The sequence below is a fragment of the Protopterus annectens genome, chromosome 1.part1, assembly GCF_019279795.1.
Source record: "Protopterus annectens isolate FY-2018-M chromosome 1.part1, PAN1.0, whole genome shotgun sequence".
Lineage (NCBI taxonomy): Eukaryota > Metazoa > Chordata > Ceratodontiformes > Protopteridae > Protopterus > Protopterus annectens.
Window position 1 is genome coordinate 910,387,438 of NC_056726.1, and position 72,089 is coordinate 910,459,526.

Consider the following 72,089-nt stretch of genomic DNA (forward strand, 5'->3'; position numbering starts at 1 on the left):
TGTGGGTGTGGTGGAGCCCTACAGTCGTGTTTGCTGTGTGTGGGTTTGTGTGTACACAGTTCAGTCATCTGTGATGCCTACACGGGGTATGCTTGGCAGCCCCAGACTGTACAGTGCAGGTGTTACGGCTCACTGTGTCCGCCTGCGGCGACGTGACCCGTGCCTGCCTGGGGTCGCACGGGCACAACCGGGTGGAGGTACGGACTGTCCACTCTCTGATGTCACATGTCCGCTGGAAACATGCCCACGCCGGGGCCGTCCAGGGCCACGTCCACGTGGCCTGCTCTGTCCTGGTGTGGTTGGTGTAGTAGCAGCTGCACTGCTGCTGCTACCAGCACTGTGTAGGTGGGCATGGGAGGTGGCACGCACACGCTGACCTGCACCAGGTGGTGTTGCTGGCCCACGTGCCCTATGCCTCACCCCTACCTGGTGTTTCTGCACGGACAGCCCACGCTCAAGGATGGCCATGCCTTGGTCGAGGATACCAGCCATCTCACCCAATCTCCTATCCAGAACATCGGCAAGATGCTGTTGGGCATTCGCCAATGCCTGGATGTTGTCATTCAAGGAACGGATTGCAGACCTCTGCAGCCTCTGCCCTTCCTGGTTCTGCCGTTCGGCACGTGCCTGCGCCGCCATTACAGTCTGGAACATGCGTCTGATTATACCAGCTGCTGCACCCTGTACGCCAGGTGTATGTCTAGCGGTGCTCCCCCTACGAGCAGCACCTGCCACATGCCTATGTGGCACTGCACCAGTCATTACACTGGCAACATCGTGTGTACCCACACCTTCTGCAGCCACCACACATTCCTGCTCGGTGCCAACAGACGCTGACTGACCGTCATCTATGGGCAACGGTGTTGGGGTATGTGTTGGCATCTGAACCGTGTGAAGGGATGAAGGGGACGTACGTGTGATGTTCTCCAATGGCACAGTCTCTGCCTGTGACGACCCTGCCTGTGCCTCATGCACATGGTCATCACCACTAGTATCTGTGGGGACACTAGCATCAGATGGACCGCAGGAGGGGAACTCACCTACAGCACCTGTCAATACAAAGACATACCATCGGTTACAATACAGACACACACACACACACACACACACACACACACACACACACACATCATGCATGTGATAATGCAGGTGGCATGCAGCATTCACACACCACAGACCGGTGAATGTAGACCAGACATTCATAGTGGCAGTATGCACACTGCCCTGGTGGGAACAGTACAACAGGCAGGTGTCTTTTAGTAGGCATGCAGTACACACATTCATGGTAGTTTGCATGCATCACCGTGATACACCGTGTGGCCATGGGCGAGTTGACAGTACACATGGCTGCCGACACTATGTCATGTACACCGCAAACATGTGTGGTATCATGTGGACATGTGACGATGGTGTCCCACCGCATGCACCACATCACAACAGCTGTCACGGTGCAGTGTTATGTGTACAGTCTACAGATACAATGTATGGCTAACAGGGATGTCTGTGCAGGTGCGGTTGGTGTGAGCTGTTTACATAGCTGTACAGTGTGGAGTGCGGGCACTGTGCCACTGCACAGTAGCAGGACACAGTTATGTTTCTGTGCGATGCGTGACCTGGACGCGTTACATTGCCATGTCTGTAAGTCAGTTCAGCTGCTCAGCAGCGATATATGGTGGACATTGGAGGCACCTGTAGTAGCTGTGGAGAGGCATTCCATGTCACTGGTGTACTACATCGGATGTCCAGGGGGTCCACTACAGTGATGAGCCCACTATGTGTGTACAGGGTGCAACGGTGACTACCCACTGTGGATGTACTGTGTGGCAACATGCCTGTAGGTATCGACCATGGCCTTGTCTGTCTGGGTCATTGACAATTGTGTGTGGTGGACATCGTGCACACGGCCCTGTGGTGGCCCATGTGACATACAACCATACTAGTGTAAGGTGTCACATTCCCTACAGATATGCAGACAGTGTGGATGCCTGCTATGTCGTGCATAGGTCATGTCATGGTGTGAAAATGTTGCAGCCAGACATCCACGTGCATGGGACATGGCATGTGCCATGTCACAACGTGTGCACCGATGCAGGGGCATAGCTCACATTGGTAACACCTGTGCTCTGGCAAGATCACAGCTCACTATGTGGTACTGTGTGCATACTGCAGAGGCATACCGATGCATACTACACATGCAGCCATTGTGGAACACCTACACCATTGTATGCATAGCTGAATGCACGTAACACACCAATAGGTCGTGTGGTGTCATGCCACTCACGCTAACGGTTGTATCTACTGTACATGGGTGGTGTGTGTGTCAGGTGGTGCAACCTGTATACCGTGACTGGGGCACACACAGGTGTGCATGTCATGCCTGGACACATGTGGAATATCAATACACCATATCATGCCTTTGACTAGCAACAGACTTACCTGCAACAGACCCTTGTGTTTGCGACACGCCAGACGTACCTGTAAAGGGATGACACAGAGGTATACACATTATCCATTACTATCGCCACGGTCAGCACTGTGCATGTCACATCATGCATCTGTGAGTTAGCATGTGCTATGCACATGTCTGCTAACACAACATAGCATACTGTAGTATGCATCTTGTGTGGCCATATACCTGGCATGTATTGCTATATTATGTGTTGTACTATGACACCCACCCCCACGTCACTTATCATACAAACATGCAACAGTGACTTACCATGCAGCTCCAAGCTCATAGTTCGGGAGACACCCACCTCCACGATGGACGCATGGGTTTCTGCGTGTTGTTCTGTGGGTGTCCCCAGACTGGCCAGGAGCTCCTCCGTGGCTGTGAGTGGGGGCTGGGTTGGTGGCCCACCACCTGTCCCACGTTGTTGTCTGGCGATTGCAGCGGCATGCTGTCTTGCATGCCGGATCAGGTCTGTGCAGTGCCTGCGGATCTGCTGATAAGTGCGGTTGTATCCGCCCAGGCTGTTCACCCTCCTGCACATCTCCTCCCACATCTCCTGTCGTTCCTGTGCCTGCTGTGGCACATGACTGAATAAGACGTCATGATTAGTATGGAGGTATGGGATGATCACCTCCTCCTCCTGTCGACTGAAAGTGGGAAGCCGGGAACGTGGCATTATCTGTAAGACATAATGATGGTGGCAGGTCACATTTACACTGCTGTGCTGGCATACTGTTGGAAATACATTGCTATGACAAGTACGACATCTGCACAGTAATCTGTGAAAGGCATCGTGGCAGTGACACAGCCGATGTGTTGGCTTCACACCATTGAGCAGTGGGTGTCACATCATATCTGTGTGCCACCCCATCACACTGTACACGCACCATGTAGATGTTAGCCTGCTGTGGACATGTGTACCTGGCTGCACCTGTGTCCATATCACTTGGCATAGGTCCCCATGTGACGTCGGTGCTACTGTTCACCTGGACACTGTGTATATGTCAGTACACATCACGTCTGTAGCCATTGTGAACGCCAGCAGTGGCACTGTACACATACACATGGACACCTGCACATGCATGTGTTGTGCCATGTACATCCACACAGCACTGTACGGGTGTTGGACAACTTGCCACAGCTCACCTGTGTTGCACATGTGATAGACATAGGGCAATGTGTAACCATGACACATTAGCAGGAAAGGCCATGCATAGCATGTACACACACACATTGTCCAGAGCATCACACAGCACCTGTAACACCACAGGGTGCATCACCACATTACTGCTGTGTATGGTTGATAGTGAGAGTGCCTTTTGTCCATTGCACCATGTAGGATCAGGATAGCTCATGCAGCCTTGCTGGGCAGGTCTGCATGGTATGGCAGGGTATGCCACATACATGGCACTGGGTTGTGATCCACCTGGGGGTTGATGATATTGGCAGGGTGGCTGTCCATTCCATATGTCATTGCTATGTGTATATGGACATTCAACATGTCTATCACCATGGTGTGGACACTGGCCTCAAGCAAGGTATGCTGCACACTGCTTGCTGAGGGTGTGTCTGGTGCATGCAGGTATCAGACATCCATGCATACACTGTAACCCTGGCAGGTGCTATGTGCTGGGATATTGATCAACACAGTGCTGTATGTGGACACACACCGCTATCCCATGCACATGGATGGTTGCCAGCACTGATGTGGGTACCACATATGTGTACATCCAGTGCCTGCTGCCACCCCCATGTCTGCTGCTGCACTACACACCGCCATCCCTCCCTCTGTGAATGTGATGTTGGGCACATCATAGGTATCCATGTATGGGGACAGGGATGTTCACATAGCAGGGTCACTGATGGTATCGTCGATCTGACCATACACGTATGACGCACCCCTCACACATACAACCCATTCATATTGTTGTTCACAATGGAGACACAGCTATATTGCTATGCCGGAGACATTCACAGCCATACATACACAGATGCATGCACATCCATCTGTGGCATGGCCTGGACTATTGGTGTGGTTCAGCACATAACATGTTTGACTGCAGCTGGCGCAGACCTACTGTGCACATGTCTACACGGTAAGCCTGTTCTACAGTAGGCATCTGTGATGTGCTGTGCACATCTCATATCTGCACATTTGGTTATTGTCCATCGGTCCACGGGCCAGTGGTGGGACACACAGGGATGTTGCTGAACATATATGCATGCAACCCTGTACAGCTGTAACACTAGCCTCTCAGATGCTCATGTGTCATGGACGTGAACACCGTACACACACATGTGGTTGTGGGCTGCCGTCCATACCTATCTCCTCCTGTGGGTTGCTATCATCCCACACACTCCTTGTATTGTATGTTCAAGCTATGCACCTATGTGGGGCTTGTGGGCATGCAATACGATACTATATGCCTTTGCACCCATCACAGACAATGTCACACAGGTACACCGGCAGCCGTACACGTCACAGCTTGTTGTCAGCACATCACATGTGGTACACACATAACACATCTCCTGTGGGACATGGTCAATTGTACGGGCATGTCCAGCGGTCACATTCCACAGCTACCCCTACATGACGGCTATGCAGGACATGTGTCTGTACAGCTACTGTCACATGTACACGAGCAATGCCCCCCTACCTACATCACATGGTACTACCTGTGGGGTATGTGCGTCTGCATCCATGCTATGGCCATAGATGACAATTGTACATCAATATGTGCAACATACCTCATTGGGGGTGTCATGTGCACATGTTCCACGTGTCAATGCATTGTTTGTGTCTGTTGGGCGGTCATTGTTGTGCATGGTTTACATGGCTGCCATAGCGCACTGTGTGTGATTCCAGGTACTTCATTGGGCTACCAGCATTGTACATTTCCACAGCACATTCCGGCCATCATGTAGCCATCTTAGATGACAGTGGGAGGTGTTCCGCCATGTGCACATATGTCACACAGTACGAGGGTGACTGACACACATTGTCAGGACTGGGTTCTGACTGCTGTGGATGTGTGTAATGGTGTTGACAACCATGACTGCACCAGATGGTGTCATCTGGATGTGTAACATTCACAACACACACCTACATTCACATAGCAGCACATCGCCCACGACAATGGACATTCCTGCATGAACACTGTGTGCGGTATGTCTGTATGACCACTGCATATATCAGTGGTAGCCACCAGCATGGCTGCCTACAACAGCGTGTGTATCCTGTGCAAACATGGGTTACACCTGTCACAACACACCTGTGTCAGATGGCCCTGTAGTGGGTGACAGTGCAGTTCCATACATCATGTAACAGTATACATCGTGCACCAGTATATTGCAGACATGTGAACGGCTGTGCTACTCGACATATGCACACATGACACATCACCTGGTACACCGTGTCTGCCTTGCCACCTGCTATTGTGACCACCCTGTGATGACATTGTACGGCCCACATGGACTGGGACATGTGATGGCTCAATGGTGAATTAACCCTCCAGGTGTGTGTCTAGCCAGGTGTCCAGTAGCCAGTGGTCTGCACACAGGGATACTGTACATTGGCCTACTCTGTCACTGGGACTGTTGACTATGGTCATACTGTACTTATGCAGGCATGTGGTGTTTGTCCAGTCTGATAGTCATGTTCAACCACACTACCGTGGCACACATGACCTGTGGACATCTGCCTAAGGTGTGCAGCCCACATGTACATCTTCACATGCTATGCTGCCTGTGCAGCAGTGTCACATATCTGTCTCCAGCAGGGCTGTCACAGGTAGGCACAGCATGCAGTGATGTGTGACAATGCTTACACCCTTCACTGTGCTGTACACAAGCACTGCACACACAGTACAGCACGCATGTCATTTATCTGCAGTGCCTGGGACCTGCCTCCATGCCCTACACGGCACACCTGCCAGTCCAGATTGTACACAGATCATACCTCCCAGGCACATACCTGGACTGCAACACACACGGGTGGGTGGTTCCCACACCACACAGTGATTTACACACATACTGTATATTCCCGAGACACATTGCATCATAGGTAATCCATGTTCAGATACCCATGTTCATGACCGCTACGCACATTGTGACACGCAACGGTGGATACACTGTACACCACAGGTTACATGCTGGCCGTGTTGGCATACTGTACATTGCACCTAGGACAGTTGCTACTGCTATGTATTGACAGCAACACGCACTTCCCTAGTATGGACTCCCATGTACCCACACATGCTTGGCCATGCAGTACGCATAGCTGGGTGACACATTACACGACACATACCATACCTACACTACCCTCAGCATGCACCAAACCTCCATGTGTCTGTGTGCTATGCCTACACACATCCCCCCTCTGTTTGCTGAACATCCATGCTTCTCAGCCCTGCTAGCCACACCCTAGGACCATCGCAGCATGCATGGTACATACGCTCTACAGCCGGTACTACCGACATCCACTGACAGAGGTAGTTGATGGCATGGCACCCAGTATGATGGACAGTCTACATGACTATGCCGACACATATCACAGTGCACTTCCGCTACATTTACGCACTGGTAGGGACCATGCTATTCCACACAGAGACATGGTGGTACTGGCCTTTTCACAGACGCCACAGTGGTATTCCTGTTCCATGCACACGTGCTGTATGGGCACATGTGCAGGCTGTTGCACGGTAGTTATGTTCACATGTGTGTGGTGTGTCACTTGACAGTCATGGTGTGTCCTCATGGTGCATCACATACTCCACAGCTAGCTACCTACACATGACTGCCATACATTGCAGTGTGGGCCCTCATGCAGTGTGCTGGTATGTCTCTGCTGTTTGGCTACATCCACATTCAATGCAGCATACAACACTCATGCAGGCATTGCCAACACAGATGTTGCTGGCATCGTGCCTGCCAATGGGGTACCTACCAACAATACACACTCTCACTCACTACAGGGTTCCAATCCATGGCTGGACATTGTATTAACCCTGTGGAAACATACATAGTACTGCCATGCACACGTTATGTCCGAGAACACGGTCCCAATGTCACCTCCGTTCTCCGTAGTTGTTGTATCCCGCCAACCTGGCTGTTACATGTCTCTGCAGCAGCACACTGCATTGACTGCTAGCCCATTCATGTACGTTGTGTACCCTGACCACCACACTACCACATCTATCACATTACACATGGGTGGTACTGCATTGCACGTATGGGGCTGCATTTGTACACCCATGACTGGGCCATTCAGTATGGCACTGGGCCACATCCTCACATACATGCTTCACACACTCATTGATGACCTCCATGCCTTTACTGGCACCCTTGTTGGGCTTCTGTGTGCCACAGCACACCACATCCACATGCTGGCCACCTGTCATACCATTGTATGGGTGGTTGGTGTGGTACAGAGGGTATCAACTCAGACATTATCCGCTCTTTGCCCTTCAGTGCCATTCCACTTTATGGTATTGCCAATGTACACATCCAGCATCACATCGTACCCTATGTCTCAGGATGTTACGCCATGTGCCTCCTGTACAGGTCACACAGTGGTGCAGGCATATCATGCTAACTACATCAAGTCAGGTACGTGTGACATTGCACAGTCATCAGTCATGTGGCCCCTCATGCTCACTATTTGCTTACATACACTACATGCTGTCACAGAGTATTGTCCATGCCTACATATACCACATCTACATACCTGGCAGCATTCTAGCTCATCCTACTCATATTGCTAACAACCATACAGGTGTCAGTGTGGCAGATATATCATGTAGATATCATTGCATCAGTTACATCACACATAGTGCATACACATCACCTTTGCATAGTGACAGTCATGCAGTGTGTATCACATGGATACTGTCCCTATACATGCATATCACATTGTACATGGTTGCTGTACACACACATGCCCCACATGGTGCTGTGGTTGCCATATACCACTATGGCGGGTACACATGTGCAGGGCCGCGCATTTCTGGACCGTATGTCTAGCTGATACATTGGGTGCCCTTGTACCTGTGCCATACACACATGTACACGCGGGCAGTGTTACAATAACACATATGTGGTGTACCTTACACAATGGATACAACTTTACATGTCTCAGTATAGTCATGCCGTGATGTCTACCCGGCTCAGACAGTTTACATATGCAAATGACAGTCATGAAACACATCTGTACTCACCTGCATACCACTAACACAGGGGTGTCATCTACTCTGCCATGGGCCATGTTCTCCGCGATTACTGATGCATGTAGTACTCCTACATGGCGTTTGCAGTGGGCAGGGTGGGAGGAGCACTCCTGCATGTGTGCACACATGCCACATTGCTCAGCCTGGGCATCTGTGTGACCTCCACAGACTGGACACACACCGTGCTGTGGGACATAAGTCCTGTGCACATCCCACAGGGACACACTGTGTCACTAGTCATGTGATAGCTCCCTTGCTGGTAGGGTGACACAGACCCATGGTACCACCACAGTGGAAGTACTGTATAGACATACAGTTGACATCCACCTCTGCCATTCAGTGGACACTACCATGGGGGGGTGACACTACTGTGTACATTGCACATGTGTTTACACACGGCCCTGCCGGACATCATTGTTGCACACATTGCACCTGCTACGGAACGTTTGGACATGGTTACTTGCTGTTCCCTCCATTTCTGGTACCTATTCTGCTACTACTCTGTCCCATATGTGCAGGCCATACATATCCTGTTTATGTACATAACATTAGGCCATCCCTCCATCATGCATGCTATGCCTGTGATACTGTCTATGATTTCTGAACATATCCATCATGACAGCTTTGCATTACACATAATTGACATAGTCACCCCTACTGCGAGGGATACGGCCGCGTCGTGCGCACATTCCGTATGACATCGACGGTATATGCCCATGCACATGTGTGCTGTGACACTATACATACATGTCCTATCCCCTGCTGTGGCACTTCATTGTTCGATATCCACTGACAGCATCAGCGTGGGTGGTGGCATTGTTCTGTGTTTGGAATCCCTATGGCGAACCTTGGGTTATCACGGTGTACATGTTGTCCCACTGCTGTGCACACGTTGTCCACAGTCATTGGTATGCTCCGCGGCTTAGCATTACATAACCACCTTTCACCACTCTCTGCCTGATGGACAGGTATCTTTACTTACACACATCGTTCACATACAGTGCAGATTAGTCATACATCATGCGTTACACACCAGTACATCTCGTGGGTTCGACATACCTTTCCGGCCTTTGCTTCTGTATTCGTCAATATTTTCCTCTAACTCCTTGCTTTCGATTCACTTTGTGTTCGGTATGAACATACGGTTTGAATATCCCTGGAGTCTTCCTTTTATTCGTCGTCACCTGAGGCATGTGGGTTCATCACGCCAATAGCTGTTCCTCGGTGTGTAGTTATGCGCATATCACTGGTGATCCTCCTCCATTAAATGCGTTACCCGCGAAACTAGGCCATGGTTCATTCCTCGTGTGGCCGTTGGTTATTTGCACTACCTTCGTGGGGATGGTATGTATTGTATCATGTTTGTGTGACTGCATACGCTATGTGTGGTGTCAGGTACATTACGCTGTGGTGTTAGCCGTGGATTGTGTGTGTTGGGTATGGTATTCTGTTCGACATGTGGGTGTCCGTGTCCTGGTGGCGTCTGTCGATGGCGTTGTGCATTCAGATGTGTAACATAGCTGTTATATTCCTGTACACAACGGATGCAAGGATGCATCAGCTGCTGCTAGTGCTACCCACGCGGCTTGTTGCGGGTATGCCGCTGTCATTGACTGCCTGTATGTTTTTGCTACGGTTTTGGCTGTTATCCCTTTGATATGTGCGATGGGGTATATCTGCGGATGTGGGTGACGGGTACGGGGTGTGGGTCTTGCATTTATACATACAAGATATGCTTGTGTGTGTGCTCCATCCCTGCTTGGGGAGCTGCAGGTTACCTGTCTGTTGTTCTGGGAATGTTTGTTTTGTTGATGTCGTGGTGGTGTCGGTATCGCCTGCATGTGTGCTTCCTGCACGTATTCCTCCTTCACATCGGTTATATATCTGCGGATGTTCGTCTGTGCCTACTATCCATTGGCATTTTGTCACTGATAGTTACGGTGATTGTGGTCCTGTACTTGGGACGGCCTGTATGCTACCGGTAGCCTCCTATTCATGTGGCGCTTGCTTACTTAACGGTCGTGGAACACACAGCGGTATTTACGGGACTGTAAGTGTCCACGATCGGTGCCGGGATAGCACATTCGTATTTTCGCCGTACATGCCTGATGCTGTGTAACGTTGCCGACCTATCGTGTTGAGTCTACCATATGGCCGCCATACATACGGTCATGGTTTGTACATGCGTCCTTTGCATCTCCTGTTGGCTATGGTCCTGTGGTACATTCTGGGACATTTCCGCTTTGCATCGATTTTACGCCGCCACGCCTAGCCACTGAGGAGATGTCAGTACTACTTTGTGGGTACTGCTGTACATACGCCTATGGTTCCTGTACTGTATGCCTACGCATGTTATTACACTCCGCCTGTGACATGTCACCTACATACACATTTTACAGTGGCACACACATTACACACACACAGCGGAACACACGACAACCTCACCTCACACATACACATATTGCCGCCATAGCTCTCAACCTTCCATTTCCAAAATGAGGAACACACACATTCATAATGTGGAACAAATGGGCAAACTGTGGAACACATACCAATGGCTTACTAACAACTTCAGCTACGAAGGTCATAGGATGGTTAAAATATGCTGATTTACTTACAAAGAAGAACCTTTAATGAATTACTATGATTAATTTCTATTTACCAGGATTTCATTTAAATACATTCCTAACAATGAATGTGTGACAGACTATTTCAATGTGGAACTTTGAGGAACTGCGAGGAACAAGAACTGTTTTAGACCCCAAATGAGGTACGTTCCTCATAATGACGTACACTTGACAGGTATGATTGCCGCTTTCGCACTGACGGTTGCACACAGTACCTACATTGGCCGCATCGCCGGTGGCGGTGTGTACCTCCGCACTTATATCCTATGGATATGACACGCACATATCCCGTTACTGTACCGTGGCCTGGCGATCATCCCGACCCGCGGATATGTATTGATGCAGGTTGACATTTCCATGGCTGGCATTCCCTGCTCTGCCCACCCTCCCGGATGATCGGGTTGTCGTTCACTATGTTTACTATGTGGAGATTTCGCGTCTTACTTATCTGTAAACTTGCATCCCTGGGTTCCATATTAACCTGTTGTACTTTATATCTGTGTATGTGTACATATATTTCAACGTGTGTACTGATATCTATTTCCGTATCTGTGTATGCACATAAGTACATATGTAGTCGACTTGCGGCGACAGTGGCAGCATACGGCTACGCCGTCTGCTGTAGGACCGGCGTGCGGTTGAGGTGTTGGTGTTCCATGCTCTGCTGGCTATTGGGTGTGCAGTGTTTGGGTGGTGCCTTTGTTGGAGTCACATAGGTCCGCCATACGGTACACATTACGGGCGGACATGTTTGGGTGGCGTCCATTTCACTGTGTGTGCAGGTAAGGAGGTGTCAGTCCATGGGGCCTACGCTGTCAAAGTATGTGCTATGCGTTCCCTCTTTGCCAGGGCGTAGGCATATTGGGTATGCCTACGTCTACCTACTGGGTCTGGCACAGTGTGTTCATGGCGCTGAACGCCCTGTGCCTGTGCTTGCCTTGGCAGTTGTGGCGGGCTTGGTGGCCCTAGACCATTATGTCCCTGCAGCAGCTGTTTCCGCAGAATCATATTGTGTAGCATACAACATACTATGAATATGTGGGCACATGTGCCTGGAGAGTACTGCAAGGCTCCACCGGATGTATCCAAGCACCGGAACCGTGATTTCAACATCCCAAACACACGCTCTCTGATTATTCTGGTTTGTGCGTGTGCCTCATTATGGCATTCTTGCATGTGTGTGTGTGCATTTCTGATGGGTGTCATCATCCACGGCTCCATCCCCCACAAGGTGACCTTGTGTGATGTCCCCCCTGGCGAATACCTGATACAGCTGTGAGGCATGCCAGATATGGGAGTCGTGGTAGCTTCCAGGGCTGCCAGCACACACATCCATGATAATGCCCTGCGCATTGCACACGACCTGGCAATTGATGGAGGGGTATCCCTTGCGGTTTATGTAGCGTCTACCCTGCTCCCCAGGCGGTGACTTGATTTCTATGTGCGTACAGTCTATCGCACCCAGTACCTCCGGGTATTGTGCCACACAGTGGAAGTGGTGCATATTGCTAGCCAACTCCTCCTGAGATCTGGGGAAGTTTATATACTCATGGGCATGTCGTAACATGGCATCCAGGAACTGGTGTAGTACCCTGGATGCTGATGCCTGTGAGATACCCATTATATCCCCGGTTGGCCTTTGAAAGGTACCTGTAGCCAGTATTCGCAAGCTCACACATACCTTTGTGTCCACTGGGATGGGCTCCCCTCTGTTGTCTCTTGTTCTCAGGCGTGGCCGGCACAGCTCCACTATTTGCTGTAACGTGTCCCTGTCCACCCTGTAGCGCCCTATCTCCAGGTCTTGCAGCCCCTGGTAGGTCACCCTTGGTCTGAACACTCTCCTTCTCCTATGAGGCCTACGGTAGTTGTCGGCACCCTCCTCCGCAACTCTGTCTGTCTCTGACACATACCTATGCATCACGGCCATGGCGGCACCCAACATATACATATTAAAAGTTCCCCGTGTGTTTACACCCTACGGTGCGGCGTTTGGGAAATCGCTGTGTGTTGTGTGCATTCACACTTTATACTGTTGTGCTGTATACCCGGTGATGTCATTGGGTGTGTCTGTGCAGCCATATCTGTGGATTATCTTCGGTGTTTTACCGTTGCAACTGCAACGGTATTGCCTTTAGTGTTACATTACAGTTGCCTGCATTGGCTTAGCTTTGCATCTTACATTACTGTTTCTGCACGTTGCACCTACTATTGCCTGCAGTGCATCCTGCAGGCACATGGCATATGATGCATTCTGTCTGCCGCTGCCGTTATGCTACCTCTGTACTTGGCTGTGCTATTTCGGTTCTTTGCTCTTTGCATTTCTACTACATCCCCTACTATCTTTGCATTCCTATGCCTCCCCTTTCCCATTTTGCAGGAGTCTGCATGCAGAGTTGTCAGCTGCAGCCGTTTGCCCTTCCTAGATTGATTGGTGTTGATTGCTCATTACGGCTCCAATTACACTGCTTTCGCATTTCCTCATATTTTCCGCATTACCTTCCTATATCCGTGGTTGTTGACGGGGAGGGTTGGGGAACGTAGTCATCCTCATGCACATGCATCTATGCGGGCATTATGTACTCTAAGCGCATCTATTTCCTCACACGCCGATCCTGCTGCTGTGATGTGCATTGTACAGCCCATGTTTGCTGGCCTCCAATGTGCTTCCTCCTACAGTGGCACACCCCTCTGTGATTGACATGTATCCCGTGTAGGCCACTCCTCGGTGTACTACCGCTGCGCCGTTTGCTCCATCCTTACACCGGCGCCGGTTTTGCGATTCACTATTATCTGCCTCATTTGCATGGCATTGACTGCTAATACATGGTTACGGTGCCGAACACTGCCGCCACTCCTTGACAACCCTTGCGCTGGGGTTGAAGCTTTCCATACATACTATGGTGTGTGGTGGCTGTGCAGCTGATGTGTATTATACTGCTCTTTTAGGACATTCTCATATTATTTCATTGTTTTGCACCTTCTGTGCACATATCCGGGGGTTCTGCTGTGGTTTCTGCATACATAACATTTATGTCATTATTTACAGTTTGTGCATGTTTTCTTTGGACATTCTCGGTGCCTTTCGCCATTGGCATATTGCACCTGTATGATACCTGACATTGACAGCCTTCCATTACTCCTTGGTCATGTTTGGGTAAATGTAAACCGTTTTTTTTTGGTTTACATTGCCGTGCCTTACGCCACTGCCCAACTTCGTGGATCGCTATTTGCCTTCATTTGCATGGTGCAATACCGCACACAGTGTGATTAGCATACCTACGCCGGGGGCGGCGCAGGTCCGGCACACGCCGGTAGTGCACGTGGGATTGATTCATACCTGAATCGCTCGGTGGCCATATTTGGCTTTATAACGCCGACGCTATGCGGGCGCCTGGCACAAGGTTCATGAATCCCGGGGATTGTCTTTGTTGATTATTAGGCCACATTGTTATTTATTTATTTGTGAATGTTAATTTGTTTACTTTTGTGTCTTTTTTGCAGATTCCTTCTTTGCTAAACTGCTTTCATTTTTCCTATCTTTCTGAAGGATGAAACAGATAGCACTAGTTTCCTTCCCCCCATCTGTTGTTCAGTGGAGAAGGTCTAATTCATTTGTTTGGGTCCTGGTGGCTCATTGACCATAAGTATTACAGCCAGTTTCTCATTTCCCAGGAAGCTTGCAAGGACTTAGATGGAGTTTTATGGCTTTGGTCAGGCTGACTAGAAGAATTAGGTTTAGTGTTAGGCAGAGAGTTATTGGATTAGTGTTAGGGAGTGGGTGTGAATGTTTTGGGTAGGGTTAGGGAATGGTGTCTGGGATTTAATAAGCAACTAGGAGTTGTAACTGTAGGGAGCAAGGTTTGGGATTAGATTTAGGGACTGAGTTGAAGTTTTATTTTTAGTAAGCAAGGTTTGGGATTAGGGTTAGGCAGGGAATGGATGTTTTATGGTTAGTGTTAGACAGCATGGATTAGGGTTAGGAAGCAGGTGGGAAATTTACGGTTATAGTTAGGATTTTTGATGGGCACATCTATAAGCCTTATGGAGTCAAGCAGTTGGGAGGCCAGGTATTTAGCAATGGCAGAGATCAGGTGAACCACAAGCATGTAATCACCACTCAGAAACCCCTTTTTATAAATGTTTTTGAGATATGCTCTTTTAAGTTTTTCTATTGTTTGCACCATCTTTTTGGTCTATTTTTCATCCTTTATTTAATTGTCTTTCTTTTTTCACACTGTGTTTTTCCTTGTTTCCTTGCTACTTTTTTTCTTACTGCTGTTATTTCTTTACACATACATTTTTCAGTTCCTTTTTGTTACTGGTTATGTTTTATGTGTGAGTGTGTGCATGTGCGTGCATGTGCATGTGTGTGTGCGTGTGTGTGTGCGTGTATGTGTGTTTGCGCATTTTTTTCTATGTTGCTTTGAGATGTTTGCCATTACTGCAACATTTGTAATTGTATGTGGTCAAGCACCAAAATTATTATTCAATATTGTAATTATTTAACAAATTTAGATGGCTGTACTAAGTACATTTTTGTAAGAGTTTGCTTCTTTTGATGTAAGGAGTTGTACCTTCTGTGTAGTTTCCATTTATATGTGTTATAAGGATTCATGTTGTTCACTACTAACAATGAGGGGCAAGAGAAGCAAATGCCCTTGATGCAAAGTGTTGGAGGCAGGATGCAATCAGTTGATCTGAATCAGTCTTTAGTGTATACTGGCTTTAAACAGCTGGTATTGCAATTGGGATAAAATCCGAGTGCTGTTATGTTCAATGTGTGGTCTAAACTGTAGCAACTGCTTATTACATTGCAGCAAGCATTTTGCTACAGTTTAATGGTAAATATATTTATATATAGAGAGAGAGGGAGAGAGATTTTTTTTCTTGCTTATCTTCTTCTTTTGTTTTGTTACTTAAATCAGAATGCTGGAGCACTCCATGTGTAGTTTGTATGTAGCAGCCAGTCTGCTACAGTTTATAAGTGAAATAAATAAATAAATATTTTTTTAAGTAAAACCTGAGCACTGTAGCACTCCATGTAAGATATAAACTGCAGGAACTGCTTGCTTAATTTGTTGTTAGCAGTTTGCTACAGTAAAAAAAAAAAAAAAAAAAAAGATTTATTTTTTTTAACTAAAATGTGAGGAAGGAGGGTCAAGAGCAGAGTACAGAGATGGGACCTGATTGGCTCCTACATTTCAGGAGTGCCAGCTACTTCATTGCAGACCTTTTTTTTTTTTAAATTGCTTTTCACTTCAAGAACTGAGGGGGGTGGAGCACTAGTTTATCAGTCTGGCTACACCTCTGATGCTGATAGATCAAAATCTTCTTAAATGAAAGCCAAACCATTAAAAAAAAATCCAAAACAACTTTAGCTGAATCTTGAAGGTAAGCTGCCCCCCCCCTCCATGTGGGAGGACACCCCCCCAAAAATTACAGAATTAAGTATGCCTACTTAGAGGTTGCATAACAGTAGCGAAAAAAGAAAACTTTATTGTTGGTGGAAGTTGTTTCTACCATTTTACTGTGATGGATTGGCACTCAGCTAAGGAGTTCTCAATCCATTGATACTTTCCCATATTATAAATCATCCAAAAGATTGCCATACCTTGGTGTTCAGAATTTCAACAGGAACTGTTTGTTTTGTATATATTTTCTTCTAGGTTCATACGCTTTTGGTGCTTTCTTGTTCTGTTTTTTATTTATTTTGTATTTGAGTTCTTTTACAGTTTTTTACTGCATGAATGTTCCTATTTTGTTTCAAAATTCTTTCTTTTGAATTTCTTGTTGTTACTGTATTTTGTTGAGTAGATTTAGGTATATTTTGTAGATTGGTTGAGGCTGTTTAGCATTTGTTGCTAAGCTTGATTTTTTTTTTTTTTTTTGGTGAGGTGTTTTGTATAGCTGTTCATTTTAGTTGCTGTGTTGTTGGTTAGGTTTTGATATTGGCTATTACTTGTGGTCTTGGTCGCTGCCATTGGTTATGTGTTGAAATTGTTTTCTGTGTATTTGTTAATGTATTAGAGTTATTGATGTTAACATTTCTGATCCTTGGTTTATTTATTTAGGGGACATACCTCTTAACTGTCTATATTTTCTCAGAACATACAGATTTTTCCTTCATATTTTTGGTCTGTTTCTTACAAAATGTGAGGTTTTCTGGCATTTCATTGAGGATTCAAGTCATTAAATAATGGCAGATATTTAAGCATTGTGTCTGTGCAAGGAACACTTAGATTTGTTCATATCCTTCAGAAAATGCATGCTAACACAAAATCTGTTATTCTAGCAACTTTCAAAGTATATATGAGCAATCTGTCTCTATTTTGGGGGTTTTGTCCCCCCATTATTATTGGCTTTGTCCATATTTTTGTGCTAAGATGTTGAGAGCATGTTGGTGGTGGTAGGGTGTTATATGTTGGTGTTCTTTATTGTAGTTTTTTTTAGATATGGTAGTCTCACTGGTTTTCCCATTGGTGTTACTGAGGCAGATTTTAGGATGTTACTAAGCAAACGGCCCTAGAGCCTTTTTAAGCCTAGCCATTCATGTCCCAGTTTTCCCAGTTTGTTAATGCCCATGGGCTAGAATGATTTTAGTATATGCCTTAGTGTATCTAGAATCTGCCCCTCTCTATAAAGGCCACAGGTGACAAAACAGGGGTGAATTTGTGATTTCCCATCGATTGTTCCAAACTGCACTTGAATAGGCCTATGCAAGAGCTCTGTTTCATATAAATGGGGAGTCTGTTCCAGAGAACTGGTAATCTCTGAAGCACATTTATGTGATATTGCTTTATATTTATGTGATATTACTTTATATTTGTATTTATGGGTTTAGTTTAGCTGCTTGTGGTAATATATTTTTGTGATGTGCTTTTTTGTATGTTAAGTTGTATTTATATTTGAACTGTGTATACTGCATTTTGCTATTATATTCTTTGAGATTTATTTTTCAGTTTCAGTAGATCCAGCATGGTCAGTTTACTATTGAGAAGATTAAGACAAAGGGTAAAAAGGCCACACAGAAACACCAAAGAGCTAATGGCAATCAAAAGAGAAATAGATTTTTCACTGTGTAACACCGTAAACCTCATTTGAAGGAGGCCTACAGGATATATGCAGAAGGACCCTTAAGAACATTTGAATGTTCCACCTCTGGGGTTTCCAAATGTCCAATGAATTTTTTTCTTTTTACTATTTTAAAGTTATTTACAGTGCTTTTAGGTCTTAAAAGCCAAACCCCTATAGTTGTAGATATGACATGTTTTCCCCCTTTTTATGGGCACAGCAGTATAACAAAAGTGGTTTGTTAACACATTAACTGAGAAATCGCAGCTTATAAAGGAACTTCACATTGCTAACATTAAAATTATTGCAAAATATCCCTAACAACAATCTCAAGACAAAAGGTAAAAAGGTCACACATAAAAGCCAAAAAGCTGAAAACCAACAGAAGAAAAAAACAGTCTTCATTTGTAATACTTTAAACCTCCTTTGAAGGGGACCCATGGAATATTTGCAAATGAGTCCTTATAGATGAGAGACCTGGATACTCAGGTTGACAACAATCTTATATTCGACCATCATATAGGGCAGAGGTCAGAAAATCCTTTTACATGGTTCATCTCATAAGAAAAGAGATTGTATACTGAAAAAAAGGAGGTTATTACCTCTCTGTACTCCTCCCTCATTAGTCCAATAACTGAGTGTAACACCCTGTTTGGTATGCACCTCTCCAAATACCTGCACCAACTGCAAAGGCTACAGAAATACCTCACAAAGAGAATCCATGGCCTCCAACATCTTCCCTGTGTGGACAGGCTGAAATCACTATCACTCTACTCAGTATCATATAGAATCCGCAGAAGTGATATATGCCACGCCTACAAGGCAGTATCGGACCCTGCCCTACTAGAGATGCTCCATATCCGTAAGTCTAACTCCTCGCGCATTACCCACTTGATAGGCCTAAATCTAATATGCAACATCAACAAAACCTGCTGGAGAGACAGATTTGTCTCCCAGAGGCTGCCCTGTCTCTGGGATAGGCTTCTCATACATGTCAGGCAGAATACTTGGCTGACCCTCTTCAAGCAAAACCTTGATGAGTGGATTGTAAACCACAAATGTGTACAGGGGTTCCACCTGTGTCCCTCATTGACAGGGGAGATAGGTGCTGACTAAGATTTCTTTTTTGGGGATAAACTCTTGGCTAGGCTTGTAAGGGCTCCATGGCCATTAGACTAGTAACCTCCGATGATCCTTTGATGATTCCTGTGTTATGTGATTATTATGTACAGATTTATGGATTATGTACTCAACCTATACATAGTTTTTAATGTTTATACATTCACATAGATATTTATTTTTTTATGCCAACCCCTAGGGTGTATAAGGTTAGGATAGGATAAATACCCCCCCCCCCCACACACACACACATTGTTATATTTCCTACTGAGGGGATGTGGTAGCCAGCTGAGTAGGTAAATCACACTTGTCTAACTACAGCAGCAAACTCCAACTCATCCTGTGGGATGCCATGCCATTCACAGGCAAACAAATTCCTTCCAACTTTACAATGGCTTTTGGCAGAATGAAAACTGATTGAAAACAACTGGTAGAACAGTCATTTATTTGGATACTTATTTGACTAAATTGCTTCCACTATGAGTGAACCAAAGCAAATTCACTGAGGATCAGAATCCACAAAGTGCATTCACAAAAAAAAAAGCCTTAAAACACTTTTTAAGTGTCTTCCCCCAATGTGGGGGGCAAGGCTCTCCCCCAACTTATATATACCAGCACAATGGTTACACCATCTCAAAAGGGAATCACTTATGGCATAAATCACCAATGGTAATTTCCTATGGAGGATCTCTGCTTGTCAAAAGTTAAACCTTGGGCAGTTGAAGCTTGAGAATTCAGTTTTCATCCACTACTATATTACCTGACTGAATTTCATTTAGTACAAGTTCATACAGTTATACAGTATTCTACAGCAGACAAGAGGAAACCTATGGAAATGTAAGACTGCATTTACCTGGTTGATTGCGAACATGACTATCAGTGTTATTGGCAGACAATCACTGTAGGTGTGATTTCAATTTGTGAACTAGCACTGATTTACTGTGTGTGGTCTTTCTGCTGTTCCCTGCATTTGTGCAACCAAGAAATTTACATAGTTATGTAAGTTAGCATGGGGGTATCGGGGAGGCGTTTTTAAAGATATTTTCTACCATAAGATGTTTTCTACTAATAGTAATTCATCAGCATTATTTTTCACTCAGTTGTGTTTTCTTCCAGTTGGTGTAATCATTTATGAGACTACTGGATATATGAATGTTATGATCCATGTTGTGGCTCATATGTGTATGTAGATGCATACATGGGTTACATTCATATGATTGACAGGTCACTTTATCAACCAAGAAAAAGGGTGGTTCATTTAATCTGCAGCTCCTTTGACCAACACTACAGCTGAGTGATGCTCAACACATTGAAAAGTATGAAAAGGTATAGAAGATGACAGCTGGTGTGGGTTAGGAAGATAGGAATTATAATGCAAGTTACTGCTGATCAGTATTTCTCCCATGATAATTCTTTATGTTACGTTGTTCCACCAGTCTAGAACTTTAAGCATGTGCAGCAGCAGTGATTTTGTGTAAGCAGCATTCTATTTTATCTATGGCTGTGTGACTATAGGGTTAGTATATTTATGTTAGGGTGTGTGTGTGTGTGGGGGGGCTTGCCACCCTATAAAAAAAAACTTTTTAAGGAATATTTAATGTGTATGAAATAATGAAATGGTCAATTAAATCAGATTAAAATGAATAAACAGTACCACCAAACAGTAAAATCCACTGCAGAGACCAAAAAATAAAATGAAACAAACGTAAACACAAGTCCGCAACAGTTATCCACAGCACCAAAAGACTTAGTTCTTTCCTCTTCAACAAATGGTAGTAACACTCCAAAAACACAAGTAGTTCCAAATAAATGAACAACTCCAAATGGATACAAAACGAGACAATCAGATTAGATGAAGCATTGTTTTTTTGTAGTCAATTAAGTGAAATGTAAATGTAGTGAAGTATATAATCACATAGATATATATTACATATGTGTGTGGTGCTGTGTGTGTGTGTGTGTGTGTGTGTGTGTGTGTGTGTGTGTGTGTGTGTGTGTGTGTGTGTAATGAAGGTCAGCAGGACTAAGACAGAATATATGTGTGTGAATGAAAGGCAGGATAGAGGAATAGTGAGGATGCAGAGATTAGTGTTAGCGAAGGTGGATGAGTTTAAATACTTCGGATCAACAGTTTAGAGTAATGGCGAGTGTAGAAGAGAGGTGAAGAAGAGAGTACAGGCAGGATGGAGTGGGTGGAGAAGAGTGTCAGGAATGATTTGTGGCAGACGGGTACCAGTCAGAGTGAAAGGGAAGGTCTGCAAGAGGGTAATGAGACCAGTTATGTTATATGGGTTGGAGACAATGGCACTGACAAAAAGGCAGGAGGCAGAGCTGGATGTGGCAGAGTTAAAGATGTTAAGATTTACACTGGGTGTGATAAGGGTGGACAGGATTAAGAATAAGTATATTAGAGGGTCACCCAGGTTGGATGGCTTAGAGACAAAGCCAGAGAGGTGAGATTATGTTGGTTTGGACATGTGCTGAGGAGGGATACTCGGTATATTGGGAAAAGGATGCTAAGGATGAAGCTGCCAGGTAAGAGGAAAAGAGGAAGACCTAATGTAGGTTTATGGATGTGGTGAGAGAGGACGTGCAGGTGGTTGGTGTGACAGAGAAAGATGCAGAGGACAGGAAGAAATGGAAACAGATGACCCGCTGTGGCAACCTCTAATGGGAACAGCCGAAAGAAAAAGAAGATACATATGTACACACACACACACATGGCACAATTTTAGAACAGACAAAATAAATGAAACACATTTGATTATGGCTCTAGTCTAGAAATTATGAAAACTGGTTATAGTGCAAGAAATACTATAGTTCATGAAACAGCATTTATTAGACATATACAGGCATAGTCACGATAAAAACCAAGCGGCCTTTTTGTTTCAGATTGTTCTTGATTGCAAGACTAGAATATTCCAATGGAATCAATGGAGCTATAGTTTACCTTGTCTTACATTTTATGTCTAATACCTTAATGCCTTGATATCCCCTTACTTATCTTTTTCCTGTTTACTGTTGCACTTCTGCCTCCCTCCTCCTTCTGTCAAACCTTTACCATTCAACTGTTCTTATCTACATTATCACTTCAAAAGTTCTTTTGAACACACCTTGATAAATCATATGATGATTTTTGACACTTTGTGCCTACAATATGTATTATATCAACTCTGTCAGTTTTTGACAGATGTATGCGTATATAGTAACTCTGCTAATTTCATTAACATCTCTTGTACTACTTAACTTGTATAATTTGATTTATTAAATTGTTTAATGCCTTTAACTGTGTGCATATTTTAGTAGTGGAGCTTTTTTTTCCCGGGCCTCCACTGAAAATGGGTTCCTGACCCAGTAGATTTTCTTGATCAACAAATAAATAAATAATTAAATAATAAAGACAATTTTATTCTTTCCAAAGTGAGGTGCTAGGAAAAAGAAACAGGTAAGGTAGATTAGGATATCTGAAAGTGCATCAGAAGTATGCAGTTTAAACATTTCTATAACACTGTATAAAGAACTTTGGAGTGAGATTGAGAGTGATATGGTGTGTTTTCATAAGTTTACATTGGAAAATATTCACACTCAAAGAACTTCTGGCAACCTGGAGTTCCTATTCAAGTGACATTTTTTTCTGTAGTAACATGACATTGGAGTTACTACAAATGTATGACTATAGACATGTTTTTATTGATACAAAGTTATAGCATTTGCTGAAAAAATAACTTGTACTAAAAGAATGTAAAATGTACTAAAGGTCTCCTTATGCATGTAATGGTTTACAGCTATGTCAACAGCATCGCCCATATTTATTGGCCTGAATAGTAAGCCTGTGAAGTATTCATATAGGGATTTTGCTACTCTGAATGTTTTAGAGAACATTCAATAGGTCAGAAATGAAGGGTTTTTTCTCACCAGTTCATAATCAGACAATATAGTATACAAAGTAACAATCTTCTTAAATATTTTTGTGCTTAAAAATGCTAAAAAGTGTTAAGTGAAGATCATGGGTCAGTTCATGAATTGATTGTTAATTTGTTTCCTTTCATTTAAAAGCAACATTTGATTTTGTCCATCACAAAGCTATACTTATGCAACAGGAAAGTATGGAGTTTAATGGTATAGAATTAAAAGGACTAAGAACTGCCTTTATGATAGGAAAGGTTAGATGACTTTTCTGACTGGGTAGCTATGAATAGAGGTGCTCCACAGAGTTCGGTGTTTGAACCCAATTTGTTCAATATGTTTATGTCCACTCTTTCAACTAGAGAATGAAACTGGACAAATTAGCAGACAATTCTAAAATAGGAGGCATTGTAACAAATGCTAAAAAGTGTAAAACAGTGAAACGTTACCTGGATTCTGTCTTTTAAGTCCTTAATGTATGTAAGAATTGTTTAATGCTACTGAGTGTAGTAATTTGCACATTAGGAAGGGAAATAAGAAATACCCTTATGATATGGTTAACCAGCTGCTGCCAAAATGAAAGTGAGAGAGCCTTAGGGGATGATTAACTTCTCACTTAAATTTGATGATACTGTCTACAGCTGTTATGAGAAGATGCTACATTATCCTTGGTGACATCTCTGGAGCAACAATAGGTAGAAGGAAGAAATATCACTGCCATTATATAGGTCCTATGGAAGACTAATATATAATCCAATCAACTTAAAAAGTTAGGAAGAATCCAGAAAAAAAATCAGCAAAAACATAATAGAGATGAGTTATAATAAATGCACTTTACAAAGGGAGTTTCTTCCCAGTCAGTTATGGAATGCTTAAAGGTGACTAGACCATGATGCCCAAGTGTTATAGAAATGGTCAGTTAGCTACAATATTAAGAGTTAAATTTAACTCTTATGACCTTAATAACAAGAATGTTAACTCTCTGGTACTAATCCCACATTTTCAGAACAAATATTTGGGAAGTAGCTTCATATATAAGGTTGGAGACATATGGAATAAACTTCCCTTAAAGATAAAATGAATTTCAAATGCAACAATCTTTAAAAGGATGATTGATCAGTATATAAAAAGCATGGCCTATCACCCAGAATTTAGTAGTAGCAGTTAGCTTCTTATTAGGCTGTGGGCCTATAAATTGCAATAGATGGAAACGTTAAGAGAAAGTTAGACTGAGGAAATAAGTTCAAAGTCCAATGAACAGTGATGTTAGGATGAGAAAAAATGTTATATGAAATACATTGATTTAAGGAGGTAAAATATTACATAACTGTAAGAACAATGTAAAACATAAGGTACAAAAAGAACCCCATGCAAGATAACCAAACATATAAGGACTGTATCCAAACTCAGAGAGCAAAACAATTAAAAAGTCCAAATCAGATTGGTTGAATATATAACAGTTATGGGCTTTTGTCAGGAAATCAGATTAAATGTCTTCAGAACATCAAAAAACACAGCTTCTACCTAATACAATTTATCTGTAGTTCAAATGAAAATGCATAAAATCATGTGTGCTGCTAAGAAAAATAATTTAAAAAGAATATTCCATAACATTACATAAACAAAAGTTCTGTGAAAACTGACATTAAACTGATCAGAACATTAAAACTCAGGTTGAATAACCATCACTGAAAATGTATCTAGAAAAATATTTAAAAAATGATGTTAGAGAACTTGCAGATATGTTCTGACATTCATAGCCATAATTTCAATAATAATGTCAGTAAATAATAATATACTTATTTTTATGTTGAGAAAGGTAGACGAATCTATCACAGGTGTTAGTGAGGAATCAAGACTTGAATACAAGGAATTGTATTGGCAATTAAAGCTGCATACTTAAATGAATATATTTCGAGTTGCAGTATTTTCAAATTATGTTCAGCTGAATTAGATTAGCATGGGTTACTATACTGTAGCATTTTCAATGTTTATGCTTTTATACTTCCATTGTTTGCATTTAAATGACTAGTGCATTTTTTTTAATATTGTTCCAGGTAAATTTCAAGCAGTAGCTGTTCAACCTTAGTTTTAATATTTTGATAGATTGATATTAGTTTTCTTAGATTTTTTTTATTTATATAATCTTATGGAATATTCTGTTAAATTATATATCAACAGTCATAACTGTGATTTTACACCTTGGAGTATAACTACAGAAAAGGTATATCAAGAAAAATCACTGAGTGTTTGAAGTTTTGAAGAAGCCTGACATGATCTGTAGCAGTCTATGTTTTTCATCAAATTAAAATTTCAGCAAATGGCTTATAATCGAAAGTTAAACATTGAACATTTAAATTACTGAACATGCATAGCTTCAAAAATAAAATCAATGAAGTGTAATAGTTTGCCAAAAACCAGGAAGTACCATGATGAATAAGGTAAGCTAAGAAAATTTATTTATAAATTTGCCCTATGCCTTACCGGCCTCAAACAGATGCCCTATGCAGACCATCTCAAAAAACTCCAGCTTTACTCCGTCGCATATCGCCTACTCAAAGGTGATCTCTGCCTAATATACAAAGCTATGTCAAACCCAGAGCTGTTGGACATGCTCCACTTAAAGAAATCCCAATCCCTCTGAGCTACACGCTCTAGGGACCTAAACCTTGTCACAACAATAAACAGAACATGCTGGAGGGATAGATTCCTGTCCCAGAGACTTCCCATACTCTGAAATAAACTACCTATCTATATCAAACAAAGCACCTCATTAGCACTCTTCAAGAAAAATCTTGATGATTGGATGGGAAATAGGAAATTCACCCCTGGGAACACCTCTGTGGCTCTGCTCGACAGTGGCACAGGAAAATAATTTTCTTGGGTGGCAAAAGCCAGGGTGCCTTTTTGGCTGGGCTTGTATAGGCCCCAGGGCCGATAGCCTAGTACCTACCTATGAACCTATGAACCTATTCCCCGCTGTAGTGTGATCTTGGAGCTGGTAATATAGTTAACGGGTGTGGGGGGTTTGGGTGGGCACAGTCCCCCCCCCCCCGGTTGACAAGGTGTTTTTATGAAGGTTATTTTTGTTTAGTTATACTGCACAGCACCATCGGACATTCACGATGTTGGCCAACTATGGTCATTCAATTACTTTATTTTTGAAGATAAGCTTATTTAGTTATTTAAATGTTCATTGTTTAAAATTCAGTTAGCCATTCACTGAAATTTTAATTTGATGGCTGAACACAGACCTGATCTGCAGACAAAAGCACATGACATTTCTTTCTTTATTTATTCATGTATTCTTCATTGACTGGGTTAGTCCCATTTATTCAGTGTCTGCTTTTCAAGGACTACCTGAGAAGGCATTTATACTGACTAGGGGAAATCTGTCCTGGGAACTTCCTCTACTCTTTCTGTGAACTAGATGGCACCAGAGGGCTGTCACTGGTGCTTAGGGAATTCCAGTATGGAGTTGGAAAGGAAAAATAAGGCTGAGGGTGGAGTACTGCAGAATTCTGAAATATCACAGACTGTGAAAGAGATAAGATTGCTGTTACAAAGTTGGACGAAGGAGGTCTGGAAACTCTTGTGTTGATGGACATGATGGATTGAGATGAGACACCTGTTGATGAAGAAGTAAGCTGGATTACCATGGTGGATGACAAGCTTGGATAGGTAATAGAAGAGGTGTTGTCAAATTAATCAAGAAAAGAACCTGGATTACCAAAAGGTGCTCAGAGCAGTTTGGGGATATCTTTGGCCAGCAGAGTACATGATTTTAAAGGCATGCCTCTGTAACAAGGGGTTGTTGTGAGTAGTAAAAACAAAAACAAAACAAACTTTTACATATTCAGAGATAGTAAACAAAGGGAAATAAATATGATGTGACTGAAGCTGAAAACAAGCAAAGACTGATGCAAAGACAACAAAACAAGAAGAGAAAACCAATATTAAGAATCAAAGCAAGGAACAATGCCATTATTAACAGGTATAAAGTTATGGACAGAATTATTTTACATTTGTTGTTTAAATTACAAGTCATAAGAACATTAATGCACTTAGGAAAAGAAGACTTTTGTGAAATTATTTTTAAATTTTTACTTACCTTGAAAATTTTATGAATGAAGTAGAGGAAAAAAATTTTTTTACACTATGGAATAAGTATATATTTCAAAACTTGTGACTGCAGTTAAGGAAGACATCTAGCATAGAGGTACTTGAGTTAACTTTTTTCTGCTTATTTCTAACAACATACATGAGATTAAAAAAATGTATGATGAAAGAAATATATGGACAGGGGAATGTGAGGTATGGGTGACATTGCATGTGCATAAGGAAAAATCATAGCATTCTTTCTGATGTTATAAACATGAATAGGGCTAGAGAACAATGAGGTATTGGGGTCACCCTAAAGCATGTTTTGTGGGGATGAGAAGCACTTGTTGAAAGACTGTAATCAAATAAGACATGGCAAATGTAGGGAAAGGTGACATACCACAAAAATGTGTAGGCCTAAGTGCCGAAAATGCATTGAATTTGAACATTTTGGTTTGACTTTCCTTTACTAGAGAAGAAATTGTTTGAACATGAAGAGACAATTTTAGAAGAAAGACAATCTGAGGGTAATATAACTGAAGATATGTGGAGTACTTAAAAAGAAAATGTAGCTAGCATGGAGAAGGATGATAGGAATGAGATAGGAAATGTTTTGCAAAAAAGAAAGTATTAAAGTATTACATTGTAAGATAAAAACAGATGCAGCACTAAGAAGCTAAAAAGGGAAAGAGGAAAATTTTGAGACAGAGGAAAAAGAATAAGAAGTTATTATAAATAAACTGTGGAGGGCACACAGAAGGAAAATAAAAATAAAAACTGGAAATAAAAAGGAGGTTACTATGAGACAAATGGAAGAATCACTTCCAGGAAAAGATGGTTAGGTTAATAATATTACAAAGAGACTGAGAAATTAATATTATCTAAAATAGTAAATCAATGGATAGAAAAATTAATAACAGATGAATAGACTTGAGGTGAAGTAATTATTTTATATGAAAAAAGATGAAAGAAAAGGTATAAAAATTGGTGAATGATAACACTGGGTGAGACATGTTTACAATCTTTATGAAAATAACACAGACAAGGATGCAGGAAGTTTTGAAAGAAGTTATAGGATAAGGGGTAGGAATTAAGTGGATAGATATAAAAGAAATGTAAGTAATAGCAAAAGAAATAACAGATATGATGTTGCAAGAAAACAAGGAAGCAAGGCTAGTGACATATGATGTGGGCACAGCATTTATAAAGGCTATTAATGAAGTTATGTGGAAGATTCTAGAGGCATATGGGATAGGAGAAAAATGTGAATGTTATAAAGATATGATAAAATTTCATGGGAGAAAATTATGGCAAATTATTGGGAGAAAAGATAAAAATTAGTAGAGTAATTAAGCAACGGTGCCCATTGTAATTCATTTGTTTGAAGTGGTAATGAATGCAGTAATTCAAACACGTATACTTAAAAGAACTAAACTGGGAGATAGGAAAAGGAGTTATAATACCAATGTGTTGATCATATGCAGATGATTTTGTGATTATTGCTAAAAAAGATATGGATAAGTTAAGTGTGGCATGAATGGAGAAAGAATTAAAGAAATATGTATTAAAGTTAAATAAAGCAAAAGGCTCCATGAAACTAAAAAAATAAGTGTAGTATGTTGTACTAGGAAGGAAATAAATGTACTAAGAATGACATTTGGGAAGTATGAAAATGCAAAAGAACAGTGGAAAATAATGTTGTAAGAAATAAAATATGGTTACCATGTTGGAGTAGTTTTAATATTTTGTTTAGCAAAAAATGTATACATTGCATACATACATAGTAGGAAATGTGCACATCTAAGGATGTACCTGTTTATAGCTAAAATGGAAACAGTGATGTTAGAAATATTTTTTAGTTTTATTTGGCGATCAAGACTGAAGCTAGTGAAAAGATGGGTAATACACAATACAAAAGAAGGAGGAGGCTTGAATTAACAAAACATATCCTGTAGTGTACGTATCATCCATGCATTTTTCAGGGTAATACAGAAGATGAAAGAGAGAGACAGTTGTAAATGATGGAGAAAATAGTATATGTAATTTATGAAGAATTATGGAAATATGAAGGAGTGAAAATAATGGCAAACATGAAATTTTGAAAGAAAAAAGAATGAAACTAAAATAAAATGATGGAAGTAAAATTTAATGAAAAGAGAAAATTATTGTATAATAATATAATTGGAATTATCCAAAAAAGGCTCATTACTATTCAAAAATGAGAATGCTGAATTTACCGGCCGACCAGCATGCCTTTGTAAATTGAGCATATACCAACAGAAAAAAGTCCAGCTGCTGAAACACCATTGAGTGGCCAGACTTTTTGTTGGCATATGATTACAGGACAGAGCAAAATACAAGAACAATCTGCTACATTCTGCAAAACTAAAGACTGAGAATCATAACCAATTTTCCTTATATTTTTGCACTGTCCCTTTAAAATCTTAGCAAAAAAAGGCAATGGAGATTCTCTTTTCTGTGTTGCTTGTTCTGCACTACACTGATGTACTGTACAAGTGTGGGAATGCAAGTCTCATATGCATGTGCAGTATATCATTAACAAGGAAGAACGTGACAGAACATTACACCTTAATACAAAGACTTTATTTAGGGAAGGTAAACAATTTCTTTCTTAAATAATGTCATTGTATAATAGCAACAGTCCACTCCTCTTTGTGGGTATACCAGGTTGTACCCATGTCTGCTTTGTTTAATCACTTGGACTTCCCCCTCATGATCAAACCATACCAACTGTGGGTAAATCCTGATGTACTCATGCATTGTTTTGGATTATTGCTTAAATAGTATACGATATATCCTTGGAAGGAATTAAAAAATGTACAAATGCTATAAAAATAGAAATGAAAGGTTTGAGAATTTTTATAAAATATGGAATTTCATATATAGAATTTTGCTGGATAAGTTACCAGATAAATTAATATAAAATATAAGGTATTAGAAGAAAGTATATGTGATGAGTTGAATGAGTAAACCATTGTTGGTATAATGTAAAAAAATCAGGTTTGGAGAATTTTTAAAAAGAAATATAAATGGAAAGGATTTAAAAATATAACAATAGATATGATATCATGGAAAATATGTGAGAGAAAGAAATGTGAACATGAAAAATTGGGCAGATTATTGTTTGTAGCAATCTAAAGATTATGAAAAAGAATATGTGAAAGATTATTTATACTAATGTGTTGGAAGAAATACAAGTTTGGTTGTGGAATAAATAATGTGGATATATAAAGAATTTCAAAAATATAAATAATGTTGGATTAGAAAAAAAAAATCACAATTTGTATGTATTCGTTGAAATGATTTGTTATTAGTGTGACAGTACCAATATGACTTCTGACAGTTTTGTGAATGAAATAAAGAAGAGACATTCACAAAAGATAGCAAAATATTTGAGAGAAAGCTTTTCAAGTTATATTTGGAGGAGACATATATGATCAAAGAGATACAAACTAAAGTGTGTAATTTTCTTTCCACCAGCAAAGAAGCCCAAGCATATTCAGAATTTGTACTGAACAGTATACTATTGCTAACAGAGGTTCTCAAAACAGGCAGTATTATTTTTTCCAGTCACAGTATTTTTCAGCTCAGGTCAAATTAGCTTCCACCTTTCAAGGCTTTAGGACTCTTTGCTATGCATATCCATCAGACTTCAAAACAGATATATTATAGATATAATTAGCAAAAAAATGAAATGTATTTATTTATTTAGCTATTTGCTTTGTTAAGTGGGTTGATTGGCCTGTCCAAGGACAATTTTAAACTATTTTCCTAGCCAAAAGGCAACAACAGAATACTTACATGAAAACTATTAATTTTTATGATAAAATAGTACAAAAATGAATAAAGCACACATTACAATAATTACTTGAGAAGCAGCCAGCTTTGAATATCCTGTCTGTTAATGTATGAGTAGAGGAATAGTACAATAAATATATGCTGCATGACTTTAATCTTTAAAACAAGTGAAAGGTGTTGAAATGAAGAGCCCATATTTTTTTGCATTTTGCAGGGTGAGAGCTGTAAATGTGATATCATCCAGAGAACAGTTCTGCTTGTCAAACCCTGTCCACTTAAACTGTTTAACAAAATATTTTTTAGCTGATTGGGAAAGGGAATGAAGTCCTTGGTAGCCGGGTATTAATCTAGATTAAGTTTCCTAATGTTGGGGCTAGCTTTTATTTTATTTATCCTTCATTGAACAAGTAAATCCTACTAGTCTAGTGGCTTATTTTTAGGGAGACCCAATGTATTTATACTCATATGAGTGATTTTGCTAGGGCACTGGAGAATGTCACCTACTCCTTTCAAGAGTAGGAATGTTTGGTGGTTGCACATCCTGCTTCCATACCTGGCACAGAGGGATCTAGGAGAAGCACAGTGCACAAGAGAGGGTAGAAAAGTGGGTTTTCTGGTGGAGGTGCTGAGCATGATCCAGAAAATATCATTCTGTCAGTTGGGCAAAAACAAGTGAAAAATTGAGTGGATTGTACAAATAGTCACTGCTTAGCTGACTCTAAATGTTTTGGAGCTGAAGTAGTGGTAGTAACAGAAGTGGCATCCAGAGTGCTGTCTGATGAGAAGTTGGTTTCATTACTAAACAAAAGTAATCTAGGAATGGAACCAGAAATTAGTTGTTAGATGTAACGAATAAGGTGTTTGATGCAGAGAATAACCAAGAATGGAATATAAGGAACTCAGGAGATGAATGATCTAAATGAAATGTTTGATGAGGTTTAAAGATGTTCATGTGCTTGAAACAGTTGAAAAGGTACTGTAAAGCCTGCTAATATTGTTAAAAATAAAAGAATATTTACTGTAAGAATAAGAAACAAAAAGAAGGAAGAAGTTATAGATAAATACTTTGTGAAAATTTAGTGCTGCCTTTAAGGTTTGCAGCAAGACACAGTAGGTCACTGATCCATTTGGGAAAAGAATGTTTTTGTGATTTGACTTTTGAAACTAAAGAACTGATGGATACATTTTTGTTTCATTGTGAAACCAAGTAGGATTGTTTTCCATGGAATAGGTTTATCTTTTCTGGGCAGGGGAATTGTTTAAAGAAGAAGGTGCATGTGCAGTTTTGGAATGATGAAGTTGAGTTGTATGATTTGAAATGTTATTTTCTATTAATCAGTCTGTGATACTGCAAAAGTGAAAGATGAAAGGGGAATTTGGAATGGGGGTGGGTGTTAGATGAAATTCTTAAATATGAAAAAATATTATAAGGCATTTGCTGGTGGAGAATGGGTGGAGTTGTCAGATATAAAGCAGTGTCAAAAGCATGTTATTTTTATATTGATATTAATCACCTTATAAATGAGTATCCAAAAATTAGATGTAACCTACCAGTGTGGAGAAAAAGTATGTATGATGACCAGCTATAAGAAAGAGTGTACAATTTGTAAGCCGAATGGGCATTTTTTATTTGATTGCAAAAAGAGTAAATAATATAATATTGAAAAATAGAGTGTTGCAAGTTATGATAAACATGAAGTAGAAGGGGAAGGGGATAAAGATGTCATAAATTAACATGTTAAATTGTTATTGAGGAAATAAAATGCAAAAATATAATAAGTCAAAAAGATCAATGTAATATTAATAAGGATTATGATGAAGAAGTGATATATAAATAGTAAAAATCTGATACTGGGGAGGGATCATAAAAGAAATCAGAAAAAGAAATTCAATAGGAGCTAGGGTAAGGGTGATAAAGAGAACGTTTAAAAATATTTCACCAAAAATTAAAAAGAAAGACAAATAACAATGTAAGATTTGTGTCAGCTAATTCTGAATAGTGAAGGCAGAGGAATTGCTATTTTTTGATGGTGCAAAAATCTGATGCAGAAGTAGCGTATTTACAGGATACAAGGTTCTTTTCAGAGGACGGTAGAGCTCAAGTGAGAGAATTTAAGGAAATTTAGGAAGGGTGAGATGTTCTGGCATGTCATTATTGTTTGGAGAGGATGTTAAAGTACTATATTTTTTGTATTAGCATTAGTTGTGGATATGAGGAGAGGTGCAGATGTCTTAGAGTGATAGGAGTTTATGTTTATACTTCAATAAAGGAGAGGAAAGAAATAACTGAGTTATTGAAGCCATACATTATTGTAAATATGACAATAATTTTGATGTGAAATTTTAACTGCTTGTAAAGAAAGTGTAGAAAGAATGAAGGAGTGGATGTTAAGAAGCTAAAAAAGTCATGAGATGCAGAAGTGTAAAAATGTGGAATAGAGATGACTGAACTTAGAAAAGAGGGGTATTGTATACAGAGATTTGTTTTTTTATGTCAAATTTATTGAGAGAGATAAAAATGTAGTAAGGTCGGTAATGGTTTTTCTGATCATAGAAGTATTTGGGTTTAATGTGGTGAAAATAATGACATAATAGTTGAAGGAAAATAAATCAAAAGATTAACAATGAAGCTATTTGATAAGGTGGTGTTAAAGTGACACTAAGTTATGGAGTGATCATGCATTAATGAGGGATTTCTTTGTTTTATTTGGTCAGAATGTTGGATAGTATTTAAGGAAAATATATAAACATATTATTGGAATTGGAAATGGAGAAAAAGAAGAAAAAATAAAGTTGTTTATAAAAATAAATATAATGAGATAGTGAATAGGTAGAAGATACATCTATGAGCTTTTTTAGGTATGAAAGTTAGATTTTTTTTTTGGAAAAAAAGAATTGAAAAGTTTGTTGTGTAAACAGAAGTATTGTTTAAAGGGATACAAAAGGATGTTTTCCCTTTTTTGAGTTAATAAGTTAGGAGTAAAGTTGGAATTAGTGAAATAAAAATGTGAAAGGGAATATTGCATGCAATCAAAAATATATACTGGTGAATGTGGTGTGGAATTTTAGAAGTATGTATGATAAACGATGTAGTTGTAAAGAAATAAGTTGGGGGATTATGAGTTTTTTGGAGAAAGCTATTTTAGTTTAATTACATAAGTTACTGTAGATGAGTTGAACAGAGTACTGGATAAAGTTGATGTTGAATCAGTATCAAGTTTGAATGGTATGGGGTATGACGTGCGTAAAAGATTAAAGGTAAAACAGGAAAAATATTAGTACATGTGTTCAATGATTGTTGCAGGAGGAGATATTCAATGAGAAGATTTCTGAAGAAGTTATAAAATTTATATGGAAAAATAATGGTGAAAATAATGGTATTAAATACTGGTGACTGACAACATTAAATAATGTGGACAATAAGTCTTTTAGGAAGGTACTGCAGGTTAGGCTTGGTAAGGTGATGGATAAAGTTTTGGTGGAGGGGATTTTTGTGTTAGGGGAAATGTATTCAGGACTTGTTAATATTGGTGATGGAGGTGATGAACAATATTTTTATAGGTGTAAAGAGCTTACATTATTAGTGGGGATGTAGGAAAATCACATGATTGCATGGGCCAAGAAATTTCTGATCTATTATGAAAAAGTGTGGTATGAAGGGTAATATTTTGAAGGTATTACAATCTGTGTATAATAAAGCTAAGGTTCTGACTAATGAATAGATATATTGCAAATTTATATGAGTGGAGGTTTAAGGCAAGGTTACTCAATAAGTGGGATATTGCTTTCTTCAGTTAGAATCACAATGGGCTTAAAACATACAGGAACATATTAGAAGGTAGGTATGTTATTAATGAAAGTCTGTATATTCCTTTTTGTTTCATATGCAGATGATATAATTATTATAATGAGGAAGAAAGGCGGATGAGAAAAATGATTAGGTATGTGATTAAGTGTTTGGGAGGAGTACAGTCAGAGTTAAGTAAAGATAATAGTTGTGGGTTAGGCAAATAATAGGAGATAGAAGGCATTAAAATGGTGTGAAAAGCAGGGTAGGTTTAAAAGGAAAAAAGCTCAGAATAGGAAGAGATTCAGGAATATAAAAATAAAATTAGGTTATGGGGATTGGAAAACAAAAATAAAGTACTTTCTAGGAAGATTTGGTATAATGATATTATTAAAATGTGTTGCAAGGTTAATCCTTGGAAGCCATTAGTTGGCAATATTATTAAAGCTATGAAAGAAAGACAAACTAGATTTTATAAGGTATAGGAGTATCAAGATTTTTGGTGGAGGTTAGGAATAAATAAGTTACTTGTAAAGAGTAATATATCACATAAAATAATATCACAAAGACTGATTATTTTGTGAAGGAATAGAAATGACAATGTTTTTAGAGTGTGAAAGAATAAAGAAATCGTCATGAACCTATGAACCTATAAGAAATTGTGGAAAATGTTTTTAAAGATATAAAATTGGAAGATGTAAACATTAATATGATTTTATTTAGGTATTATGGGGATAAAAAAGAAGAACTTGATTACTAAGATGGATAAAGTATTATTTTAGAGTTATTTGGAATAAATGAGAGGTTAAATTAAAAGAGCTTTTATTTATTAAAAAATGGAATAAGCTGAAATATTAATTAAAATCAAGTTTTGTTTATGATAAAACAGTGTGGGGACATTTAAATTGTTAATGCATTTATTATTGTTTGATTTGTAAGTGTATTTATGTTGCATTTTTGCTATATTGAAGTTGGATACTGTGTACCATTATTTGAGTTACTAAATATGTAAATATGTAATTAATGTAAAACCAGAGGGCTGCTACTAGTGACAATTGAATGTAAGATAGAGTCTGTGAGTGGAGATGAGCTACAGAAAGAGAAAATGGAAAGTGTAGTTCAGAAGGGAAAAGATGCTTTGGGGGTAAATGTCATAGCATCAGTGTGTCTAGATGACTCTGTTTTACAAAAAAAATGGATGAAGCAGAACTAGAAAAAATGGAGGACATGCAGTGGACTGTGGCAATGGATAAAATACCAGGCAGCAAGGAGATGACAGAAAGACAGAAGGATGCTGTAAATTATGGTATGGATGCAGAGTGGAGGGGTATGACAGGCCAGTAATGTATCTCATTTTAAAGGTACTTTATGTTCTGTGTTGGCCTGCAGGAATATGGAGCAAAAAGTGGAAAACAGAGAGACACTGACAGCAGTGTTTCCAGTGAAAGAAAAGCATGTACAGAGGCAGAGGAGCCAGACTGGAGCTGCTGGAAAAAGAAGCTTGTGGAGAGGTTGAAAACAAAGTATGATCAGCAAATAAACATGTACTGTGTTCTAGGCAATGCTAATATGCCCTTACGATTTAGTTTGTCTGATATTAGGGCATTAATGTGTATGGGAACTGAAACTTCCTGTGAGGTGACTTTTCAGACATTTGCAGAAAAATGATAATAAATGTGAATGGAGATGTAATATTTTACCCTTGAAGGACTATGTTTAGCAAAATGTAAATGTACTGTATACCTAAAAATAACACAGCTGTTACAATTTAGGATGACAGAGAGAGAAGAAAATAAATTAAAATATTTTTTTCAAAGCCTATGCTGGGATGTGCACAATATTAAAAAAAATTGTGGCTGTCAGAAAAATATGGACTGTAGATGGGAAGATTATGCAACTTTAAAAAACAGAATATGATAAGTTGCAGCATGTGCCTAATCTGATAGTAATAAATGGGGAAAAGGAAGTTTTAAGCATGGAGGTAGATAAAAGCTTGTTTTTCTGTGGAGATGAATCACATTTAACCCAGGATTATACAAAAAGAAGATATGGGTAGTGTGGAGAGTTTTGACTTTCCAGAAAAAATATAAACCATGTTGTAAGAAATGGGGAAGTTTTGATTGGTTTGATTGTCTAATAATTAATGAAAATAAAAAGACAAAATGAAGAAAAAAATGAGGGGGAGGAACAAGGTTTTATGCAAGAAAGGGTGGGAAGCAATGATGAAAAGTTAGGGGTGGGGTGAGGAACTACAAGGTACAAATACAGACAAAGATGCGCTAGATAAAGTTCAGCAACTGAAAAATTAAAAAAGCATATATAGAGAAAGATAACAGGCTTGAGGTATTAAAAACAGAGGAAGAAGAAGGAGATGTGAGCTCTGAGTTAGAAAAAAGTTAGAAGGTTAAAAAATACAAAACATGAAAAGTTTAACAAAAATATAAAAGCACTGAATTTGAATGGCATGAAAAGTGAGGTTAGAAGAAAGACAGTGTTTGAATGTCATGAAAAAAAAACATAGATGCAGTAGTGATTTGCTTACTTGATATAAAATGTACATATAAAAGGAAAAGAGTGGAACTAGAGATGATTTGGAAATAAAAAGTGATGAGGACTATAAGGAGTGATACATGTTCAGGTTTTGCAGTATTGCTAAAAATGAAGAAATGAAATTATTAGATATGATGTTGCTGGTGTCAAGGACAGTTAGTTTATGGTATAAAAAAGGGTCAGAAAATGTTTAGAATAGTTGTATGAGTATACAAATATAAATTAAAGAAAAAGTAAAGTGTTTGATGAAATTCAAAGTCATATGATAAATATGTTTATTATAGTGAATGAAACATTAATTGTAATTTCAAAAAGGGGAAAGAAAAATAGCATAGGATTTGAAAATTATGAAAAAGTTATAAATAATGATTGGTTAAGAATAGGTAAAGGGAGAGGATATACCTATAATAGAAGGGTTGCTTAAAACAGAGCTCTATTACATATTGTTTATAGATGACATGAAAGAAATAAAATGTGGAATAAGAGATGCAAAGTTTTCAGATCATAGGGCTGTATGGGAAATAATTGTAGATAATGAGCATATAATAAAACAAAGAAAAGGTTTAAAAAGCCTGACAGGAAAAAATAATGAGTAGAATGTTTTTAAAAGAAAGAGATCAATTGTGGGAACATCATAAGATAATAAAACAATTATGGAAAATGTGACGACCCCACTTAACCTGGAGCAATAATTGAGGAACCTCAATCCTCAACACTGTTTCTTTTAAGGAAGTGTCACTGAAAGCAGAGATAGAAACACACAAATTATGCCTAAGAGTACACCAGAAACAGGCTACAAGTCTGGGACTGGACTTTATCCTTCACTCCAGGTCTCCAAATGAGTCTTCACTTTAACCACTGCAGAGCACTGTGTCCCATTTATACATATTTGACACACACACACACACACACACACACACACACACACACACACACACACACACACACACACACACACACACACACACACACACTCTCTTAAATATCTAATATTCATTTATACAAACACTCTTGGGAAAGACTGGCACAGATTTACCTGTTATGTCCCTTTTTTCCAAATTACATGGTAATGGCTGCCACCAGTCAAAATACCACAATACCCTTCAAAAGGGGTATTCAATTATATTGAGTAAAATAAATACTGATATAAAAAGGTTGCTTGCAATCCAACCAGTAAGGCTTTTCAGAGTGGCCCTGGTGTTATCACAATAAGCATAAACACTCTCAGGTTACTGAAAGCATTTTGTAAATAACCAGCCACAATAGAAGGTTGTAAAATATTTAATAAGTAAAATGATTTAAAACATATATACACTGATAAACTGATTCCAATAAACCACAGAGTTTCACACACAGGAATTACAAAAATAACACTGTAGGATAGGTTTCAGAGTGATTGAAGAAAAACTCAAACTATCTAACTGTTGATCTCTAACTGCCTAAAGATTAACTGTCCCTGTCTAATCTAATTAACTCAGCAAGGCAAGATGATACTCTTACTTCTGCAAGGCAAAATGAGAATATATGTCCACTGTTCAGGCTGTTGTCTGGTCCTCAGCAACTAGAATAGCAACTCCTACCATTTCCGCTGAACAGCTCTGGAAAACTCTGAGTGATAATTACTGGTCTAGAAAACAACTACTGAAAACTATAACAACCATTGCAACTAACCACTGAACAACTACTTTGACACAGCACCTACTTTTATAGCAGAATTTTTTAACAGTCACAGAAAGCTGTTATGAAAACTATACTCTCTCATATCAGACTTTAGAAAATAAACAGAAGAGCGGAGATTCTATTGCTTTCAACTCTGGCACACGATGACATGACATCGAGGTCAGCTGAATGGCATAACCTAAATTCAGAATTCTTTTTAGAAAACACATTCTGCACATTTGGTCACCCAGAAGAACACTGTTTGATTCAAATATCTTACATAAATCAAAGTAATAATCAAAGAACATGAACTTATTTACAAGATTGTAGTTAGTCATGCTGGCATATATAACATATGGTAATTTACAATTATTTACAATATTTACAAAATTTCAGCCAGTCATGTAGCTCAGATAACAATATCTGATATCCTCACAGCAGATATTTATGAAAGCATATCAGAGAAAGGGACATTTTGAAGTATTGACAAAGAAAATAAATTATATATGTATATAATAATGAAAAATGGAAAGAATGACAAAGTATTATTTAAAAGCGAGAAAAGAAGTTTCCCCATTTCTTGGTAAGAAATTGAGATATAATTAAAGAACATAACAGTAATGAAGGGTAAAAAAAGGTAAGTTAAAATATACAAGAGGAAATTACTAATCTGATTATAAGGTATTTACAGAATATGTATAAGAAAATAATGTAACAGGGTGTATATAGACAGTTAAGATGAAAAAACAAGTAGTGCGAGAAACAGAAAATATAATCAAGAAGAAAGAGCTACATGATGCTCTAAATGAAGTCAGAGAAGAATATGCACTAGCTCCAGGGGGATTAGGGTGCACTCTGCATAACAAATGTCAGATAATGAAAAGGATGTTATTCTGGAAATATTGAATGAATGTATGAAGGAAGTATAAAAGGACAACAGATTTTGAGGGGTTCATACAATTTATAAGGAAAAGGGGGAAAAGAAAAAGAATTGGTAACCAAAATGCTTGGAAATACTGACTATGAAATATTTATGAAAATTGTTTGGAAAAGAATGATGGATGTCATGAAAGAAGAACTGCATGAAGGGGTGTTCAGGGTTAAATGGAAAAGAATAAATAAAATGATGATTAAAGAAGTGGTTGAATGTATAGATAAGAGGAAGGAGAAGGACAAGTATTAGTATGTAATGTGGCGAAGGCATTTAATAGTACTGACCATGGAAAAATGTTGAATATTTTAAAAGAATATGAGGTAGGAGAAAATTAATAAGAAGAGTAAGGCTAGCTTATGAAAATGATTGTGTGTCTATGATGGTGAATGGATAGGTAGGGAAATGAGTGAGACAGGGAAGAAGGGTTGTTCATTGAGTATGTGGCTGTTTGTGATATCAATGAATGCAGTTATAAACATATAGATCAAGGTTACAGGACAGTAGATGAGAAGTTAGGGAAGAGATAAAGTTACAGCTAATTTTAACCTATGCAGATGATTTGGTTTTAGTAGCCAAGAACAAACATTGGATGAAAGAGATAATTTATGGAACAGAACAAATTTTGAGTATGCTAGGATTATAGTTTAATGAGTAAAAAAGTAAGAGGTTTGGAGATGTGGTAAGAAAGCAGGAATTTATTTTATCACATGTGAAATTGGTAGTGGTTAAGTTTTAAAGTTAACAAATAGTAGCAGAACAATGGAGATACATTTTTGTATGAAAGTTGACAGATTTGTGGAGGGTGTTTCAGTTGTCCTTATGAAAAAAGGGCCTATTTGATAATTGCATATATTTTAGGAAACCTGACATATTTAGGTGGCATGTATATGTTTTCAAGCTGTATGAAAAGTGAATCGTTCAGTATCTTTTTTGTGAGGGACAAGGCTGAATCCAATCAAAAGGTGTATAGTTTATAATGAAAAAGAAAACAGGGACTTAAATTTAATAACTCCAGCTGTTTCTTAGCATCAATACATTTCTCTAGGGTGTTATAAAGTGCCTGAAAAAAGACAATCCTAAGAAATGTGTTGCTGGAAAAAATAAAGGTATATGGATGGATGACAATTAGAAAATGAAAAAAGAAACAATAGGTTTGGAAGAGGAGGTATATGGAAGTGAAATAAAACCATGGACATTGGACCCAAATAAACTAGAAATGAAAAGGAAAGTATATTCAATATATAAAAATAATTAAATAAACTATTGTATTAATCCTTTGGAAAAAAAATGGAGGGTGAATACAAAAAAAAAAAACAAATAAATAAAAAACAGCAACAAGGAAAAGGCAGGAAAGATTTAAATCCTCTTTTTGAAGCCAGTGTTTTTCTGTGGCATTTATTATTTGACAAACTGCCAGAGAAAAGTAACACGGAATAAAAAAATAATAGAAGAAAGAATGTGTAATAGCTGCAGTACTAAAGAGACACCATAACAGTTTTTAGGGTGTAAAAATGAAGTTTTTTTGGACATTATTCCAACATGTTTATGACTGGAAAGTTCAAATACATTGACATGGGCATGGTGCTGTATAGGAAATATAAGGTTGTGAGTGAAAAAGTAACTCATATCTCTCAACCGTCTATATTTTTGTCTTGTATTCTTGCTCTGTTTCTCATAAAATGTGTGGTTTTCTGGCAAATCATTGATGACTGAAGTCACTAAATAATGGCATACATTTCAGTGTCAGGCTTCATATTCTTAAGAAACTGTATGCTACCACATGACCCCCCCCCCCATTATTTTAGGCGTTGCCTAGATTTCTTATGCTGAGAGGTTAAGAGATATGAAGAAACTGGCAAAAATATTGGATAAAATGTTATTCACTGCTATTGGGTGGTTATGGAAAAGAAGATGTGTAGAATTGCTATATAACAAAAGAAAAGGTGATGAGGAAGTAATAGGTGATATAAAGAAATGGTTATGGTGGAAAGGGTAAGGGGGGTTGAGATGGCTGTCAAATATACGTAGGGAAATTAACATATCAAGCATCATTACAAGGTTTAAAGTGTGATATAAAAAGCAAATATAACAATTGTGAAATAATGAAAGAAAACTGAAAAGTATTAATATAATAAAGCAAGTACCAATGCAGAAATAATTTATTTATTTATTTATTTTACATTTGTTAACTGGGTTAGTCCGACTGAGCTTTTGGGTCATTTTCAGCAGAGACCTGGGGAGAAAAGCTTCTCAGAGAAAAGAATTTTACAAAAATAATTTACAGTCAGAAAAAGATTATGAAACTTGTTACAATATCATTTTAAATGAATACACCAAAACAGACTCAGAAGAAAGAAACACAAGCAAATAATCCAAAACAGGAATCCAGGCACCTTGAAGCCTAAAAATCCATGTGCCTGGATTCCTGTTTTGGATTATTTGATTTTAAATGAATAGTACAAAATACTTTACAGTCAGCAAAAGATTATGAAACCTGTTACAATATTATTTTAAATGAATAGTACCTAGTTGTTTTAGGGTTTAGAAAGCATATATATAAAAGTTAGATGACGATATAAAGGAAATAAAGTAGAAGTGACCTATTAGACTTGTTAAAGTTAGTTATTTAGGAGCAGTCAGATTGAGTATAGATAGGATAGGATAGACAGGGAGGAAAGGTAGTAGTGGGAGGGTATTATGAGCGAATGTAACGAAGAAAGGAAGAGGTAGGAGTACAAGGTTAGAGGTACATTTGGAGTGAGGGGGAGTATTTGGTGGAAGGATAGTAATTTCAGGGTGAAATCCAAGAATCACCAGAAGAAGAGGGCAGAAAAAAGTGGGAAATAGAAAAGATAGCTCAGGCTAAAGAGGACTACTGTTTGGCTAACAAAACAGGCTAAGAGAGCAGTCACAGTAGCAAAGATCAAAGTATCAGAGGCACTTTACTAGCTTCTGGAAGCTGGCTCAGCAGATGGCATAAAGAAACTCTATCAGGTTACTAGCAAAGACAGAATGATAAAGAAAATAGCCATCAGACACCATTCATAAGAGATGTCAGCAGTAACCTGCTCACTTGTTCATGGAACATCAAAGGCAGATGGAATGAATACTTCTAGCAGCTTCTGAATGAAGACAATCTCACAGAACCTGTATTGCCCCATACAAAGTCTACAAATAAAGAGGAAGAGGAGCCCACACTAGACGAGGTAAGAACAGCACAAAGAACAATGACGTCAGGGAAAGCAGCAGGCTCAGAGAAGGCCATGGCAGGTATGATCAATATGTTGGGTAAATTAGGGGATAATTATCCCCTGAGGGTACTCATAGCAATCTGGAGAGAAAGCTGCATCCCAGATGATTGGAGAATACGTATCCAGTTCCAGTGTACAAGAACAAAGGGGACATTCACAACTGTGCACATGCAAAGGTATCAGACACCTGCCACACTGCATGGAAGTGCTGGAGAGGATGATTAATAAATGAATGCACAAAGCAGTAGAAAGTAAGATGTGAGATGAGCAACTCAGATTCAGATCAGGGTGCAGAACAACTGATCCAATGTTTGATGTGAGATGAGCAGTTGAGATTCAGATCAATATGAAGAACAACTGATCCAATGTTTGTAGCAAGACAGATAATAGAGAGGAAACTACAGATGAGGAAAGAATCCACCTATTCATTCCTGGACTTGGAGAAAGCAAGTGATAAAGTCCCAATGAAGCTGATTTGGATAATCCTGAAATTGTTCAAAGTCGTCCTGGAAACACTGGTAAAAATCAGTGTAGACTATGTACAAGGACCCAATGACAAAAGTATAAACTGCATTTGTACTCACAGGGGATTTCTAATTTGGAGCCAGTGTGCACCAGGTTTAGCTTATGAGCCCACTGACGTTTATGCTGGTGATGGACTAAATTAGCAAACAGGCCAGAATGGACTGATTAACAAAGCATTACAAGCAGACTCTGCACAGGAACTTTAGCAACTAATAAGGGAATAAAATGCAAAACTGAAGGCACATGGGATCGAGATGAGTTGTAAAATATTATTTTCTTATGAGAGATTTTTTTGAGTTGGCATGGCTTAGCATCACATTTATTCTTTCTTTTCATTTCCAAAAATGTAATTCAGTGTAAATGACACACACTGTAAATAAAATGAAGCCTGTCCAATGATTATTAATATTACACTGATGGAAAATGCATGCAAGATTTTGTCTAAATATACTATACTATACTATACTATACTATACTATACTATACTATACTATACTATACTATACTATATTCTGATGTTTACATCACTGGTTGAAACTGCAGACCCATTGTGAGCTGATTTCTTCATTTGTAGAAAGAGAGAGACGAAGGTGTGTTTCATGTAGAATTATTTTTTTTCCTTTTGCTAACTGAGTCTGACAAAGGTGAAAATTAAGAAAATTCAAAGTGCATTGATAAGTAAATTCTTAAATAAATATTAGGCACAGGTAATTCAGCCCCTTGGCTCTCCCCTGAAACAAAAAAACTTATTCTTACTAGAAATAAAGTCTGGGCCTCATGGCGAGCCCACAGAAATAACCCTGATTTTCTACACTTCCGTCAGCTGAGAAATTTAACTAAAAAGGCAGTAATATCTGACAAAAAGAAATACTACCTCAAACTACAACAAAATCATCTTAATAACTTTAAACTCTTCTGGTCCTCAGTCAATAAACTTCTCTCCCCAGGAACCTCTAAAACACCTTCCCCAATTAAAGCTGACCCTGATACCCCTCAACAAACTGCAGACACTTTTAACTCCTTCTTCACTGAAACTATACTAGCCTTAGCAAAACAACTAAATGCCGACAACTTCTGCCCACCAAGTAAGCTAACTAACTCTCCCTTTAAATTCTCTTTACAACCTATCTCTACATCTTACATTTACAGACTCCTTCTTAAACTAAAACCTTGTACCCCCTCTGCTGACAAGCTCCCTTCACTATTTCTTCAAAAGGCTGCCAAGGTCATTTCATACCCTATATCTATTCTCATCAATAGGACCATCAAAGAAGAAATCATCCCTGATATCTGGAAGGCCTCTCATATTATTCCACTTCATAAAGGTGGAAACTCCACTGACTATTCTAACTATAGACCTATTGCTCTCCTCTCACCCTTGGCTAAAATTATGGAGAAATGTATCCATCATCAACTTTTACAATCTCTCTCTCTTCATAGCATTATAGCAAACTGTCAACATGGCTTTAGGCCACATCATAGTACTACTACTGCCTTGCTTTCCTTTGTAGACACTATTAATCGGAACCGTAACAACAACTTACTCTCTTCTGCCATTTTCATTGACCTCTCTAAAGCATTCGATATGGTCAACCACAGTTTATTAAGTAAGACTCTTGAATCTCTCTCTTTTGATTCTCCAACCATTAAATGGTTTAATTCCTATCTCACAAATAGAAAACAGGCAGTTCTCTGGGATAACCACATTTCTTCTTTTCTGCCTGTTTCTATCGGAGTTCCTCAAGGCTCTATCCTTGGCCCACTTCTTTTTTCCCTCTTCATTAATGATCTTCAAACAATAATCCCTCAAGCAACATGCATTCAATATGCCGATGATTCTACCCTCATCTGCTCAGCATCTTCTACTCCTGAACTTATCTCTCTTACGCAAAAAGTCTTTAATACCGTAGAAACATAGTTCTCCAGTCAACTCCTCTTACTAAATGCTAAAAAAACTAAACTTCTTCTATTTACCCCCACTTCCAGGACTTCCCCCTTAAACTTCACTATCTCCTCCAACAGTGCCACTGTCATCTCACCTGACTCTACAACTAAACTGTTAGGTATTACCATCGATAATAATCTCTCTTTCGACCAACATATTAACAACTCCATAAAACTAGTCAACAGAACAATAGGATCCTTGTATCAAATTAGACCATTTCTTACACCAACTACTAGAACTAGGATTGCTCACTCCCATCTTATTTCTACTCTTCTTTATGCTTCACCCATCTTTACTAACCTCAAGAAAAACAACCTTAACAAATTGGCTACCTGCTATAATAACATTGCCCGCTTTGCTACTAGCAACCCCTACAGAACCCATCATTGTCTTAACCTGAAACAACTTGGCTGGCTAGAAATTCAAAACTTTCTTGCTTTCCATCAACTCATTTTGGCCCATAAAATATTGTACCATCCAAACAACACTCCTATACTCTCCCAACTCATAATCCCCTATAACAACCTAAACTGTCTCCGCTCTTCTAGTAAACTCTTGACTAGGTCTATAAAATCTAATAACACTGCTGGTGACTCCCTATTCACCAATTCTGTAGGTATAAAATGGAATATGTTACCTACAAACATAACAATGATTTCCTCTTTACCTCTCTTCAAAAAAATATTAAACTACACTTCCAGAATCACTGGCTTTGCTCATGTTGTAAACCCGATTAATTTTCTATTACTACTACTTACCCAAACTTTCTCTCTCACTTCCTGTTTCACTCTTTTTTCCACCTAGCTCTCTCTTCTCCCCTCTCACCTTGCCTTCTTCCTTACCTGTTAATTATCTTATCGTGCTTTCTTCTCATCTAACCCATCCTATTCCCTACCTAATTCTTATTACTCTACTTTTATTTCCTCTTATTTTGTATTCTTACCTTTAAGAATTTTTATCCTGTATAATGTTTGAATTTCTCTGTGCGTGGTAGTAACTCTTTCTTGTTGTACTAATTTGTTTGAAGAGTTTTAAGAATTTTGCTGTTTTTAACTATTACTAACCTATGTACTAATTGTTTTCTTGCTATGTATGTTGATTTTTTACATATGTATTAATTTGTACTTCTGCGGAGCTTTTCTCCTCGGGCCTCTACTGAAAATGGAAATATCTCCAGCTAGACTAGCCCGGTCAACAAATGTAAAATAAATAAATAAAATAAATAAGAAGCTTGTATTTGGCATAGTAAGATGCAGGGAGAGAGAAAGTGAGGGAGAGAAAAAAACAAAAAGAAAGTGTAGCAGAAAGAAGATTCTGAGAGATAGAAGTTAGGTGCAATTACTTAGAAAGAAAATCTCAAATAGTGACGGAATGAGACGTTACATAGTTTGGCAAAGTGGTGTGAAGCAACTGGAAGGTGGCTTATTAAGGTATGCACAGTGATTGTATTAACTGAGAAGACTTGGAAAAATGTTCATGCACTATGAAGTATGTGCTCAAGAAAGAAATTGAGGCAAATAAGCAAGGCAAACTGTGCTGAATTTCAAACTGTATAAAGTAGCTTACTAAAATATAAAAATATTCTCCGGCACAATGAAGGGTATCCCAGTAGTTCGGAAGCAGGCAGGCAACTCAAAAGCTTTAAAGAATTTATTCCACCAACTTAATACATACGAAAAAAGCACGAACAAAAAACCATACCATAGAACAATAAAATTTAAGCGCTTTCGTCTCCTTACACCGGAGACTTCATCAGAATAAATCATTTCATTTTACAAAGGCTTTATATACTCATATCAATCAACCGACACCCTATGAAGCAGCTAGTAAGCCTTAAAGATACAGCGCTGCAATGCCTTGTGTAAATATATGCATTTAAATGTAGTTTTCATTAAAAAGATCCACATATTGCTTAATATACATTATTCGTTCCAGGTATGAACATATATTTAGCCCCCCACCAACAAATCCATCCACCGATAAAATCCAGATCAAGTTGTGTAAGGCTGTATATAACTAAAGCTAGGAACATTGAAAAAACAGTAGCTCAGATTTGCCCTAAACTGCATTTCAAAGAACATATATCGTAAGGTGCAACTACAGTGGCTATACAGTTTCTATGTACAGCTATTAGGAACCAGTATTTAGACACATTTAAAAACATTTAAAATGTATTTAAAAAATACTGAATAAAAAAGATGCTTAGACACTAATAACATGCATACACCTAAAAATGGTGAACTGGTAATATAAATAAATAAATAAAAATAAAGGGCTCACACTAGTAAAATCGGGAATGAAAAATTAATCAGCTTGTATTCTGTTTATATTTTGAATGTTAAATATACTAGAAAAACAAAATTAAAACCACAATTCAAACAAACTAAAAAGGCTCTTGAGCTTGTAAGGGACTTTATGTGGGGCATAAGTGTACCTCTACACCCATCCAAGGGTATACCTTGTAAATCCCCTGTATACTTTATTGGCACATACCTATCGCTGTATAACATAATAGATTCATAACCCAATTTAAATTTGTTTAAGTAAATTTAGATAAATTTAGCCAAGCAAATACGTAGGTGTTAATAATTAAATAATATATAACGAATATAAATGCATAAATGTATATATGTGCAAATGTAAATACTAAATAAATAAATAAATATATAAATATATAAATAAATATATAAATATAATTATAAATATATAAATATAAATATATAAATAAATCAATGAATATGTATGTGTATATATATACATTTAGCAATAAAAGCATTTAGCAATAAAAACAATCCTATAGGTACATACATATGCTGACACAACCTATTCAAAATTAAGAATATTAATTAAAATACTAAATATCTACCCAATTGAAAATTGTGTAATAGCATATGTAAATAAATGTAATATTTGGAAATAAATGTAATATTTGTGTAAACTGACATATTTCGTTGTTTTAACTATAAATTACTGTCCTCCATTATCTAGTGATTTGGCATCCTCATACGCTTTCGTCCCATCATTTGTTTTTATAATTTTAGGGTCCGCTGCTAATATTTTGAGTGCTGGGGTAATGGAAATATGATCATTTAAACCTTTTTCACAACACGCATTTAATCTTAGTTGCCAAATCATTTCCCTGTATTCCACCTTTGTTTCCCAGTCACCACCTCTCTCCAGAGGTCCAACCACCTCGAGAACCCAAAATTTAAAATCAGCTTTCTCACATTTCATCACATGCCTATACAAGGCATTGTTCTCATTGCGTCTGTTGATATCTCTAATGTGTTCGTAAATTCTGTTTTTTAATTTTCTTTCTGTTTTGCCCACATAGTAACATCCTTACAGAACACTGTGTATACAACACCTTTGGTATAGCAACTACTATAATGTTTGGATATTAATTTAAGGGGGATGCTTGATATAATAACCTCCTTGCTCTCATGTATATATGCACATTGGGCACACCTCCCACACTTAAAGGTTCCTTGTTTTCTACTAGCCCCATCTGTGCAAGCCTTTTTCCCTTCCAATATATTTTTAATATTAAAATTCCTTCTAAAACTAAATTTCAAATTATTCTTAAAAACCTCAGTTCTAATGGCCATGTGCTTGAACATGTCCCAAATTTCATTCATGCATCTCCTAAACCATCCTGTACCATAAAAGTAGGTGGTAGTTAGGTAAGGTGTGTATTTAATTTCCTCACCTATCTGGTTATTACTACTGACAGCAGTATTATCCAACCTTATTGCCTCTGTACTTAGGAGTGGGGCATATTTTCTTGTATTTCTTCCCAACAATACATATTCCTTCACTGTTGAAATAAGTTCCTTAGGATACCCTCGTTCCAAAAATAAACCCTCAAGAAAGGTAATTTCCTTAGTAAACTCAACATTGTCCGAGATCATTCTGGCCATCCTAATCATCTGACCCTTAACTATATTTTTCTTCAATTGTTTAGGATGGTCACTGTTATAATGCAAGTATGCATTCGAAAAATGTTCCTTCCTATAAATATGGGATTTGTAACATTTATTATCCTTGTCCTTAATTAATTTAATGTCCAAAAAATGTGTTTCATCCATATCAATGTTGTGTGTAAACTTTAAAAATGACGTGGTATTGTTAATGTATTCAACAAACATCTCTATATCCTGCCTTGTACCTTTCCAAATAATAAAAATGTCATCCAAAAACCTGTAGTATTCTACAATGTGCTGGTTAAACTCAGTGTTGAAAATAAAATGCCTTTCCCAGTACAGCATGATGGTATTTGCAAAAATCGGAGCACAGGCGGACCCCATGGCCACCCCTTCTTTCTGGTGATAATAATCACCCTCAAAATATATAAAATTAAATTTTAAAACCAATTCCATAAACAATAATACATTTCTAAAATCCAAAGCTGAAAGCCAGTCCATTTCCAATCCTCAAACCACTCCATCCCAATACCCTGGGGGATAACTGAAAATAATTCTTTAACGTCAATGGTAATAAAGAACACACTCTCCAGGTAAACACTTCTACCTATTTTGCTTAAAAAGTCCCATGAATCCTTAAGAATATGTTTCCATTTGGAGTATATGGGCTTTGTCATTGTATCCACATATATGGCCATAGGTTGGGTTTTGGATCCATGTGAAGCCACTATGGGTCTAAGTGGGGGGTCAGTCGTGGATTTGTGTACCTTGGGTATTCCGAATATACCCGGAATAACAGGCTTTTTAACATGGAAGTAATTATATAAACCCAAGTCAATAGATCCAGTTAATAAATTGTCTTCCAAAATAATGTCAATTTTATTATATTGTATATTAATTTCATTTTTGGATATAAGACCATAATTCTCATCCTTATCCAGAATTTCTTTCATTTTTCTTATATAGTCCCACTTTTCCATCAAAACCACTCCTCCACCTTTATCCGGCTTCATCACCCTTATCTCCCTATTCTTGCTCAAGTCACTTAAAAGCTTTGCCTCATCTTTACTTAAATTGCCGTTTGTGGAGCCAAAGGTCTTGTATTCTCTTCTAATTCTATTCATAGCACAATGCTCAAAATTTAAAATTTCATTTTGCAGTGGCGGGTTCCAGGTACTATGCCTGGTAAACCACTTTTTACTACCCCCGGAATTGGTACAATTCTGTTTTTTGTTGTTCTCACTATTAATATGCTGAAGATTTAATTTTCTGGAAAATAACTTAACATCTAGCATAAGCCTCTCCACACTGGGTGCCTTGGCAGGTACAAAAGAAAATCCCTTAGTGAACAAATCAAAATGGCTAGATTTAATTTCAATCCCAGAATAGTTAAAGATGTTAAATTTATTGTGAGAAAAGATAATCTGCTTGGTATTCACAGAATTGCCAACTATGTTAACTTCACTCTGCTCCATGTCATAGTCTACATTGCCTAAAAAACCTGTTCTTCCCCATTATTCCTACCTGCAAAATTATCTCCATTTGTAGCTTGTGCATAAGTTTGCTGATTCCTATTTCTAAGTCTTTCAGACCTTCTCACTTCATCCACCAACTCAGGTGTACTCATTCTATTACCCATTCGTTCACCTTCCAATATAGGGAATTCCTCATCTAACAGGCTGTTGCCTCTGTCTTCAAGATGCCCTTGGTTAGAAAAATTCCTATTATATCCAGTGTATCTATTGTACCTATTGTACCCCCCTTGATATCCCTGCTTGTAACCACCCCTGTGATGTCCATCATGGGTAAAGATATCCCCCTCCCCCATTTGCCCCTGTGGTTTGAAGGGACGTTGTCTAAATATAGGCATCTTCGAATTAGTAACATTAAAATTCATAATAAAATTCTCACCATGTGTATATGCAATTCCTGAATTATATTCATTTAGGTCCCTATTAAGCTTTTTCATTTTCCTTTTAATGTTAGAATCAATGTATACATCAATATCATGCAGCACTCGAAAGTATATATGTTTGTATTCATCAATAACGAACAACATATCACTACTAATGTCAGCCTGCAGTTGGTCAATCTCTTTTTTAATATCAAGCATACTTTTAACATTATGTTCCATCATAGCTTTCAAAATAGACAAACCACAACAATTTAAAATTTTGCTAATTTCTTTAAAAAATACTTGGTCCCCATGAACACTGTTGGGGAATTTATTTAACCTTAGGCCTTTCGGTACAATGTTGTCCTTGATACACAGTTCAAAGTACCAATTTTCGATAGATAAGGCCTTGTACTTGGATAACAATTTTTTAAAAAGCTTACATTTGTCCTTATAAGTATAGTCATTGTTGTTGTTCCTGGTCCTAGGTACATCGCCATCGACCGCATTGCCCTGAAAAGTTTTGTTCAACCAAGCCCCAAAGTCAATATTCTCGTATGCTTCTTCAAACTCATAGCCCTTGCCCTGGTGGTCGCCCGTTACTGCAGAAAAATTAGGAGCTCTCCTTGGCTGTTTCTTTCCGTTAATTCCCCCATTACCGCCTTGCTTCTCTCGGTTAATCCGCTCATAGGATCCGCTGGTGACACGGCCACTTCTTGGGTCCTTCGGGCTGCTTTGGGCGCACGGAATTCCGCTGCTCGTGCCTGCCTGCGTGCTCTCAGCTTGGGTGTGGTTTTGTATAACCCGCAGCAATTCGCTCAACATACTATTGCTGTTGTTCATGCTGGAACACTGAAATCAAAGTCTTTTAACACTGGTACACGGAACTCCTCGTATCCGGAAAATAAAAATGAAAACAACTTGTAACCACAGAAGCAGCACCAACAAAAGATAAAAATATTCTCCGGCACAATGAAGGGTATCCCAGTAGTTCGGAAGCAGGCAGGCAACTCAAAAGCTTTAAAGAATTTATTCCACCAACTTAATACATACGAAAAAAGCACGAACAAAAAACCATACCATAGAACAATAAAATTTAAGCGCTTTCGTCTCCTTACACCGGAGACTTCATCAGAATAAATCATTTCATTTTACAAAGGCTTTATATACTCATATCAATCAACCGACACCCTATGAAGCAGCTAGTAAGCCTTAAAGATACAGCGCTGCAATGCCTTGTGTAAATATATGCATTTAAATGTAGTTTTCATTAAAAAGATCCACATATTGCTTAATATACATTATTCGTTCCAGGTATGAACATATATTTAGCCCCCCACCAACAAATCCATCCACCGATAAAATCCAGATCAAGTTGTGTAAGGCTGTATATAACTAAAGCTAGGAACATTGAAAAAACAGTAGCTCAGATTTGCCCTAAACTGCATTTCAAAGAACATATATCGTAAGGTGCAACTACAGTGGCTATACAGTTTCTATGTACAGCTATTAGGAACCAGTATTTAGACACATTTAAAAACATTTAAAATGTATTTAAAAAATACTGAATAAAAAAGATGCTTAGACACTAATAACATGCATACACCTAAAAATGGTGAACTGGTAATATAAATAAATAAATAAAAATAAAGGGCTCACACTAGTAAAATCGGGAATGAAAAATTAATCAGCTTGTATTCTGTTTATATTTTGAATGTTAAATATACTAGAAAAACAAAATTAAAACCACAATTCAAACAAACTAAAAAGGCTCTTGAGCTTGTAAGGGACTTTATGTGGGGCATAAGTGTACCTCTACACCCATCCAAGGGTATACCTTGTAAATCCCCTGTATACTTTATTGGCACATACCTATCGCTGTATAACATAATAGATTCATAACCCAATTTAAATTTGTTTAAGTAAATTTAGATAAATTTAGCCAAGCAAATACGTAGGTGTTAATAATTAAATAATATATAACGAATATAAATGCATAAATGTATATATGTGCAAATGTAAATACTAAATAAATAAATAAATATATAAATATATAAATAAATATATAAATATAATTATAAATATATAAATATAAATATATAAATCAATGAATATGTATGTGTATATATATACATTTAGCAATAAAAGCATTTAGCAATAAAAACAATCCTATAGGTACATACATATGCTGACACAACCTATTCAAAATTAAGAATATTAATTAAAATACTAAATATCTACCCAATTGAAAAATTTACACAAGGCATTGCAGCGCTGTATCTTTAAGGCTTACTAGCTGCTTCATAGGGTGTCGGTTGATTGATATGAGTATATAAAGCCTTTGTAAAATGAAATGATTTATTCTGATGAAGTCTCCGGTGTAAGGAGACGAAAGCGCTTAAATTTTATTGTTCTATGGTATGGTTTTTTGTTCGTGCTTTTTTCGTATGTATTAAGTTGGTGGAATAAATTCTTTAAAGCTTTTGAGTTGCCTGCCTGCTTCCGAACTACTGGGATACCCTTCATTGTGCCGGAGAATATTTTTATCTTTTGTTGGTGCTGCTTCTGTGGTTACATAGCTTACTAAAATCATTGAACCATCTAAATATGGTGTCAAATTACTTATGACACATAGAAAAAAGCTATGTCAATTTCCCTAATCAATATAAATTAGGAAAAACGTAGTATTCTTAAAAGATGAAGCAGGAGCTGATATACCAGGTTGTGAAGAAACATTGAGGCAATACAAAGTCTATTCTCAATGGTATGTTCAGAAACATTATTGTATTTTGTTTTTGAGAAAATAAATCAAACAATTATAGAAAGTGCATACTGAAGTGTATTGATGAAAAGTTTTGCACTTTTTTATGAACCCAACAAAGAAATGTTGACTGCACTGCATGTTTTAACTAGTATGTTCATAGGTCCATTATACTGGGAGGGTGCAGTGGTAGCATTGTTGCCTCACAGCAAGAGACTCTCCAGTTCTATTCTCAGCTGGGGTGCCTTCTGTGTAGAGTCTGCATGGCATTCATGTGGGTTTCCTCCCACATTACAAAGACATACATCTGAAACATCTCTCCCTGGACCTCTGCTTTAAATTGGCTTGATTCCAAGTCAGACTTTCCTGTTAAATAAATGCTTACTAGGCGGGCTATTGATCCATGGAGAGCTTTAGAAGCTTAGCCATACATTCCAAAGTTTGGCACCCTTATATTTTAAATACAAATAACCCAGTGATGGACCAACAATTTACATGTTGCCCGTATCCATGAGGGACAAGGGTGTTTAACCATGGGTGAATTTGTAGTTACCCACCCATTTGATCATGTTATGACTGAGAAGAAAAAGAGAAGTATTTTTTTTTCTCTATATGGAGAGGAAGATGATGCCACAGAAGTGGTATTCTCAGTGGTACATATCAATCCCTCCAGCATACTCTATTTATGTTGCAAAGAGATCGAGATCTCTTGAGCAGGTGCTTATGGCACTAGTGGACCAGTGAATGTGCAGTAGGTCTGACAATGATTTGTACATGGGGCAGAGATCACTCCTCAGTAGCTTGTATGATACTGAGAAGGGTGCCAAGGCTTAGAGATGGTACATATTATTTTTATGATTTTAGGTCCTTGATTTTCTTATTGAGAAATTATGTCTGTTCAAGCTGGGTCAAATATTTGAATAGATATATACTGAAAAGAGCATTACACCTAATGTTCAGCTGAATGAGTGCAGAATGCAGATTAATGCTCACACCCCTGAACATAGATGCCATACCCTGTGGAATGAAAAAGGACTTTTTTCAGTTGCGGATAAGAGGCAATTGCAGGGCAGTTCATTGTCTACATAGGCTCACATGTCCCTAACAATTGGATCAATTTTCAGGAGTGTGTTGTCAATGTGATATTTACTAGGGCTGTCATACTTACAGATTTATAAATTCATAGCTGTACATATAGGCTAACAAACACTGGGGCCTTTATAGGCCTAGCCATGCAACCCAAATATCCCACAAGTTATTGTGCATTAGAGGCTGTTTTAAGGAGTGTATCCTAGGGCATGATTTAACATCTGCCTCCGCCATCAGAGACTTTGGTGTCAGACCAGGGGTGAATTTCTGATTTCTCATCCACTGGTCTAGGTAGTGCTTGAATAGGATTAGGGAAAACTCTGTTTCAAATAGATGGGAAGCCTATTCCAGAGAAAGGATATTCTTTGAGAAACATACTTGTACCTCCAATATGCCCTGTATAAGTTACAAGCAAATTTTAAATCCTTAGATCTAGTAGTTCTGGTGCTATACATTTTGCAGGTATGCAAAGGGTCCATCAAAGCAGGATACAAGGATGCCTTGTATGCTAGGCATAAATCACCTTTTAGCAGTCTGTAGGAGACAGGGTGTATAGATAAGGCTTTGAGGTAATCTGCATAGGACATTGTGTGTATGCTCTGTATTCTTTTCATGAGAAACCTATATGGATATTCCAGTTGTTGCATGTACCTGGTCAGGTACATACTGAAGGGGGAATTATACTCAGTGATGGGTCTGATAAGGGCTGAGTGCAGTGGCACAAAGACTTCCCTGGACCTAGATGCCATGTCCTTACATATAAGCTGAGTGAAGATTTTCTTACTACCTTAGGCATGTTGTTCAAAAGCCAGATTACTATCTACATGTCTCTCCAAATCCCCAACTTTTGTGTCTACTTTTAGGATGTTTTATCAATGAGGTAGTTTTCCTGGGTAGCCAGATCCTCAAAAGGTATTACTATGGATTTCTTGGCACTGGGCTTTAAGTCATAGTTTTGGCACCAGCAATTTGTTTGTGTTAGACCTTCCTGTAAGATGTTAGTATCTTGGGAGGGGCTGCTATGATTGCTCCTAGCTTGCAACCATCTGTACACTTGGTAAGACAGAGGCCCTTGACTTTGGCTTTGACTTTCAAAAAATAGATGGCAAAGAGGAGCAGACCTGGTACTAGAACCCTGGGGGACTCCCTGGTGACTGACCTCTTTGTGCAGGTGGTCTATCTAAGTCTAACTTCTTAGGTCCTGTCTGTGAGCCAGCTGTCTATCCAGAGAGGTACATAGGGGTTTATGCCTAATTCCTTGCATTTGTTTACAATACCTGAGGCAGTGTGCACTGTTTTCCCTCATCCATTGCCTTGGTGACCTTCTCAAAGAAGTCCACCAGGCACATTAGGCATGACCTGCCTTTTTAGGCAGTGTCTCAAGGACAAAATTCCCGATGTAAAAACTCCATCTAAAAACAACCTCAAGGTTAGGCTGCTAAATGCTAGAAGTCAACGCAAAACTGCACTCATTGGAAGCAGTCCACACCTTGGAAGACACAGACATTTGTGCAGTCATGGAGACCTTGTGCAAGGATGTGGAGAGCACCACAGCAATACCAGGTTACACCTCCTTCCACACGTTCAGACCACAAACTGAAGGCATGAAAACTAAAGGAGGTAGTGTATCAATATTCATTAAAGATAAATACACCTCCAGATTGGTTAAACAATTTGATTCTCTGGAGATACTTCAGGTGCAATTAACTGTTGGTAGGACACCTATTCAAGTCATTGCCAGCTACAGGAGCCCCTCCATGAATCAGGACACCCACTCTGCCTATTTGGAGCTACTTCAGTCTATCAAGATACATCCAAGCACTATGGTTTTGGGTGACATTAGCTACCCATCTGGTTAAATTGCTCACTTGCCCAAAGATTCCTCAACTTCGTTAACTCAAATACCTTGGACCACAGCACCCCCACTGTGAGATCTACCCTGGTTAGATATGACCAGAAATCACTGTCATTTGAAGTAACTTTCACACCAGACCCCCCCCCCCCCCAGCAGCAACTAAACTAAAAAACTTCTCCAAAGCAGATTATCACCTCTTATGGAATGGTATAAATAGCTTCACTGCACCTCAGCCCTCAGATGGAACTGACAACTATGTCATGTTCTACACGAATGCTTTATACAAACAACTGTATAACTGCATTGACTCGGCCATACCTGTTAGGATCAAATCAAAACACGTTCCTCAAGGAAGAGCAAACCTGCCTGGTGGACAACTGCTATTAACAGGCTTTACAATAAGAGGAAGAAATTTCTGTCCAAGAATGAGAGGGAGCGATCACTAAACTGAAAATCCTCCCTACTCAGCTTAAACAAGCAAATAAAACTTTTTGTGAAGTCCTCCAAAACAAACTATAAATCCAAATTAGCTTCCTCAACTATGGACAACCATAAGGCATTCTTTAGTTAGTTACATCTGTAACATAAAAGGAAAGGCCCAGATTTGTACCAAACTGATAGTTAATGATACCACACATACTGAGCCTGTGGACATAGCTAATCTGTTAGCTGACAGGTTCTGTGAAAACTTCACTCCCTTGTCCCCACCACACTTACCCCATGACATTCCTACCACCTGTACCCTACCTTGTATCTCTAAAGAGAAGGTTGTAAACACCCTCTCTAAGGCCAAAAACACAGCATCTATGGGACCTGATAACATCCCAGGCTGTATCGTACATGGGCTCCAACAAGAATTAGCAACACTACTGGGTACTCTTTTCAATCATAGACTAAGCACTGGCTTCATCCAACCTGAATGGAAAATGGCCACCATTATTCCCTTGCACAAATGTGGCGCTTCCACTAACCCCGGGAACAAAGCCCTATTAGCCTGACTAGCTTTTTTTGCAAGGCCACGGAGTGAATCATCATGAACCTTATCAATAAAGATACAGGTAATCTCCAAACACTTGACCCTACTCGGTTTGGATTTGACAAAGGGAGATCATGCCTGCTAAACCTGGTGGACCTCTTTGAAACAGTCACCAAGGGCCTGGACAAGAGGAAATACATGCATACAGTCTACCTAGACTTAGGAAAGACATTTAGCACTATCCTCTACTCAAGCATCATTGACAAACTCTCCCAGCTAGGTATCAACCCTTGTATCATTAGATGGGTCACTAAGTGGCTCACTGATAGAAGCCATATAGCCAAAATAGGGGAATCCACTTTGAACAGCAGACTTGGAACCAGTGTTGCTCCACAGGGATCAGTCTTGGGACCTCTGTTGTTTGGAATCTATTTCTCCAAAGTATAAGCAAAAACTAAAGGTCTGTGGCTGTCAAAGTTTTCTGATGACTGCTACTTGGGAGCGGTTATAGAATCGCCAAGAGGGTATTACAAAAACAAAAAAATGTATTATCATCCCTTTTGGTAAGAGTGATATTCCTGCTAACTATCACATCAATAGCAGCACCTTAAGTATGCACTCAGTGGTGAGAGACCTGGGCACACAGGTTGACAGCAAGCTTACCTTTGGCTATCATGTCTCCATAGGTAAGCAGGTTCATAGGTTCATATGTAGGTACTAGGCTATCTGCCCAAAGGCAATTATAAGTCTAGCCAGAATGTGTTGGCTTTTGCCACCCCCTTAGATTAGTTCCCTGTGCCTCTGTCTAGCAGAGCCACTGAAGTGATTCCGGGAGTAAACTTTCTGTTTCCCATCCACTCGTCAAAGTTTGTCTTGAAAAGTGTTAGTGAGGAGCTCTGCCTAATGTAGATTGGAATCTTGTTCTAGAGCATGGGAAGTCTCTGGGACAGAAATCAACCCTCCAGCATGTCCTATTTATTGTTGTGGTGAGGTTTAGATCCCTAGGGCATGTGGCTCGAGGGGATATGGTTTTCTTTAGGTGGAGCATGTCCATCAATTCTGGGTTGGACATGGCCTTGTGTGTCAGGCAGAGATCACCTCTGAGTAGGCTTTATGCAACCAAGTACAGTTGGAGTTTCTTCAGTCGAGCTGCATAAGACATCTGTTTGAGGCCAGTGATCCTCTTGGTAAGGTACTTCTGTGGTCTTTCCAGCTGTTGCAGGTGTCTTGTAAGGTACATCCCAAATGGGGCGTTGTACTCTATGATTGGTCTGATGAGTAGAGGGACACAATGACCTCTTTTGATCTGGATGCAAACCCTTTTGTGATTAGGTGGGCCACGTAGAAGGATTTTCTAACCACTTTGGCAATGTGATTATCAAAGGAGAGATTACTATCTACTTGGGTTCCCAGATCCCTTATTATGTTTTTCATATTTAGGGGGCTACCATCTATGTGGTAGTTTGTGGGTACTTTGTTTTTTCAAAGGGTATGACTATGCACTTTTTGGCATTTAGCTTGAGGCCATTATTTTGACACCAGGTATCCGTCTCAGTGAGACTCTTTTAGAGGATGTCTGTGTCAGCAGGAGAGTCATTTATAGCCCCTAGTTTGCAGTCATCTGTGAACTTGGTCAGCCATAGTCCTCCTGTGCTTGCCTGCACCTCTGAGAAATATATGCCGAACAGGAGGGGTCCTAGGACTGAGCCCTGGGGAATGCCACTTGTAACCGGTTTAGAATCAGACCTAGCTCCCGCAACTCTTACCATGTGGGTTCTGTCCGTGAGCCAGTTGGCAATCCATATCATGATGTAGAGGTTTATGTTCAGGCTGATGAGCTTGTCTATAATACTAGAATGGTGTTGAAGGCCTTTGCGAGGTCTAGGTAGGCTGTGTGGACCATTTCTCCCTCATGTATAGCTTTGGTAACTGTCTCAAAGAAGTCCACCAGGATAGGAGGCATGATCTGCCCTTAACAAAACCAAACTGGGTAGGGTCCAGTGTTTGGAGGTTCCCAATGTCTCTGTTAATGAGATCCATGATGATGCACTCCATAGCCTTGCAGACCAAGCTAGTCAGGCTTATAGGGCAATAGTTCCCATTGTCTGTTGTGGTTCCACCTTTGTGGAGCAGAATAACCATTGCTGTGTGCCACTTTATGGGCACGTAGCCTGTGGAGAGGCTGAGTTTGAACAGTGTGTTTAGGTGAGGGGTTAGTTCATCTTTGAGCTCATGTAGGATGCAGCCTGGGACACCATCCGGTCCCACTGATGCTGTGTTTTTGGCTTTGGAGAAGGCTGTTTTAACCTGAGTGTCTGTGATTTCAGGGGCACTCCATTCTTCTGGTATGGCTATGGGCCCTTTCGGGGGTGAGAGGGGGGTGAAGTTTACACTGAAACTGTCTGCCAGGATGTTGGCGATATCGGTCGGTTCAGTGTATTTTGTGCCATTCAGCACTAACTCAGAGCAGATCTGAGAATTGTCACTTAGATTCTTGACATAGCTAATGAATGCCTTGTGGTTATCTTTGGAGTCCTTGGCAATTTTTCTTTCGAAGCTAGACTTGGATGATTTTATGAGGGATCGTAGTTTCTTGCTGATACTGATTAGGGATGTCTTCCCTTCTTGGGATTTTACTCTTTTCTGTACTAGTTTCCTCCTTCTATTGTATAGCTTGTTTATGGCAGGGGTCCACTAGACTGGTTTCCTTTTCTTGGAGGAGTGTGTCTTGGTTTTGCTTGGGATAGCATTATCCATGCATTCTTGTAGGTGCCCATAGAGTGTATTAGTAAAGGATTTTGCAGCTTGGGCAGCATTATCCTTTAGCATGGGGGATTTGAAACTTTCCACCTCGGTCTTAAGTAATGTGAAGTTTGCTTTTGAAAAGTTTTTCACAGTGGTTTCTTTGACCGGGGGTGAGGGCAGAATGTGGATATCCAGAGTGATTAGTTTATGGCAGATCTAACCAGTGAGGTATTGACCTCTGGTGTGGAACTCTGGTCGCCCATGCTGGTGATGACCAGGTCCAATATGCTGTCACCTCTGGTGGGGGTATTGACCAGTTGATTGGACATTTGAGTTTATAAATTCTAGGAAATATTGGGCAAGGGAGTTATTACTTGAGTAGTTCTCTTAGTTAATGTTTGGGTAATTGAATCACCCAATATCAGGGTGTTTGGTAGGACCTTTATGTTTCCCAGTGTTTCCAGAAATGCAGAATGGGGGTCCTGGGACATGGTGGGTGATCTGTAGCAAGCTACAATTTGAATTGCAGTTCTGCCCATTGTTAGCTGCATATGGATGATCTCTGAAGCATCGTACTGTGCCACTAACCTGGAGGTGTGGGTATCCTTGATGAATATGGATATGCCCCTGAATTTGGATTTTGGTCTGTGTTTTGTGGCCGAAATGTATGGTATAAGTTGTAGCCTGGTAGTTCTGGGGTGCTCTCTGGAGCTTTAAACCCGGTTTCTGTTACTGCACATATATCAATTTTCTCCATACTGAGGAGTGCCTCGATTGCATGCATTTTGAGGTTTAGACTTCTGGCATTGAGTAACATTACCTTCAGTTTTTTGTTACTTGTGCTATTTAAGGAGGTGGGTTTGTCTTTTGAGCTTTGCCTAAAAAAGGCACTATGGGGGTGGCAAGAGCCTTGGCCAGTATTCAATAGCCTAAGAGGGACAGGTGCAAGCTGTCTCTAGTGAAGCAGCGTGGCTTGTTGAGCATGTCATCCTAGGCTGACAGAAACTGGATCCCATTTGAATGACACCAGAAGCTTAGCCAATTGTTGAAATTGATATTTTTTTCTTTATACTATGGTATCATTCTTGATGAGGGCAGGATGCTACTCAGGGTCATACTGGCCTGGGCTATGTGATCAGAGAGCTCTTCCATGTCTCTTTTCATGTAGTCCAGGGAGGTATGGCTCAGGTCATTCACACCAACATGGACAATGACAGAGTGGTATTTGTACTTGTTCTGGAGTGACCTGAGTGCTTGTGTCATGTGGCGGTTCCTGGCACCCAACAAGCAACTAACAGTAACCTTCTCCTTGTTCAGCCTAGCGAGTGGGACATCAGTGTGCCTGGCTATAGAGTCACCTATTACTAGTGTGTTGGGTATGTTATTGTGCCTTAAGGGCTGTGATTACATGGCACACTGGTTTTGTGAAGTATGTGTTTCATGGTTTGTGTTGGGGGGTTGAAGTTGCTTGGATGTCTGCTTTGGAGGTCTCTGTTGCTTTTGCAGATTTTTATTTAGAGCCTCCGAGTATGTTTTTCTGTATTTATGTGGGATTTTTGCCAGTGCTGGTTTCATAGCTCTATGTGAGACTGGTGGTGTGATGCAAGTAATTCTCTTCTCCTCTTGACTGTCTGGTCCAGTCTAGGGTTGAGAGAGCTTAGCCTTCACTTTGGCTGTATAATTGCATCTCTCACATGTATTAGTGTTTGGTGGTAGGAGGAGAGGGTTGTCTGTGTACATGAGGCAGTTGTAACATTGCTTCAAAATGCCCAGATTCACCAGTTGGCCTGGAGAGTACACCTGAAACTGCCCTTTGGACATGCCTGGATAGGTACAGTGAGCTGTTTTACTGACTGGCTGGTAAGGTTGAATAGAGAGCCTTGTCCTTCTTTATAGTATGGGGGGGGTCTAGTGCTAAGATTTATTAGTGCTTGCTATGAGTTTTGAGCAAGTGCCAGGCTGAGAAGTGAATGGTTTGAGTGCTTAAGTTGAAAGTTTGTCTAGTTCCAAGGGAAAAATTAAAGAGTAGACTTTGTGGAGCCAGGAATAGTTATACCCTAGCTAATAGGCACTGCTTGGCGTGCAAAACCGTGCTAGTGCGGGTTTTATAGCAGAGAAATGAAAAAGATAGAAATTAGCCCAAAATGGCCAATAAACTACTAATTTATGGGCTGAAAACACTCCCCCAGGGACAGATAAGCTGCTCAAAGCTCCCCTCTCTCACAGGTGAACAGAGAAACGTCCTTCTATCCAAGTAAGGTATGAGCAAACACAGAAACTTGTAACACAGCCCTGAATTCAGCACTAACCTGAAAACAGGACTATACTAGCTTAGAAAGGCAGAAAAACAAGCATTTTTTTTTTGTTTTTTTGCTTTTTTGCAGAAAATAAAGCAGATACAATCAAAAAACACTTTAAATGCACATAAATGGCTATCACACTTGAGTGTGTAGCCTACAACAGTTGAACAGGTAATTTAAACACAAAAACAACTTTGTTAAAGTGCAGGCAGTAAAATAAGTACAATATGAGGCTGAAACAAGCTTTTTCAATCACAGAAACTCTAAAAAATCGGTGTTTTAGGCAGAATTAGCTAAAGGCAGCAAGAAAATGCAGAAAAATTATACTTAATCACTCCGAAGTCTCTCTTTTGTCTCTCTGCTGCTGTATTTCAGGGTACCAGGCAGGAGCTTGCTGAGCTGTATACAAGCACAAAAACCTTGCAAATGCAGGTTTTATAGCAGGGAAATTAAAGAGATAGAAATTAGTGCAAAATGGCCAATAGACTACTAATTTCTGGGCTGAAACCACTCCTCCAGGGACAGATAGGCTGCTCAAAGCTCCCCTCTCTCACAGGTGAACAGAGAAACTTCCTTCTATCCAAGTAAGGTATGGGCAAACACAGAAACTTGTAACACAGCCCTGAATTTAGCACTAACCTAAAAACTGGACTATACTAGCTTAGAAAGGGGGGGGGGGGGCAAGTATATATGTATATATATTTTTTTCATCAGAAAATAAAGCAGATACAATCAAAAAGCACTTCATAGGTTCATCATAGGTTCATACTAGGCTATCTGCCCTAGGGCATTTATAAGCCTAGCCAGAGTGTGTTTGGCTTTCACCACCCATTTTAAATTAATTTTGCTATGCCCTTTTTTGAGGTTAGTATACTGTGCCTCTGTCTAACAGTGGCACAGAAGTGATACCCGGGGTAGACCTACGATCCCCCATCCACTCATCAAGATTCCTCTTGAAGAGAGTCAATGAGGGACTCTGCCTAACCTGGACTGGGATTTTATTCCAGAGTGAAGGGAGCCTCTGGGTTATGAAGCTGTCCCTCCAGCATGTCCTATTTATTTCAGTGCTGAGATTCAAGTCTCTCGCGCGCTTAGCTCGATGGGATTTGGATTTTCTGAGGTGCAGCATGTCCATTAATTCCGGGTTGGACATGGCTTTATACGTCAGGCACAGATCGCCTCTGAGCAGGTGGTATGCCACTAAGTAGAGATGGAGTTTCTTTAACTGGGCAGCATATGGCATCTGTTTGAGCCCTTTGATTCTCTTGGTGAGGTACTTTTGGGGTCTTTCCAGTTGCTGCAGGTGTCTGGTAAGGTACATCCCAAAAGGGGCATTGTACTCAATTATTGGCCTGATGAAGGATGAGTAAAGAGGCACGATGACCTCCCCTGATCTAGATGTGAATCCCTTCATGATTATGTGGGCTATATAAAATGTTTTTCTAACCACTTTGGCCACGTGGTTGTCAAATGAGAGATTGCTATCAATTTGGGTCCCCAGGTCCCTAATTACTTCTTTCGTACTTAATGGATTACCACTTATGTGGTAATTTGTGGGCACTTTCTTTTTGCCAAAGGGGATGACTATACACTTTTTGGTGTTTAGCTTGAGGCCATGGCTCTGGCACCAGTTGTCTGTTTTTATGAGGCCCTTTTGGAGGATGCTTGTGTCGGCTGGAGAGTCGATTATGGCGCCCAGTTTGCAGTCATCTGCGAACTTGGTCAGCCACAGTCCTTCCATGTTGGCCTATACCTCTGAGAAATATATACCGAACAAGAGTGGTCCCAGGACTGAGCCTTGTGGGACGCCACTTGTAATTGGTTTGGAGTCTGACATGGCTCCAGCAATTCTAACCATGTGGGTTCTGTCCTTGAGCCAGTTTGCAACCCATCTAGTGACATAGGGGTTTATATTTAAGCTGGTGAGCTTATCTATAATGCCCGAGTGGAGTATTGTATTGAAGGCTTTTGCGAGGTCCAGGTAGGCTGTGTGGACCACCTTCCCCTCGTCAATGGCCTTGGTGACTGTTTCAAAGAAATCGACCAGGTTTAAGAGGCAGGATCTGCCCTTAACAAAGCCGAACTGGGTAGGATCCAGTGTCTGTAGGTCCCTAATATCTTTATTTATAAGGTCCATGATGATCCTTTCCATAGCTTTGTAGACCAAGCTAGTCAGGCTTATGGGGCGATAGTTTCCAGGATCCGTTGAGGCACCACCTTTGTGGAGAGGGACCACTGTTGCTGTATGCCACTCTTTGGGTACATATCCTGTAGTAAGGCTGAGATTGAACAGTAGTTTTATGTTTGGGTTTAGCTCTTCTTGGAGTTCATGTAGGACGCAGCCCGGGACACCGTCTGGTCCCATTGATGCTGTGTTTTTTGCTTTGGAGAGGGTGGCTCTTACCTGAGCATCTGAGATGTCAGGGGGACAGCACTCTGCTGGGATAGATATTTGCCCTTTTGGTGGGGAGGGGGGGAGAAGTTTGCTGAACCTGTCAGTTAGGATGTTGGCAATGTCTGTGGGTTCAGTGTATTTTTTGTCATTTTGGACTAATTCTGAGCATATCTGGGAATTCCCACCCAGATACCTAACATAACTAAAGAAAGCCTTGTGATTATCCTTAGTGTCCTGTGCAATTTTTCTCTCGAAGCTGGCCTTAGACGATTTTATGAGTGCCCGTAGTTTTTTGCTAATACTGATCAGAGATGCCTTCCCTTTTTGGGATTTTGCTCTATCATGTAGTAGCTTCCTCCTTCTATTGTATAGTTTGTTTATGGCTGGGGTCCACCAGACAGGATGTCTGCCTTTGGAGGATTGGGTCTTGGTTTTATTTGGGATTGCATGATCCATGCATTCCTGAAGGTGTTCATAGAATGCGTTTATAAAGGATTCTGCGGTCTGGGCCATATTTTTCACAGGCCGGGGGGCTTTGAAGGATTCCACCTCAGTTTTGAGGAGTGTGAAATTTGCTTTAGAGAAGTTTTTCACTGTAGTTTTTAGGGCAGGGGGTGGAGTCGGGATGTGAATATCCAGTGAGATTAGTTTATGGTCTGATCTTACCAGTGAGGGATACACTTCTGGTCTGGAGCATAGAGTCCCCATGTTGGTGATGATCAGGTCCAGTATGTTTTCCCCTCTTGTGGGAGTGGTAACAAGTTGTTCCATAGCATTTGAGTTTATAAATTCAAGGAACCTTTGGGCTAGGGTGTTGGAGCTAGAGTAATGCTCCCAGTCTATGTTTGGGTAGTTGAAGTCGCCCAATATAATGGTGTTTGCACAGAAATGGCTATCACACTTGAGTGGGTAGCCTACAACAGTTAAACAGGTAATTCAAACACAAAAACGACTTTGTTAAAGTGCAGGCAGTAAAATAAGTATAATATGTAGCTGAAACAAGCTTTTTAAATCACAGAAACTCTAAAAAATTGGCCACAATGATAAGAAGGGCATTCCATATTACTCCTCTCATAAGAAAGGGCATTGCCTCCAGAAAAAAGAAGGTATAACATCCCTGTACTCTTCACACATCAGGCCAATAATTGAGTACAATGCCCCTTTTGGTATGTACCTTTCATAGGTTCATAGGTAGGTACTACGCTATTGGCCCTAGTGCCTATACAAGCCTAGCCAAAAATGTACCCTGGCTTTCGCCACACAAGAAAATTATTTTCCTGTGCCCCTGTCAAGCAGAACCACAGAAGTGATCCCCAGGGTGAATTTCCTATTACCCATCCAATCATCAAGATTTTTCTTGAAGAGTGCTAATGAGGAGCTCTGTTTGACATAGGCAGGTAGTCTGTTCCAGAGTATGGGAAGTCTCTGGGACAGGACTCTATCCCTCCAGCATGTTCTGTTTATTGTGGTAACAAGATTTAGGTCCCTAGAGCGTGTAGCTCAGAGGGATTGGGATTTCTTTAAGTGGAGCATGTCCAACAGCTCTGGGTTTGACATTGCTTTGTATGTTAGGCAGAGATCGCCTCTGAGTAGGCAATATGCGACGGAGTAAAACTGGAGTTTTTTGAGACGGTCTGCGTAAGGCATCTGTTTGAGGCCAGTAATCCTCTTTGTGAGGTATTTTTGTGGCCTTTCCAGTTGTTGTAGATGTCTTGTGAGGTACATACCAAAAGGGGCGTTGTACTCTCTAATGGGTCTAATGAGTGATGAGTAGAGGGGAACAATGACCTCTTTTTCTCTGGATGAGAAACCTTTTGTGATGAGGTGTGCCACGTAAAAGGATTTCCTGACCACTTTGGCAGTGTGATTATCAAAGGAGAGACTACTGTCCACCTGTGTCCCAAGGTCTCTTATCACACTTTCGGTGTTAAGTAGACTACCGCCTATGTGGTAGTTCATGGGTACAGAATTTTTACCAAAGGGGATGACAATGCACTTTTTGGCATTGAGCTTGAGACCATGTCTTTGACACCAGGCATCTGTCTCAGTGAGGCCCTTTTGTAGGATGTCCACATCTTTAGGAGTTTCAATTATGGCTCCTAGTTTGCAGTCATCTGCGAATTTAGTTAGCCAAAGACCTTCTGTACTTCAGAGAAGTAGATACCAAACAGGAGAGGACCCAGGACTGAACCCTGTGGTACTCCACTTGTCACTGGTCTGAAGTCTGATTTGGAGTCTGCTACTTTCACAGTGTGGGTTCTTTCAGTAAGCCATTTGGCAACTCATCTTGTGACACAGGGATTTATACCTAGTTTAGTGAATTTATCTATAATTCCAGAGTGGGGGATGGTGTTGAACGCCTTGGCGAGATCTAGATAGGCTGTGTGAACCACCTTACCCTCCTCCATGGCCTTGGTGACTACTTCAAAGAAGTCTATCAGGTTTAGGAGACATGATCTGCCTTTTACAAACCCAAACTGTGTGGGGTCCAGGGTTTGGAGATCTCCAATGTCTTTGTTTATGAGTTCCATGATGATACGTTCCATGGCCTTGAGGATGAGGCTCATCAGGCTAATGGGGCGGTAGTTCCCAGGGTCTGTTGTGGCCCCCCCTTTGTGGAGTGGGATAACTGTCACAGTGCGCCATTCAATTGGGCACAAAGCCTGAGGTGAGGCTATGATTGAACATGGTACTTAGGTGGGGTGCCAGTTCATTCTGTAGTTCATGTAGAAGGCAGCCTGGGATGTTGTCAGGTCCCATGGATGCTGTGTTCTTTGCTTTGGAGAGTGAAGTTTTTACCTGTGCAGCCATGATTACAGGAACTTTGCATTCTTCCGGTATAAAGATGGGTCCTTTAGAGGGTGAGAGGGGGGTAAAGATAGCACTGAACCTATCTGCCAGGATGTTGGCAATATCAGTTGGTTCTGTATATTTAGTGTCATTGTGCTGTAACTCAGAGCAGATCTGAGTGTTGCCATTGAGAATTTTAACATAGCTATAGAATGCTTTGTGGTTGTCTTTAGAATCAGTGGCAATTTTTGTTTTCATAACTAGCTTTGGAGGATTTTATGAGGGATCTCAGCTTCTTACTGAGGCTGACCAGGGAGTTCTTCCAATCGTAGGATTTTCCTCTTTTTTTGTAACAGTTTCTTTCTTCTGTTGTAGAGTTTGTTTATGGCAGAAGACCACCAGATTTGCTTCCTTTTTTTGGAGGATAGCATTTTGGTTCTGTTAGGGATAGTACGATCCATGCACTCGTGTAAGTGCTTATAAAGTGCATTTGTGTAGGATTCAGCAGTCGTACCTCTATTGTCTATCTGCATGGGTGTCATGAAGTTTGCCACTTCTGTCTTAAGAAACGTGAAGTTGGCTTTGGAGAAATTTTTTACGGTTGTTTTCCTAATGGGGGGTGGGAGCGGGATATGGATGTCTAGGGTGATTAGCTTGTGGTCAGATCTGACCAATGAGGAGCTAACCTCTGGTGTGGAACACTGGTCACCCATGTTGGTGATGACCAGGTCTAGGATATTGCTGCCTCTGGTGGGTGTGTGGATAAGTTGATCCCAAGCGTTGGAATTGATGATTTCCAGAAAACGTTGAGCAAAAGAGTTGGTACATGAGTAGTTTTCCCAGTTAATGGTAGGGTAGTTGAAATCACCCATTATTAGAGTGTTGGGTTGTACCGTAATATTTTCCAGTGTATCAAGAAAAGAGGAGTGGGAATCCTGGAGCATGGTGGGGGGTCTGTAGCAAGCTACAATCTGGATTATGGTTTTGCCCAGAGTTAGTTGAACTTGTATAATCTCGGATGCATTATGCTGAGCAAGTAGCTTGGAGGTGTGGATATCCTTAATGAATATGGACACACCTCCACCTTTAGTGTTTCGGTCTGGGTTTGGTGGCCAAAAGGTGTGGTATGAATTATAGCCTGGTAATGCAGGGGTGCTCTCTGGGGCTTTGAACCAGGTCTCTGTCACTGCACAAATTCCAAGCACCTGCAGCAATTGGAGAGACCACAAAGGTTCCTCACAAGGAAAATTCAATGTCTTCAGCATCTGTCCTCTGTGGGTCACCTGGGTCATCTGAAATCACTGTCACTTTATTCTGTTTCATACAGACTACTCAGAGGTGATCTCTGCCTTGCATAAAAAAGCATCTCTGACCCTGCTTAACTGGAAATGCTGCATGTCCGTAAGTCAAATGGTACATGGGTTACTCGCTCTAAAGACCTTAACCTGGTATGTGACATTAATAGAGCCTGCTGGAGGGACAGATTTGTCTCCCAGAGGTTACCACACCTTTGGAACATACTCCCACTTCATGTCAAACAGAGGACCTCATTGGCCCTCTTCAAATGCAATCTGGGTGATTGGATGGGTAACCATATATTAATCCCAGGGGTTCCACCTGTGTCCCTCTTGAATAGGGGCAATAGGTACTGATCATAGAAATAAGGGTAGAACTTGGCTTGGCTTCTAAGTGCCCTAGGACCATTAGCCTAATAACTTCCTATGATCCTATGATCCAGTGTATGAAGGCTTCCTATGTCTTAGTAATTTCCATGATAATTCCTTCCATGAATTTGCATGGAAAAACTCAGATTAAAGGGTCTGTAGTTCTCGAGATCCATTGATGGTTTGTCCTTATGCAGAGGGATGAGCATTGCAGTCTTCCATTCGCTCAGAAGAAAGCCTATGCAGAGGATATGGTTGAATAGTGACACCAGTGGCCCTGATAGGTCTTTTATCTGGCTATTTAGAAGGCATCATGGGATATTATCATTGCCTATCACAGCTGTATTCTTAGCCTCAGAGAGAGCATCTAAGACCAGCTCCCTACTGATAGTTGGAGAGGTTTATGTTAGATGTTTTTCTTGTGGGGTGGCTGGGGGTTGGGTGGGGGGTTGGAAATTAATTTATCAGCCAGAAGATTTGCTATATCCCCCAGTTCCGTGAACATGGCTAAATTTACCAACAGTTCTGCACACTGATGTGTGCTGCCTTTGAGGTTTCAGACATAGCTAAAGAAGGTCTTATGATTGTCATAGTCATGGGGTGCTATCTTTACCTCATACTTTGCTTTGTTGGAGTTAATTAGTACTCTTAGTTGTCAATTCAGTCTGAGAGAGTTTTTACCTTTGTTGGAGTTACACTTCCTAATTGTAGCTATGAATTTTTTCTTTTATTGTACAACCTGTTTAATTTGGATTCGACCAGGATGATTTGTTTTTTGAGTTAATTTTGTGGTTTCTTCTGGTAGGCACAGCAGCCCCTTTGCAGTCATTCATGTGGCTGTACATAGCTTCCATGAATAATTCTGCATAGCCTAGTGCATTATCTGAGTTTCTTGGGTGAAAGTTTGACATGCTATCACTTAATAAAAGGTAGTTTTTCTTGGAGAAGTTTTTAACTGTTATAGTATTTTCTGGGATTATAGAATTGATTCTTATGTGTGTGTGTGTGTGTGTGTGTGTGTGTGTGTGTGTGTGTGTGTGTGTGTGTGTGTGTGTGTGTGTGTGTGCGTGCGTGCATGCGTGTGCGTGTGCGTGTGTGTGTGTGTGTGTGTGTGTGTGTGTGTGTGTGTGTGTGTGTGTGTGTGTGTGTGTGTGTGTGCAGCATATTTGTGAGTATCAGGTCCAATATGTTTGCACCTCTAGTAGGTATATGCACTAATTGGTACAGGGTGTTTGTGTTTACAGTTCGGGTGAATGTAGGATTCTCAGTTTATAGGGGAATAATGAAAGCCCTCCCCATGAGTATAGTATTTGGTTGAGTGGTGAGTGGTTCCAGTAGGTCTAAGTATTTATGTAGATTGAGACACCTCCACCTTTAGTCCTTGTCTGTGCAGTTGCTGGTTTAAATGTGTGGATGGAACTGAAGCCTTGCACTGCCAGGGTACTCTCTGCAGCTTTAAACCATGTCTCAGTACCTGCACAGATGCGTACATCCTCCTAGGTGAAGAGAGCTTGCAGGAGGTGGAGTTTCTTGTTTAGACTTCTGATATTAAGCAGCAATGCCTTTATATTTCCTGGAGAAGATTTTGTTACGTTGAAAGGTTTGTCAGTTTGGTATTGCCTTAAAAGGGTTCTATGGGGGATGACAATATTTTAGCAAATGTCTGAATAGGTACAAACCATTCTTGGCAAAGCAACATGGTTTGTTAATTGTGTCTTCTTATGCTG